A 72,089-nucleotide genomic window follows, 5' to 3' on the forward strand; every position below is an offset into this window, starting at 1 on the left:
TGTCTGCTTGTTTTTTCCTCACTTCAGATAAAACACCATCAGCAGCAGCTTTAAGTTCCTGCTCCTGAAGGAAAAAGAGAAAGAGAAGCCATGAGACCTAGTAGGGAACCTAAAGAGGAACAACCTTACAACAGAGAAAAGCTGCCTGGGCTTGAGATTTCAGAGGCTCGGGCAGTCCCAGGGTTAAGAAAGACTCCACTGGATCAACATCCCAGTTTCCTGGGCCGAGCACAGCTCCCCTCTACACTGCTCCAGCCCAGGGATTATCTTCTCTGCAGCGTCCACGTGGGCCCTTGTCTTTGTTTCTTCCTCAGAGTTTCTCAAGCGTGGTTCAAGGAACATCTGCATCCAACTTACCTTGTCAAGCTGGGGCTCAGTCATTGAAAATGCAGACTCCTAGATGCAAAGATTCAGACTAGCAGGGAGGATAAGGAATGGAGTTGGAAAGGCCCAGACTCCACAGGGTTCTCAGTGACTCCTAAGCACAGCCTGTTGCCCCATTGCTCTAAAGTCTTTGATAGGACAGCCTTTCCAATATTTGAAAACTCACCCTTACTCTTCTTAAATTGGTTCACATGTAGACTAAATAACCCTGGTTCCTCAAGTCACTACTCACAGGACTCCCTCTCTAGTACCCTTGCAGTGGGTGGGAAGGAGGATCCTTTTGACTAAAGCTCTTTCCCATCTGTCAAATGAACACTATAATTTCACCATTACAGATACACCATGCTGCTTCACTCTTTTGTTCCTGAACTGTACATGTTGCTTTCACTTAGCTTAAACATTTCCTACAAGACTCAGCTGATATGTCACTGGATCATCTGGGACGCCTTCCTTGATACTTTCCCCCAACCTCCAGCTGAAATCCTAACACACACCATGCTATACAGACACGATCCCCCATAGTCCCCTAAGCCCTCAAGGACAAGCTCTATGTCCTGCTCATCTCTATCTCCAGCACCGAGTAGTGGGCCAGCCCCAGTAGGTCCTCATTAAATGTCTGTTGAACTGGCTCAAATTCCCTTAGATTAAGGCATTGCCTCTCCTTTAAAGCACTGATATGTTCCTGGAGGTGTGAAGACAAAGCTTGCCATCAATACACTTCACAGGAGAGGTGGATCAGACTCAGGGCTGTGGCAGATAGGAGGAGGCAGGAAATACTAGCTGGTTGTGGAGAGCAGAAGGAAAGGGGAAGTCCCTTGAGGAACTCAAAAGTAACGAGGATACCTTAATTATAATATCTGACCAATTTCCAGTTTCACCCTTGCCCTCTGCTTAAGAACTTGAGGTCAGTAGGCTTTGGAGAAACTGCCCCCTAAACCAGTTGTGTGACTGTTGGCAAGTTAATCTCTCTATGCCTCAATTACCTAATCTGCAAAATTAGGGTAATACTGCCTACCTCTCAGGGTTGTTACAAGATCTGGCATTTGCAAGAAAGGACTGTAGGCAGCATAGTGTCTAGTATATAGTAAGTGTTCAAAAATACCATTGTTGAACTTGAGAGTACAGTTGAACTTGTAAACAAAGGAATCTGGGGAAATCATCACTATTGGCCCATCGCCAATCAGGGTATATATGTTCCTGGAGAAACGGCCCAAAGTTCTTTACATTTTGTATTCTCAAAATCACCTAGAGTAATACAAGACGCAAGGCCCAAACGCTTGTTCATCTTGAATGTTACTAAGTGGACAGAAGGATGGAGCAAGAAACAGATCTGTCATCCCCGAAAGATCATGGCGTAATCCTATACTTGGTATTCATGAGACTTTGCAGCGCGCCTAGAGCATTTGTATTGTGTACACTATACACCATCAACACGCAACCAAACTGGAGATATGCGGTAGGAAAGGCAAACTATCCTTTTATTTCACGGATGAGGAAAAAGAGGCTTAAAGCTGGGAAATGACAGTGCAAAGCCTCACGCCCCTTCAGGTGTCAAATACCACTATCCCGGCCCCCGCGAGCGTCCGCTGCTCTTACCCGCTTCTTCTCCTCCACCTCCTGCACGCACTGGACCCTCCAGCGGTCAATCTCCTGCTCGCGCTCTGCTGCCCGCGCGGCCTCTGCCTCCCGCTCGGCCTCGCGTTCCCGGACCCTCTCGCGAAGCCGCAGCCGGCGGCGCCGGACCCTCTCCAGCCTGCGCCGCGCCTCGCCCACGTAGGCGGCCTGGGTCAGCAGCTCTAGTCGCTCGGCCAGTTCGGCGCGCAGCGGCTGCGCCTGCGCGTGCAGCTGCGCCCAGGCCGCGCCGTCGGCCTCGGCCTCGTGCAGGGCCTGGCCCAAGTCGCGCAGCCGCCGCAACAGGCGCAGGGCCCCCCGCAACCGGGCGCGCACCTCGCCCAGGCTGGGCCCCGCGGGCGCGCGCGGGGGCACCGAGCCGCCGGCCCGCCGCGGGATTCCGAACACCGCCTCCAGCCACTGCCGGTCGCGCAGGCGCTGCAAGGCCGCGTCCCCGAGCGCGTCGGACGGCGGCTGTGCCTCAGGCCAGCGCGGGCTCCAGGGCGGCCCCGGGCCTGGAGGCGGCGGCCGCGGGCGCTCACCGGCGTCGTTCCCTAGGAAGGGGCGGCACTGGGGCGGCGGCGGAGGCAGCGGCGGTGGCGGCACCGGGTAGAAGGAGCCGCCGCCGCCACCTCCACCGCCCCCGCGGGAGACTTCCACGGGGGCCCGGGGCTGCAGAGCCAGCGGAGGCTGGAGGAAGGGGGCGGAGGCCCCCGGAAAGGAGCCAGGCCGCTGGGGAAGAGGCGGCGGGAAGGCCGGGGAAGGTAGTGGCGGTGGCGGACAGCCGAAGGGAGCGGGAGGCGGCGGCTGCGGGGGCGGCGGGCCGGGGCGACCCGGGGTGAAGAAAGGTGGCAGAGCCATGGCCACCACAGAGGGATTCTGAGAAGTGACAGGAATCTGAGTGGTTCCCGGAGAAAGTGTCTTCCGGGAGGAAGTGACGCATACCACGCGCGGCACCAGTGTGACGCTGCGGCCCAAGGACCTCCGCGCAAGGCTGGGCGTTTTCATTCAAGCCTTCAAAACCACCGTCCTTACTGAGCATTCTGCGGAGTTAGCAGCTTTGCAGTGAGATTAACAGATACAGTTCCTCTCCTTGTAGAACTACCTATTTAATCAAGTAATCATTCAATCAAATGCAAAAGTGCGGCCGTGGATGTGGAGGAAAAGAAGGCAAGAACTTATAGGAAATTTTGATTTAAAGAGGTTGGGGAAGGTCGTCCTAAGGATCTGAGACTTCATCTGAGGTCAGAAGGGTAATTATGAGTTAAATAGTGGAAATCGGGGAGAATGAGAGGGACGCACAGTACGGATGGGAACAGTGTTTACAAAAGCCCTCTAGTGGATTACAGGAGTAGGTTTGGTGTGGGAACTGAAAGAATGCCAGTGTTGATGGACCACAGAAAGCCTGAAGGAAACCTAGCGATCCTGGGAGGCGGACTAGATCATAGGATCCAGGTTCTGATATTTTAAGAACAGTGGAAAACCACTGGAGGGTGTTAAGCAGGAGGGGCAGGGAAGCCCATATGAATTGTAGATTCGTATGTTGTAATACATAGTACAGCAAAATCCTGTGTACTCTACCCAGTTTCTTCCAGTGATAACATCTTGTAGAACTGTATCACAGTATCACAACCGGAATGCTGATATTGATGGTCAAGATAAAGAACATTTCCATATTTCCAGGAGCCCTCATTGGCCCTTTTATAGCTACACCCACTTCCCTTGGCAACTACTAATCCTCCATTTCTGTAACTTTTTTTCCTGTTGAGAATGTTGTATAAATGGAATCATACAGTACATAACCTTTTTACTGTTTTCGCTTGGCATAATCCTTTAGAGATACATCCAAGTTCTTGTATCCATGTTCCTTTTTATTGCAATAAAGTTGTGCAAATAAAAAGTTGTGGGTAAAATGAAACCATACTTTGTGTAGTCAGTTACCTACTGAAGGATATTTGAGTTGTTTCCATTTGGAGACTACCACAAATAAAGCAACTATAAACATATACTACTATCATATCTCTGGAATAAATGCCTAGGAGTGTAATTGCAGGGTCATAAGCCAGTTACATGTTTTGTTTTTAAAGAAATTGCCACATTGTTTTCCAGAGTAGCTGTACCAGTTTACATTCCCACTAGCAATATATGAGTCATCCAGTTTCTCTGCACTCTCATCAGCATTTTGTGTAGTTGCTATTTTTTTTATTTTAGACAACCTGATAGGTAGATACTTCATTGTGGTTTTAATTTCCACTCCTTTAATGGCTAATTTATGTCAAGTATCTTTTCATATGCTCATTTGCCATCTGTATACCCTCTTCATTGAAATGTCTGGTCATGTCTTTTGCTCATTTCCTAATTGGATTTTTTACTGTTGAAATTTGAGAATTCTTTATATATTCTAGATACTATTCCTTTATATGTGGCTTGCAAATATTGTTTCCCCAGTTTATAGCTTGTCCTTTCATACTAACATGTTTGTTTTGTTTTTTCAGAGCAAATATTCTTAATTTTAATGAAGTCCAACTTACCCATTTTTCCTCTTAGATTTTTGGAATCAAGTCTAAGAACTCTTAGCCCTAGATCCTGCGAACTTCTCTCTTGTGCTTTTTCTAAAAGTTCTCTAGGTTTACATTTAAGTCTGATCCATTTTAGGTTGATTTGTGTGTCAGGTATCAAAACTTAGTTTGAGGCCCCTCACCCTACCTCTGCTCCAGTATCACATGATTAGAATTTCACAGTTGTAAAGTGATGGATGATCCCTTGGGTAAGACTCCAGCTCTATATCATGAGAAGAACCAATATGAACCTGACTTCACTTCCCAAGGGACCTCTAATATTTCTCAGAAACTTTGTAATGTAACATTCTACACATTTACTTGTATCTTATATATTCAGTAATATGTAATATTGTACATAATATTTGAAGTCTTCATTTTTCATCTTAAAATTTATTAGGTAAGGTATGGATATACCTTTATATTTTCTAGATGGATGTTGTTCAGTTGCTAAGCTGTGTCTGACTCTGCAATCCCACAGAGTGTAGCAGGCCAGGCTCCTCTTTCCTCCACTTTCAGAGTTAGCTCAGATTCATGCCCTTGAGTCTGTGATGCTAACTCATCCTTTGCCACCAACGGTAACTCAGTTGTCAATACCATTTATTGAAATCTTTTCTTTCCTTTTTATAGAAATCTTCTTTTTCTAATTTGAAATATCACCTTTTTCAACACTAAATAAGTGTTAGTCGCTCAGTTGTGCCCAACTCTTTGCGACCCCATGGACTGCAGCCCACCAGGCTCCTCTGTCCATGAGATTTTCCAGGCAAGGATACTGAAGCGGGTTGCCATTTCCTTCTCCAGGGGATCTTCCCAACTAGGAATTGAACCCAGGTCTCCTGCACTGCAGGCAGATTCCTTACCAACTGAGCTACAAGGGAAGCCCTTTCAACACTAAATCCCCATATATATTTAGGACTTATTTCTGTACTTTTACCTTCTTTTCCATTGGTCTCTCAGTTCGTGCACTGGTAGACTTAGATATTTAAAGGTTTATAATATTTTTAAAATAGAAGGTGAAATCCCTCCTCATTCTTCTTTCATTTGTTGGTTAGGTCAAGAGGCTTCAGACTCAGTCTGCCTGGGGTTCATCCTGGCTGTTACTTAGTAGTTGTGTGACCTTGGTAAAGCTGTCTGACTACTCTGGGCTCAAGTTTCTTCACCTAGAAGGGCTGATAAGAGTAGTGCTTCACAGGATTGTTGCATTAAACGCACAGAGTGAAACAGAGTAAGCACTGTGTGCATTATCGTTTTACTTATTTACCATTCTTGCTTATTTTTCCATATGAACTTTAGAATCCATTTGCCTAATTGCATTTAAAAACTTATTGGCATTTTATTAGAATATTAAATTTGTAAATTAGCATAGAGATGACAGACACCCTTTTCATGTTGCGTTTTCCCACTGAAGAACATGGGATCCCACTTTTCATTGGTGGTTCCTTAGTCACCAAGTCGCGTCCGACTCTTGTGACCCCATGGACTATAGCCCACCAGGCTCCTCTTTCCATGGGATTTTCCAGGCAAGAGTACTGGAGTGGGTTGCCCTTTCCTTCTCCACTTTTCATTAGATTTGCAAAAATACCTACCCATCCACTCTTCCTCTTACATTGCTATCATCTGAGTCCAATCCATCATCAGATAGTAATAGCCCGAAGTGACCCTGATTTAACCATTGATTCTTTTGGGATCGAGGGTTTGGGACCCCTGGGCCATGGACCAATATTGGTCTGTGGCCTGTTAGGAACCGGCCACACAGCAGGTGAGTGGCAGGCTAGCCAGCTTCATCTGTATTTACAGCCACTCCACATTGTTCACATTACCACCTGAGTGCTGCCTCCTGTCAGATCAGCAGTGGCATAATAAATAAATGTAATGCACTTGAATCATCCCCAAACCATCCCCCTTTCCCTGGTCCGTGAAAATATTGAGGAAACTGGTCCCTGGTGCAAAAAAAAAAAAGGTTGGAGACGACTGCTCTATGGGCTGGTCTCTTATACCACAGCCAGGGTGGTCTTTTATAACTCAGAATCAAAACCTAGAACGGAACTGGGAACAGGAGAATCACCTTGTAATTTACTGTGGAGGAGATGTGGGTTCAAGGGAGTTGTGTTTTATATGTTGATAAGAATTGACCCAGGCCAGGAGCAGTGGTGGTGGTCTGGCTGCAGGCTGGGAGCTGGCATCTGGCTCCTGGTAAGTGGGACACTGTGCGGTGCCCACCACTCTCCCTGGAGTCATGGAGATCGGCACGGAGATCAGCCGTAAGATCCCAAGTGCCGTTAAGGGGAAATTGCAAGAATCAGGAGCTTATATTGATTGATTTTCACCTTATATTTGTGCTTTTCTTGAACTGGATTTTTTTATATTTGAAACAAATGTCTGATAGTACTTCTGAAATGAAACTTCCTGCCTATATAGAAATGTTATGAATATTTAAGATGAAGAACTTCCTGATTACATTATGGTGATGGTGGCCAACAAGAAAAGTCAGGACCAAATGACAGAGGACCTGTCCCTGTTTCAAGGGAACAACACAATTTGATTCACCGTATGGCTTCATGGGGTATTAGATAAACTTAGTTCTGTAACAACCAACCCCTCTAGTCTGAAGTCTTCTGATACCAACCTCTTTGATGGTAACGTACCTTCAAACAAGAGCAGTTTCAATCGAGTTGAGAGAAGGCACGAAGCTGTTTCTAGCAGCCTTTCTAGCTCTTTCTAGACGCCTCTTGCAGTTTCTAGCACTAGACCTGAAAAAAGAGGATCTAGAGCTTCTACAAGTTCACAGGAGCAGAAAGCCACGAATGTCAGAGATTTATGATAACGGAGCTGCAACCTGACCAATGTCAACAGTGAAACCTTGGAGGGAGCTAGCACCCTCTGAAGATGTGATTGATTTTAAGCCAGAACCAGATGATCTCATTGATGAAGAACTCAATTTTGTGCAGGAGAAACTCTTCTCTCAGAAAAAAAAAAAAACTACAGTGACACTTATATATGGTTCTTCTTGCCCTTCTATTGAAATTTATCGACCACCTGCAAGTCGAACGCAGACAGTGGTGCTCATTTAAACAGGTTGTAATTTCAACAGCAGCAAAACAGTATTCATGCTGCCAAGCAACTTGATATTCAGAGTAGCCAGGTGTATGAAACAGGACGTTTGTGTGAACCAGAAGTGCTTAATAGCTTAGAAGAGACTTACAGTCCCTCCCTCAGGAACAACTCAAAAAAGGTGAGTATTGAAAAAGAAAACTTTCAGAAGAGAACGTTGCCTGTGGTAAGGTCAGTTGTTAAAGTAAAAAAAAAAAAAAAAAAAATCAGTCACGATGGAGAAGAGGAGGAGGAAGATGAGTATTGTGGGTCCCCTACTGGAAACATCTCCAGCAGTGTCAGTGCCAGCAAAATCTGAACAGAGACCTTCCCTTCCACCTTCTAAACAAGCTAACAAGAATCTAATTTTGAAGGCTATATCCGAAGCTCAAGAATCTGTAACAAAAACAACTAACTATCCTACAGTCTCACAGAAACAGACACTTTCAGTTGCTCCCAGAACTTGAACTCAAGAATTGCTAGCAGAAATGGTCCAGGGACAAGGCAGAGTCCCCAGAATAAGTTCTCCCATTAAAGAAGAGGAAGCAAAAGGAAGTAATATAGACAAAAGTCAAGGAACTCAACAGAGGCAGTTGTTATCCTGATTATCGAGAAAGACTACATACAAGTCTGCTTTATGCTCTGCACCCTGAGATCATATATCTGCGAAAGCTGGGTATTAAAATTTGTCAGTCCACTAGAGGCTGTCCCTGAGTGTTCCTTTCAGGGTGCGGCCCTCCGAGCCTTACACCCATGATGGCAGAGACTCTGCAGATCAGTCAAGATTACTATGACATGGAATCCATGGTCCATGCAGACACAAGATCATTTATTCTGAAGAAGCCAAAGCTATCTGAGGAACTAGCAGTGGCACCAAACCAGGAGTTGGAGATGAAGACTGCAGATACCCTTCGGGTGTGGACACCTGAGATCTTGTACAACCAGAGAAACCTGCAAGTCTCGAGTTTATAGTGACGCTGGATGGTGTCCCCAGCAATGCCCCCCCACCCCCCGCAACAGGATACATGTCAGATCAAGAGGAGGACATGTGCTTTTAAGGAATGAGACCCACACACCACCCTGCTGCTTCATATGAGGGACTCGCAGGTCTCCTCCACGCACAGCAGCTACACTTGCTGAGCAGGCAGCTTGAGGACCCAGATGGTAGCTTTTCAAACGCTGAGATGAGTGGACTGAGCCTGGCACAGAAACCAGAAAAGCTGTTGGAGCACTGCAAGTACTGGCAGGCCTGCAAAAACAGGTCTGAGTGTGCTTACCATCACTGGGTCACCTTGCAAAGCCTTTCCCAGTTGTGAATTTGCTGAGAAGTGTCTGTTCATCCAAATTGTAAATATGATGCAAAATGTACTAAACCAGACTGTCCCTTCACTCACATGAACCAAAAAACCCCAGGACTGCCTCCAAAACCAGTTAGAACACCAGCACCACCTTCCAGTAGTCAGCTCTGCCGTTACTTCCCAGCTTGTAAGAAAATGGAATGTCCCTTTTATCATCCGAAACACTGTAGATTTAACACTCAGTGTACACCACCTGACTGTACGTTTTATCATCCCACCATTACTGTACCACCACGACATGCCTTGAAATGGATTCGACCTCAGACCAGTGAAAGACACCCAGTCCTACCTGACAGAAGACTGTGGAGTTTGAAAGTTTCCATCTACTGATGAAAGACATTGTACAGAATTTGTCAAATCTTTGAAACTTGTAATATACTGCTTTCATAATATGAAGTTTATTGCCTATCTGAAGCGTCTAATTTTTCAAGTTTTTAAGTTTATTAAGTGATTTTTAAATCAAATACATAATTAAGAAACTAATAATGCAATATTACCCAAACAAAATGTAAGCATGTGTTCAATTATCAATTTCCATATTTCAGAGAAGAGGCATTAAGGATTTATGCCATAAGTTTATTTACAAAAATATCTAGGATGCTGAGTTCAAGGGATTGATCCTTTTAAGAGACTGCACCTCTTAATATGCTCCACTTCCTATCTGTCTCATGGATTACTTTTTAAGCAGTTGGTGTCCTACTATAAAGGTGCAGCAAATCCAGACCCAAAGAACAAAGTCATCATAGCTAGTAACCTCCAGTTGTTTTCCACTGAAAATGGTATATTCTTCGCTGGACCCTCCTCGTAGTGGCTCCGATGAACCACAGAGGTTGTGATCCTCCGGATGCTCTGTCCCAACATAGCGCTCTTGGACGCTCTACAAAAGATCCAGAGACCGTAGGCGGAAGAAATGGCGGCTGCAAGCCAAGCGCTTCTTGCCTCACAACCTTGCTCCTCTAAGTTTATTAAGTGATTTTAACATTGGGTCTTTTTTTGTTGTTTTGACTATGCAAAGACAATTTAAGGAAAAGCTGAATTCTATTAAAACACTTGAGGCATGCTGATAAAAAAAAATCGATCCAATTGACATATACACCCTATTGTATATAAAATTGATAAGAACCTACCGCATAGCACAGGGAACTCTATTCAATGAGCTATAATAGCCTATATAAGAAAAGGATCTAAAACAGAGTGGATATATGTATAGTATGCCCCCTACATGTGAACGAGTTCCATTCTGAGAATGCATTCAGTCCAACAAGTCAGTGTAGGTGCCCAACTAACAAAATCCGCTATACAGTACTGTACTGTAATAGGTTTATGTAACTTTTCACACAAACAATACATTAAAAACAAACACAAAAAATAAAACATTTTTAACCTTACAGTGCAGTACTTTGAAAATACAACAGCTGGCATACAGGGGCTGGCACCAGGGAACAGGCAAGAAGAGTTACTGACTGGTAGAGGGAGAGGAGGTGGGAGATGGTAGAGCTGAAGGATTGTCAGCAACTGGAGTCAGAGGGCAAGCTGCAATGGCACTCGTGCCTGATGCTGATGGCACAGGTCCTGGCTCCTTGCTGGATTTAATTCTCTCCACCCTCTGGAAAAAACAATCCAGTGATGTCTGGGTAGTAGCTCTTTTTCTCTCACCATAGATGACACAGTAGCATGGATTAATTTCTGAACGGCTGCTGCGAACTTTGTGTACCATTCTACGTTCAGGTTCCGTGCCTCAGAAACAGTACCTCCTCAAATAAAGAAAATCCCTTGCCATTCCCCATGTCATCAATCTCTTGGGTTCTTCAGTTACTTCTTTTCTCTGGACCCCAATCAATTACTAATGGGTCTTCACGAGCAAGCGTGTGTTTCACAGCAAATTCAGTGAAGTTGCCCCATTGCAGATCTAGATCCAGTTTCTTCCTGAGGGACCTCTAAGCTGCTGAAGACCTATTTGGACTCCTCATCCATCTTCTCAAACCCATGGAAATCATGAACACACAGCCAGCAAAGATACTTCCAAACCATTCATGGTGATAGCTGTAACCTCACACCAAGCAGTCAGTTTTTTGTCTTGTAGATGTGACAGTCCTTCCGAAACTGTCCCAAAGTTGTTCCTGATTCACTGCCTGATGAAGAGTGTGACATAAATATTTCTTCACAGTTGCTGTAACCCCCTGGCCCATAGACTGGATGAGCAATGTAGTGTTCAGTAGCAGATGCACTACTTTGACAATGGGGTGAAAGTCGCCCACAAATGGGAGGTGGCCTGAAACACTGTTGAGTAGCAAAAGGATGAGTGGGATGTCCTTCTCCAAGCAACATTTCTCTACCTCTGGGATACAATGGTGTTAAAGCCACGTGGGAAATGGCCTGTGTAATCCAGGCTTTGGCATTACTACTCCACATCACAGAAAGAGGGCCTTTGACTATGGTTTTAAGGGCTTTCGGGTTCTCTGAATAATAAACCAAGGCAGACTTCAGCTTCATATGCCCGGAAGCACTGTCACCAGAGTTAGCCTATCCTTTCCTACTTTATTGCCAAGCAGCAACTTTCCCTCCTTATTGATGTAACTTTGGTCCGCCATCCTCTTCCAGTACAGTCCTGTCTCATCCACATTAAAAATCTGCTTAACTTCCCGAAGTGTTTCAGGAAATTTCCAGGCAGTTACCATATCTGTAGTTGCTGCCTCACCACTTGCTTTTACATTGTGAAGGTCAGCTCCAGTTTGATTCTGGAAACAGTCCAATTCTGTTTCAAGTCTTCATAAGGGCTTTTAGCTTTGTCTTGAATCAGCATTAAGCTGAGCAGGACTTGACGCTGATGCTGATCCTGTTTCTCCATCTCCTTCATCACTTTCCCACATTTCTTTGATATTATCAGCAGACTTCATGTTTCATGATCTCATCCTTGTTCTTTAGAATTGTGCCAGTGGTTGAAGTTTATGTCATAAGAATGAGCGACCTCTACCATCTTTTCGCCTCCCCCTGCTCTCCTGATGATTTTCACTTTTCTTTCTTTCCATCATTATCGTTTGGCACTTCACAGAAGTACCAGCTACTTTTTATCGCTTTTATGCTTGCTTCTGCACATCCTGGGCTTGAAATAAAGATACTATACTGCTACGATATACAGTGCTGTCCAGTACCCAAAAGCACCACTTGTACAAGATGCACACACGACAAGGTACACCAGACACATGAACTAACCTTTGTAACTGGACATGTGAACGCATGTTTACATTTTTGAAAGTTTGCAACTTGAAGGTTCATATGTTGAGGACTTACTGTATAACTGATTCACCTTGCTGTACACCTGAAGCTACACTGTAAATCAACTATACTCCAATTTTTAAAAAAAGAATTGATCAGACGGAAGGAAAGCAATGAGGTAGGAGATATAGGGCAAGTGTTGGAGAAACGTTTGCAAGCAGATCTCTAGTTGTCTCCCCCAATCTAGTTGTCTCCCCCAATTTACCACAGAACCTTCCCAACAATCTGAAACATGTATCTAGTGATGTTCAATTCTCATGCTTAAAATCCTTTTAATAGCTCTCCATTACTTTCTGCATAAAATTACAACTTGACCTGGCATATTCTGTATTTTTTAAAAATGTTTGGAGCAGGTGATGGGTTCCCTCCATAATAATGTGGAGCAACTGAGTTTTGATAAAAGGGATTCTTCAGCTGTAACTGGAAAGGTTGAGTGTTAAAGCAGATTTATAGATTTGATGGTGGGAAGGTGAGTTCCATCTTGGTCCTCAATGAAAGGCCAAGTAAGATGGAGAGGGGAGAGAATATATCAAATGGTCATCTCAGAGGAGTAACATGTAGTCATACATGGTGGCTATTTCTCAACTCCTAAAGCTCCCTGGTTGTTTCACATTTCTGAGACTTTAATTTTCATGATTCCTTTCTGGCAAATTCCTACTTGTTTTTCCAGATCTTCCAGAAAGGAATATCAAAATTAAAATCTCTGAAATGTGAAACTAGGGAGCTTTAGGAGTTGAGAAATAGGCAACAAGTATGACTTCAAGTTATTCCTCTGAGCTTACTGTATAGTATATTCACAGCTGGTACCTACCTCACTTACATTATTATAATACACTGATGTTTGCATTTGCTTTCCCTAATAGACTAAGCTTCTTTGAAAACTTGGCCTGTACTACTAGTGTGGGGCCCATGCAGGATCACATTTAATGGTAAACATTAATCAATGTTTAACATGAACAGACTTTTTGTTGGTAGAATCCACAACTACGAGAATTAGAGGAATTTGAAAGTGTGAAGGGTTAACCAGTCTCTAGAATAAACCAGCTCGTGATACCTGTGTCCTTTTTAAAATGGCACCGCATTATGGACACACCACAACAAGGGCTTTCATTTAATCCTTTTATTCAAATGCCAAAACAAGTTTCAAGATACAAATCGTAGTTGTGTTTAATTTAAAAACATCAATTATGCTTTGTTAATGACTTTCCAAACCAAATCTAAGTTGTTATGACTAAAACGTCTCCCAGTCCATTTCTGGAGGACTACCTTTAATACATTTAGTAGCTACTCCAATTTTCACTCTACAAAAAGGAAAATGATGAGCCTGTAAAAAAAAGATAATGAACAGTTATGATATGAAACCCTTCCTGAGAAGAACGTTAACCATTACTAGGGAGACCGAGGATACCAGTTTCTGTTCCATACTATTGCAACCAGGCTTAAACACTTTGCAGAAGTGCATTTCTGGTCCTACCCCAGCCATAAATAGATATCTCTTTTTACATCACAGAAAACCCAACTCCACCAACAAGATTTAGAATTTGCTAATAGTTTAAGGTTCTTTCCCTAAGAAAAGGGGTAGGGTGCAGTTAAAAGGAAAACTCAAGCATTTATAAACCGACAATTGAAAACAAATGTTTAAAGGTACTCTGATTTAAACAATTTCCAATAAGGCTGAAGTAAAGGAACAATATAGAAGCTTGTATCAATATAAAGGGAAAGAAAAAAATTTTAAAGGTATCCAAGTATTTTAATATTTATGGCATCAAATGAAATAATTTTCATTAAGCCCCCCAAACCTCCCCCAGTTTCTATATAATGAAAGTTAATAACTTATATTTTAATATGAACACATTCACTTCTGCTGACAGTAAAGCATAGATTTTCTTTAATGTTCCATGAAGCCAAAGAATTAGACAAATATTCGGCACCAGAAAACAAAAAACTAGTATTTTAGGTAAGTGTACAATATTAGGGTATTTTATTTAGTTCAGCAAATGGCTGTTAGGACTGATGCTGCACGCTACTTTTAGAATTAGATGCAGTCTTTTTCTAAAGATTTAAGGCAGACTTTTAATTTCATCTGCTCACTCATGGTACTAAAATGGATCAAAGACGGCAAATAAATCAGACAAGTTAGCAGGAGAATGGCCTTTTCTTATAGTACCAACGGGAAGTCAGCGTCATGCATCAGTGGACAAGACTAAGAACAGAGCTAGACAAATCATCAAAGTATGGCTCTTCAGGGTGCTCTTTCCATGAAATCTTTAACTACTCGGAAACTCCTGTTCCAATTTTTAAGATGAATAAAATTCTAACATTTTTCAGGAAACAAACATGAGTAGACAAAGTTAAGCTAAAGAATGGAATCCCAACTTCAATTTTCAAGAATTTATTTTCCCATTTGTAGAGTAACATTATTGTAAAATCCACAGTTATTGCAACACTTGCACTGCTTAAAAGAACTCCTAAGATTTTTTTTTAAGTATATTTTTTAAAAACCGAAACAAAATAATGTACATATTCTCTCAGAACATTGTGTCATTAAAGTCCATGTTATATCAGTCTGTATAAATCAATGTGATGTTACATAATATACATGATCTGAGTTTTATCCTAAAAGCTTCTGACCATGTATATGATATCCAATGCTATCCAAGATAGATCCAATGCTTTTAATGTCAGACTGCAGAGACAGTTATGATCCTAAACAAAAGAAGGACAACCTTATATACACAACAGAAGTCTGACAGTTTAGCTGTTTGCAGCATCTGCTTGACGAGGCCATCCTTCTTCTTCAATTCCAGAATCATACTCCTCTTCAGAAGATTCTTTGGTTGGAGCCCTATAATGAAAAGTCATCAGTGTTTTTCTGTTTTTAATAAGAACTAGGGGTAAATATAACTTCTCAAAAAATAAATAATAAATTAATCCACCTAGCTAGAAAAGCTGCACAAAGAAAGAAAATATTGAGAGCACTTCTAATATTAAGATTGCTTAATGGTAAAATATGAGAAACATTTCGAGCACACAACCAAAAACCATAAGTAATTTCCCAAACAATTTTTTTAAAGTGAAACAAATCAACAACCAGGCTTCAACAGTGAAGGCCTTTTCTCCAGCAAAAGAAGTAGAATCTATTATTTTATCTAAAATGCTTGACATTTAGTATATGTCAATGGAAAGAAGTTGAAAGCTTCTAATCAAACCAATATGACTCAAATTAGCCAAAATTATGATTAGACCACAATTCTTTTATATACTAATAGTTGATGGAGGAGCCTGGTAGGCTGCAGTCCATGGGGTTGCTAAGAGTCAGCACGACTGAGTGACTTCACTTTCGTTTTTCACTTTCATGCACTGGAGAAGGCAACGGCACCCCACTCCAGTATTCTTGCCTGGAGAATCCCAGAGACAGAGGAGCCTAGTGGGCTGCCGTCTATGGGGTCGCACAGAGTCAGACACGACTGAAGCGACTTAGCAGCAGTAGCAGTAAACAATAAAATGAGAGATTATACCTCTTTGAATAAGTAAAGGTTGTTCAAAACCAATCAACTGCCTCATAAGTTACCTTAGAAGATAAGCATAAAATATAACATACCTTGTGACAGAAGCCTATTTTCTGTGTATGTAACATTCATGTCAAGCACTGTTTAATAAATATTTATTGAATAGACTGGGGTCAGTAAACTACAGCCTGCTGGCCAAATAAAGTCTGTCATTTGTTTCTGTAAATATTTGAACACAGAGATGGATCATTCATTTATGCTGTAAGGGCAGAGTAGCTACAATACAAATTGTATGACCCCGAAGTGTTAAAATAGCCTTGTACTGGACAGTTTACCGACCCCTAGAATAGTTAAATAAAAGCAGTGAAAGATATGTCAAATTTGTCAACTGATAAGATACAACTAAGAGGAAAATTATGTCAACAAAGTTTTGGTCTTATGAAAGACAGGAAACAAGTAATAAATAAATTACAGAATTAGAAGCAAAGTTCATTTAAATCTTTTCATTTAGATTACTTTATGTCTTTTTTGATATTTCTTTTAGGAGAAAAAAGTGGAGGCTAGTTTTGAAGATCAATTTCCAAGAAGAGTCAAAATATCATTTTATAAACCAAAATTAGAAAATTTTTCTACAGAATATTTGAGATAACTGATTCCTTTATGAATATACACACACTGTATGACAGACCAATAAACTATAGCAATAAAGAATGATCTTAAGTTTTAGACCTGTTTTAGTCTGACAATACACTTTACCGGATGTATCCTGGTTCCTTCTTTCCTTCTACTACTTCTTTGTCAACCTCCACACATACAATATCAGAATTAGGGACTTCGAACATTGGTTCTAGTAACAGCTTTTCCTGAAGAGTAAAAAAGCAATGAATTACATGGAAAACTGAGGTTACATACAAAATACTTGTATTCCATAGGTTATCAATCAAATTCATCAACTCAAAAAATATTATGGGGTCCCTATGATGCATCAGGAACTGAATTTTGAAAAGTCAATGTAAAAGCTTTCATATTCTTCATATTAAAACAGCTTCTAACTAAATTTGGACAGAAGTCATTCTATAAGGGGAAGTTTCTTGTCTGCAGTTCTGCCTACTTAGGTCACCTTGCACCTACAAAGATTGTACTTTCACTTTGCATGTGATCAGATGTTCCTCAAGAAGCATTTCTGACATACTTTATCACCAAAGGAGGTCAACTGGTAGTCCTTAATTTGAAAATGACTTAATCTTAAATCATCTATACCAAGCTATGACTTCAAACAACATTTGTCTCAACTGCTGCAGTAGATCTAAAGTAATTTACTAAAGAAAACTAGTTTACCTATGGGTAGCAGCTGCATTGGAGAAGGCAATGGCACCCCACTCCAGTACTCTTGCCTGGAAAGTCCCCTGGACAGAGGAGCCTGGTAGGCTGCAGTCCATGGGGTCGCTAAGAGTCAGACATGACTGAGTGACTTCACTTTCACTTTTCACTTTCATGCACTGGAGAAGGAAATGGCAACCCACGCCAGTGTTCTTGCCTGGAGAATCCCAGGGACAGAGGAGCCTGGTGGGCTGCTGTCTATGGGGTCGGACAGAGTCAGACACGACTGAAGCGACTTAGCAGCAGCAGTAGCAGCTGGATTATGTTCCATCTTAAGGAAAATATTGGTTGAATACATCAAATTTTCTAAAAATGTCAACTATATTACCTTTTCTTCTAGTTTCAGTTCAGTCGCTCAGTCATGTCCGACTCTTTGTGACCCCATGAATCGCAGCACGCCAGGCCTCCCTGTCCATCACCAACTCCCGGAGTTCACTCAGATTCACGTCCATCGAGTCAGTGATGCCATCCAGCCATCTCATCCTCTGTTGTCCCCTTCTCCTCCTGCCCCCAATCCCTCCCAGCATCAGACTCTTTTCCAATGAGTCAACTCTTCCCATGAGGTGGCCAAAGTACTGGAGCTTCAGCTTTAGCATCATTCCTTCCAAAGAAATTCCAGGGCTGATCTCCTTCAGAATGGACTGCTTGGATCTCCTTGCAGTCCAAGGGACTCTCAAGAGTCTTCTCCAACACCACAGTTCAAAAGCATCAATTCTTCGGCGCTCAGCCTTCTTCACAGTCCAACTCTCACATCCATACATGACCACAGGAAAAACCACAGCCTTGACTAGATGGACCTTAGTCGGCAAAGTAATGTCTCTGCTTTTGAATATACTATCTAGATTGGTCATAACTTTTCTTCCAAGGAGCAAGCATCTTTTAATTTCATGGCTGCAATCACCATCTGCAGTGATTTTGGAGCCCAAAAAAATAAAGTCTGACACTGTTTCCACTGTTTCCCCATCTATTTCCCATGAAGTGATGGGACCAGATCCCATGATCTTCGTTTTCTGAATGTTGAGCTTTAGGCCAACTTTTTCACTCTCCTCTTTCACTTTCATCAAGAGGCTTTTTAGCTCCTCTTCACTTTCTGCCATAAGGGTGGTGTCATCTGCATATCTAAGGTTATTGATATTTCTCCCGGCAATCTTGATTCCAGCTTGTGCTTCTTCCATTTCAGCGTTTCTCATGATGTACTCTGCATAGAAGTTAAATAAGCAGGGTGACAATATACAGCCTTGACGTACTCCTTTTCCTATTTGGAACCAGTCTGTTGTTCCATGTCCAGTTCTAACTGCTGCTTCCTGACCTGCATACAGATTTCTCAAGAGGCAGGTCAGGTGGTCCCGTATTTCCGTCTCTTTCAGATTCTCCACAGTTTATTGTGATCCACACAGTCAAAAGCTTTGGCATAGTCAATAAAGCAGAAATAGATGTTTTTCTGGAACTCTCTTGCTTTTTCCATGATCCAGTGGATGTTGGCAATTTGATCTCTGGTTCCTCTGCCTTTTCTAAAACCAGCTTGAACATCAGGAAGTTCACGGTTCATGGATTGCTGAAGCCTGGCTTGGAGAATTTTGAGCATTACTTTACTAGCATGTGAGATGAGTGCAATTATGCAGTAGTTTCAGCATTCTTTGGCATTGCCTTTCTTTGGAATTGGAATGAAAACTGACCTTTTCCAGTCCTGTGGCCACTGCTGAGTTTTCCTAATTTGCTGGCATATTGAGTGCATCACTTTCACAGCATCATCTTTCAGGATTTGAAACAGCTCCACTGGAACTCCGTCACCTCCACTAGCTTTGTTCGTAGCGATGCTTTCCAAGGCCCACTTGACTTCACGTTCCAGGATGTCAGGCTCTAGATCAGTGATCACACCATCATGATTATCTGGATCGTAAAGATCTTTTTTGTACAGTTCTTCTGTGTATTCTTGCCACCTCTTCTTAATATCTTCTGCTTCTGTTAGGTCCAGACCATTTCTGTCCTTTATCGAGCCATCTTTGCATGAAATGTTCCCTTGGTCTCTCTAATTTTCTTGAAGAGATCCCTAGTCTTTCCCATTCTGTTGTTTTCCTCTATTTCTCTGCACTGATCGCTGAAGAAGGCTTCATCATCTCTTCTTGCTATTCTTTGGAACTCTGCATTCAGATGCTGATATCTTTCCTTTTCTCCTTTGCTTTTCGCCTCTCTTCTTTTCACAGCTATTTGTAAGGCCTCCCCAGACAGCCATTTTGCTTTTCTGCATTTCTTTTCCATGGGGATGGTCTTGATCCCTGTCTCCTGTACAATGTCACGAACCTCATTCCATAGTTCATCAGGCACTCTATCTATCAGATCTAGGCCCTTAAATCTATTTCTCACTTCCACTGTATAATCATAAGGCATTTGATTTAGGTTAGCGGTCTTCCCTACTTTCTTCAATTTGAGTCTGAATTTGGTAATAAGAAGTTCATGATCTGAGCCACAGTCAGCTCCTGGTCTTGTTTTTGTTGACTGTATAGAGCTTCTCCATCTTTGGCTGCAAAGAATATAATCAATCTGATTTCAGTGTTGACCATCTGGTGAGGTCCATGTGTAGAGTCTTCTCTTGTGTTGTTGGAAGAGGGTGTTTGCTATGACCAGTGCATTTTCTTGGCAAAACTCTATTAGTCTTTGCCCTGCTTCATTCCGCATTCCAAGGCCAAATTTGCCTGTTACTCCAGGTGTTTCTTGACTTCCTACTTTTGCATTCCAGTCCCCTATAATGAAAAGGACATCTTTTCTGGGTGTGAGTTCTAAAAGGTCTTGCAGGTCTTCATAGAACCGTTCAACTTCAGCTTCTTCAGCATTATTGGTTGGGGCATAGACTTGGATAACTGTGATACTGAATGGTTTGCCTTGGAGACGAACAGAGATCATTCTGTCATTTTTGAGATTGCATCCAAGTACTGCATTTCAGACTCTTTTGTTGACCATGATGGCTACTCCATTTCTTCTGAGGGATTCCTGCCCTCAGTAGTAGATATAATGGTCATCTGAGTTAAATTCATCCATTCCAGTTACATGTTTATAAATCTGTCACAGCACCTGAAGTTGACGCTATTATTGCAAATTGTGACAGATGTGTAGTTCTGTTCAAAAAGTCCTACTTAGATAAGAGAAGTAATTCTTAGCATTGAAATCCTCAGAGAACAGACCATGTGCTTGCTTTTGCAGCACGTAGGGAAACAATAACCCACTGTACAGCCACACCAGGGAGGGGAAAGACCTTTAAGAAAGAGGGTGGCTGAAAAGTAGGCTGGGTCTCCAGGACTTGTAACAAAATTAAAATAGTGAGTTCATACTACACTGAAGAATTTAGAAATAAAATGTTATAATATCTACAACTTAATTTCAAACATAAAACAACATTGAAATGAGAGAATTTCAATGGTTCTGAGGAACCACTCTGGAGCTTAGTCAAAAGGCCTGTGTAGGGTTTTCTAAAAACCTCCTTCCCATGATCCTGATTTCCTCTATTTCATTAATCACATTAAGTGTATGTCCTTTGTTGCAAACACCTTGAAGTTTCATTTTAGAAAGAAGAAAAGGGACTTCCCTGGAAGTCCAGTGCTTCCACTGGAAGGGTTCAAACACTGGTTGGGAAACAAAGATTCTGCATGCTGCACAGTGTGGCCAAAATATACAAGAAAAAAAAATCACAAAAAATATTAGACGAACAGAGATCATTCTGTCATTTTTGAGATTGCATCCAAGTACTGCATTTCAGACTCTTTGGACAAATTTCTGGATATATTTCCAAAGGAAAAACGTGGCGGTTTAATATTCTCAAAATTCAGACCAAGAAATAATCTAGTTTTTGTAAATTTATGCCAACTTACCATAATGGACCGGAGGCCTCGTGCACCTGTTTTTCGTTCTAGTGCCAATCTGGCTATAGCTTTTAAAGCATCTTCAGTAACATTTAGTTCACACTACAAATACATTCAAAAGAAATAATTCAGATAATATTTGATGATGACATTTTCCTAATAAAATCATGCAGTATTTGATCTATTACTACCTATCACCATTATTGGTCTTTTTATAACAAGAGGTGAATGCCCTGACTTTACAGGTAAAGAAATGTTCCATAGAGTTAAGTACACTGATTCACTAATACTTAAAAACCCAGAATCTTGTGTCTTTACTGATCCTATCTCCTTTCAGACTCAAGTATTTTTAGATTGTAACTTAAGCTTCTGAAAAAATACTCATTTTAAAAAGTGTTACTAACCCTCTCATCCCATAGAACAAAGGTACAATTTTAAGAGAAGTCTCTCTAAATTACCACAAATATAAAAAATTACTGAGAATTTAATATACCTCCCCCTAAAAAATAAGATCTTGGTACTAAAAAACTTTTGGTTATTAATTTATACCTCCAGAAAATGTAAAACTTATACAAGGTAATTATCTCTCATGATGCTTTAGACTCTTACTTTCAAAAAGCACTTGTTTCTATGAATTAGCTTATGAGACAGTTAATAGCATGAATGTTTCTATGAATTAGCTTATGAAACAGTTAACAGCATGAATCAAAGTTTGTCCATAGTTCCTGAAGAAGTTTTCTAAATTAACACGGATCTTCTAAGACTTTATTCAACATTTATTGAACCCAGATATGTTTAAATATTAGAAACTGAATGATGACTCAGATACCACCTTTACCCTCAAGAAACTTAAGTGTATCAGATGGTGACAAATTAGCAAAATAGCATTTACAGCATAGTGTTTGCACATGTTGCTAAGAGAACAATAAAAGTGGGGACATCTAAATAAGCCCAGGGGACCACTGAAGCATTTTAAGGAGGGGAGTAAAATAATTAGCTTTGGGTTTATTCATTCAATAAATTTTTATTAGGCACTTAATATCTATTGGTTGAACCCTATGTTCAATAATTTTTAAAAGATCCATTCTGGAAGTAAAGTGGGAGACGGTATTTTGGTGGTGGTGGTCAGAGACAAACTTTAGGTAGGGAAACCCAATTAGGAAGCAAATGCATGGGTCAAGGTGAAGAATGATTAAAGAGACTGACTTGAGGTAGAAAGAGTAGCAATGGAGAGGAGGAGGCTAATGTTTTGTGACACTAAGTTCATAAAACCCAAACATTTGCTATCTGATTGGATATATGGCTCTAAGTGTCTGACTGCAGAGAAATAGATGTGAGAGCTAACTTTAGGAAAAAATATACCTAGCATGTCATAATGAAAGGATTTAGAATATCAAGACTGAAAAGACAATTCTGTGTGCCTAGTTTGCGGGGTTAGCCATAGGCTGCTAGCATTTCTCAATATCTATCCTTAGTCTTCAAGCTACAATGCTGACTTTAATTAAGAAAAAAAATTAAGCCAATTCATAAGTGTCTAACACAACACAACGTGCCTTCCCTGATTCCTAGATTCATATTTAGTGAGTAATAGGCTGGTCTGTTCCTGCCAACAGAATCTGCCTGCCAATGCAGGAGACACAGGCTCAATCCTTAGGCTGGGAAGATCCCCTGGAAGAGGGGAAATGGCAACCCACTCCAGTATTCTTGCTTGGAAAATTCCATGGACAGAGGAGCCTGGCAGGCTACAGTCCACGGTGTGGCAGAGTCAGATACGACTGAGCAACTGAGTGCACATGCGCACACACACAGGCTGGTATTCCAGATGAGAAGTACTGCTTTTTAATTTGTTAGGCTAACATATGCAGATTTTCCATAGCAAAAAATACACGTAAGTATAAAAAGTAAAGATCTAACCTTATCCATGCTGAATAAGGCTTGGTACTGAGGGATAACAGCATTACGTGGCTCAGTTAGTATCTGTACAAGTGTTTTCTCATCTAGGCTATGCAAAGGAACTACCACAGGCAACCGTCCCACAAACTCAGGAATCATGCCAAACTCAATGAGATCTCTGGCTTCCACATGACGTAATAAACGATCTTTTTCTTCAATGTCTTGGTGAGTATTTGATTCTCCACTTCGATTGGCAAGGTCAGCAGCAGCTGCAGCCCTTCTACCTTTTCCCAGATTAGATGGTGTTCCAAATCCAAGATACTGCCAAAGAAAACACAGGTATTACAAATAACAAAATGAAGCTGCATCGTGTTCAGCATTCTGCATGCATATCTCACGTGATCTTTGCAACAGAAGAAAGTATTATCATTTATATTTTACAATGAATAAAAAAGGCTTAGAGAGGTTAAGTACCTTAAGCTCTCATTTCTGCTAGTGGTTAACAACCAGGATTCAAACTTAGGTCTATCTGCCTTCAGAACTGAGAACCCAACCAACTCTCAGAAGAATGAATTCTAGTAAGAATAGGTAAGAACTATGAAGGGAAGTCCCTTAGAACTCAGATTATGATATTGCAGGACATTTCCCAGACCTCTCGACTAGTATAACTTCCAAAATGTGCAAGAAAGTAGAGATAGTAATTATTTTGTAACCAAAGTCAATTAATTCTGTAATACTAACAGGAGTAGAGTCTATGGAACAAGCAGTCTTACAAGTAAATTATCCACAAGCGTCTTAAGTCATTGCTAAGCGTTCTATTAAAATCATAATTTGGGGTTGCATACTATCAGATTATACGATGAGTTAGAACACTGTATGAGTTAGATTTTATAAAAGAGCATGTAAGGATGACATCAAACAAAAACGGTAACTTTGTTGCAAAAGGTTGCGTATCTACAATGTATGGACCTTGCTTTACTCAGTATAAAGAACTATACTCCAGGTAACTGTCATAGAGTTTGATTTTGATATGTCATACAACTTTTGTCAAAAGTACAAGAGAAGTACATGATATATGAGAAAACAGTCTAAGTTAATTCTAAATATGCTGTGTATGTGGACAGTGACTCTATCAGAAAGCAAAGAATTTTGCTTTCAATAATGTAAACATTAAAAAAATTTCTTTAGGATGTACCTTTCCTTTTTTAAAAAAATTTTTATTTTTTAATATAAATTTATTTAATTGGAGGTTAATTACTTTACAATATTGTACTGGTTTTGCCGTACATCAATTGAAGGATAATTGCTTTACAGTATTCTGTTGGTCTCTACCAAACAGTAACATCAATCAGTCATAGGTTTACCCATGTCCCCTCCCACGTGAACATCCCTCCCACCTCCCTCCCCACCCCATCAGGTTTTTACCCAGCCCCAGTACGAGCTCCCCGAGTCACACAGCAAATTCCCACTGGCCATCTCTTCCCATGGCCCCACTGGCCATGTTTCCATGTTACCCTCTCCGTACATCCCACCCTCTCCTTCCTCCCGCTCCAGCAGTGTCCATAAGTCTGTCCTCAGCGTTTGTGTCTCCACTTCTGCTCTGCAGGAGTGCTATTGTTCAGTCACCAAGTCATGACCAACTCTTTACAACCCCATGGACTACAGCACGCCAGGCTTCCCTGTCCCTCACCATCTCCTGGAATTTGCCGAAGTTCATGTCCATTGAATCAGTGATTCATCTTATTTATCCTCTGTCACTCTCTTCTCCTTCGGCCTTCAATCTTTCCCAATGTCAGGGTCTTTTCCAATGAGTCTGCTGTTGGCATCAGCTGAGCTTCAGCTTCAGCATCACTCCTTCCAACAAATATTCAGGGTTGATTTCCTTTAGGATTGACTGGTTTGATCTCCTTGTTGTCCAAGGGACTCTCAAGAGTCTTATCCAGCACCACAATTTGAAAGCATCAATTCATTAGCACTCAGCCTTCTTTATGGCCCAACTCCCACATCTGTACATGACTACTGAAAAAATCATAGCTTTGACTACACAGAACTTGTTGGCAAAGTGATGTTTCTGCTTCTTAACAAGCTGTCTAGGTTGGTCAAGCTTTTCTTCCAAGGAGCAAGCATCCTTTAATTTCGTGGCTACAGTCACCATTCGCAGTGATTTTGGAGCCCGAGAACATAAACTTTCTGTTTCCACTATTCCCATCTATTTGCCATGAAGTGATGAGACCGGATGCCATGATCTTAGTTTTTTTTAATACTGAGTTTTAAGCCAGCTTTTTCACTTTCCTCCTTCAGTCACATCAAGAGGTTCTTTAGTTCCTCTTCACTTTCTGCCATTAGAGTAGTATTATCCAACATATCTGAGGTTATTAATCTCTTGATTCCAGCTTATAACTCATCCAGCCCGGCATTTCGCATGATATCCTCTGCGTCTAAGTTAAATAAACAGGGTAACAATAAACAACGTTGTCATACTCCTTTCTCAATCCTGAACCAGTCAGTTGTTCCATACAAGGTTCTAACTGTTGCATACAGGTTTCTCAGGAGGCAGGTAAGATGGTTTGGTATGCCCATCTCTTTAAGAGTTTTCCACAGTTTTTATGATCCACACAGTCAAAGGCATTAGTGCAGTCAATGAAACAGAGGTAAATGTTTTTCTGGAATTCCCTTGCTTTTATGATCTAGTGAATGTTGGCAATTTGACCTCTGATTTCTCTGCCTTTTCTAAATCCATGTTGAAGATCTAAAAGTTCTCAGTTCATGTAATGCTGAAGCCCAGCATGCAGGATTCTGAGCATGACCTTACTAGCATGGGAGATGAGTGCAATTGTCCAGTGGTTTAACATTCTTTAGTACTGCCTTTCTTAGGAACTGGGATGAGGATGGACCTTTTCCAGTCCTGTGGCCACTGATGAGTTTTCCAAATGTGCTAACATATGGAGTGCAGCACTTTGAGAGCACCATCTTTTAGGATTTTAAATAGCTCTGCTGGATTTCATCACCTCCACTAGCTTTACTGGCAGCAGTGCTTTGTAAGGCCCACTTGACTTCACACTCCAGGATGTCTGGCTCTGAGTGAGTGACCATACCAACACCATCATGGTTATCCGGGTCATTACGATCTTTTTTGTACAGTTCTTCTGTGTATTTTTTCCATCTCTTCTGGAACTCTTCTGCTTCTATCAGATCTTTACCTGTTTCTGTCCTTTATTGTGCCTATCTTTGGATGAAATGTTCCTTTGGTATTTCCAATTTTCTTAAGGAGATCTCTAGTCTTTCCCCTTCAGCTATTTTTCCTCTATTTCTTTGCACTGTTCATTGAAGAAGGCCTTCTTGTCTCTCCTTGGTATTTTCTGGAACTCTGCATTTAGTTGGATGTACCATTCCCTTTCTCCCTTGCTTTTTGCATCTCTTCTTTCTTCAGTTTTTTGTAAAGCCTCCTCAGACAACCACTTAGCTTTCTTTTCTTTTTCTTTGGGATGGTTTTGTTCACTGTCTCCTGAACAATATTACCACGCTCTGTCCATAGTTCCACAGCCACTCTAGTTTACTAGATCTAATCCCTTGAATCTGTGCATCACCTCCACTGTTATTCATAGGAGATTTAAGTTGTACCTGACTGGCCTATTGGTTTTCCCCTCTTTCTTTAGGTTAAGCTTGAATTTTGCAGAGAAGCTAATAATCTGAGCCACAGTCGGCTCCAAGTCTTATTTTGCTAACTGTATACAGCTTCTCCATCTTCAGTCACAAAGAATGTAATCAATCTGATTTTGGTATTGACCATTTGGTGATGCCCATGTGTAAGGTTTATATATATTATAAAGCATTATTATAAAACACTGGGAATATAAGCCTGAAGACAGTCCTTATCCTAACTTAAAAGTATTTATAGTGAGAACACATACAAATATATATATTTTTAAATTTTTTTATTTTGTGTTGCTGCTGCTGCTGTTGCTAAGTTGCTTCAGTCGTGTCCAACTCTGTGCAACCCCATAGATGGCAGCCCACCAGGCTCCCCCGTCCCTGGGATTCTCCAGGCAAGAACACTGGAGTGGGTTGCCATTTCCTTCTCCAATGCATGAGAGTGAAAACTGAAAGTGAAGTCGCTCAGTCGTGTCCGACTCTTAGAGACCCCATGGACTGCAGCCCACCAGGCTCCTCTGTCCATGGGATTTTCCAGGAAAGAGTACTGGAGTGGGGTGCCATTGCCTTCTCCAATTTTGTATTGGGGTATAGCCAATTTTCAATGTTGTGATAGTTTAAGGAGAACAGCAAAGGGAGTTGGCCATACATATACATGTATCCATTCTCCCCCAAGCTCCCCTCACATTCAGGCTGGCACATAACACTGAGCAGAGTTCTGTATGCTATACAATAGGGTCTTGTTGGTTATCCATTTTAAATATAGCAGTGTGTACATGTCCATCCAGATGACCCGCAGACGACACCACCCTTATGGCAGAAAGTGAAAAAGAACTAAAGAGCCTCTTGATGAAAGTGAAAGAGCAGAGTGAAAAAGTTGGCTTAAAACTCAACAATTCAAAAACAAAGATCATGGCAACCGGTGCCATCACTTCATGGCAAATAGATGGAGAAACAATGGAAACAGTGAGAGACTTTATTTTTCTTGGTCTCTAAAATCACTGCAGATGGTGACTGCAGCCATGAAATTAAAAGACACTTGCTCCTTGGAAGAAAAGCTATGAACCACCTAGACAGCACATTAAAAAGCAGAGACTACTTTGCCGACAAAGGTCTGTCTAGTCAAAGCTATGGTTTTTTTCAGTGGTCATGTATGGATGTGAGAGCTGGACTATAGAGAAAGCTGAGCAATAAAGAATTGATGCTTTTCAACTGTGGTATTGGAGAAGACTTTGAGAGTCCCTTGGACTGTAAGGAGATCCAAGCAGTCCATCCTAAAGGAAATGAGTCCTGAATATTCACTGGAAGGACTGATGCTGAAGCTGAAACTCCAATACTTTGTTCACTTGATGCAAAGAACTAACTCACTGGATAAGACCCTGATGCTGGGAAAGACTGAAGGCAAGAGGAAACAGGGACGACAGATGATGGGATGGTTGGATGGTATCACTGGCTTGATGGACGTGAGTTTGAGCAAGCTCCGGGCGTTGGTGATGGACAGGGAAGTCTGGCATGCTTCAGTCCATGGGGTCGCAAAGAGTCAGACACAACTGAGCAACTAAACTGAACATGTCCATCCCAAACTCCCTGACTATTCCTTACCCCTATCTTCCCCTCTGGTTCGTTCTGAGTCTGAGAACACATGAAGATATTAAAGCATCATAACTGCAATGAAGGACAACTATGCAGGAAACCTTAGCAGTGGAAAGGAAGAAAAGAGGCACAATCTGGGGAAGGAGGGTAGGAAGTAACCAAGAAAGTCCTCACAAAGGAACTGACTCATCATTTAACAGAATCTTAAAAGAATGAACACATATCTGCCAACTGAACTGAGGTAGGGGAAAACATGAGCAAAGGCAATAGGTTTCATATGGATATAGGTATATTATTTAATACTGTAAGCCTGGCTTTCAATGAGGTTTGATAAAAACAATAGCCAAATGGAAGTGTTTAATCCTTCATAAAATCACTGTTACAGACTCTTTCATATCCCGGTCTTCTTTTCATAAAAATCCATCTTTTAAAATCTTTGTCTTTCATGAAGAGATTATACCCTTCCTCTTTCAGGGAATAAAAACTAGCTCATGATTTCTCCCTAATTTCATTAAGAAGTTCAAAGATAAACAGTGACTTAATTTCCACTAACTTGAAATGATGTAAACCTTCTTTCTATCCATTTCTGACCTCTTTACTAACGTTACTTTTAACTGTTCTTTTCTACATGTTTCTAGTTTCAATTTTATTTGCAAGTATGAATTATAAATAAATATAAGAACATGGTCCTTGCTTTTGGTTACAGAATTTCGAATATAGAGTTCTGTCTCCCACTCTCCCCCATCTCTTTCATACCCACACACGTGCATGTACACACGAAGAAATAATTTCTTCTAATTTTTTTAGGCTAACTTGTGCAGAATTTCAAAAGCAAGAAAAACACAAATTGATTAATATGAAAAATAAAAATCTAACCTTATCCATGCTGAATAAGGTCTGATGCTGAGAAGTAACAGCACTACATGGCTCAGCTGGTAGCCTTATAAGAGGTTTCTCCTCTAGACTATGCAAAGGAATGACCACAGGCAACTGTTCCATTAGCAGAGCTATTTTTTTTTTTTACTACTACTAAACTAATGATGCTAAAGCTGAAACTCCAGTACTTTGGCCACCTCATGCAAAGAGTTGACTCATTGGAAAAGAGTCTGATGCTGGGAGGGATTGGGGACAGGAGGAAAAGGGGACGACAGAGGATGAGATGACTGGATGGCATCACTGACTCGATGGACGTGAATCTGAGTGAACTCCGGGAGATGGTGATGGACAGGGAGGCCTGGCGTGCTGCGATTCATGGGGTCACAAAGAGTCGGACACGACTGAGCAACTGAACTGAATACCAAACTGAAAAACTCAAGTAAACTGCTACTAAACATGTAAGGCCAAGAAGACTTAAAGCAGGCAATATACAAAAGAAGTGATCTATGATACATTCATTTAGGTATTATATAAACCTAAACATATAATATAAAAGGTATCATTTGTAGCTATTATGTAAAACAAAAAAGCATGGACAATAGGCATGTTTTGGGGGTTCTTGCCACTATGCTGATATTATGTTTTATTGTAAGTAGGTACTGGGAATGAACCTTGAGGATATGAAAAAATAAATTCCAGCTAAAATCAAGGCTTATAAGAATGTTTAAGAAATATCTATGAACTAGGTGAGATCACAACCCTCCCTCAACCTCCAAACTACTTTCCTCCACTTGTGAATGTCAGCAGTGATCTATGAAGACTCTATGGGCAGAGCAATGGAAACAAGCCCTTTATTGTGCTCTAGTGAATTGGGAAAGAGAAATGAGTAGAAATTTTATTGATTTCACAGTTACCTCAAATAATAAAAAAACTCAGATGAATATAAAATCAAAATCAAGTCACACTTTAAAAATGCCAATATAAAGATATTTAGAAATCTTCCAAATCACTACTCTGAAATTTAAAAAATAACTAGGAATATATTTCTGGTATACTCTAAGAACACCTAACTGGCAGAAAGCAGATACAAGATTAGAAACTGAGGGTCTATCCTCTAACTTCAAATGCTCTCCTAGTAACCATTCAGAAAAACTTACCTTTTCATTTTTCCTCCTGCTGATGATTCTGTCCAAACCATTGAAAGCACCAGAAGCAACAAACAGAATGTTTGTTGTATCAACTTGTACAGTTTCTCCACGTAGCTTACGGGAATTCTTTTCCGGAACATTGACTATCGTGCCTTCCAATAGTTTTAATAAGCCCTAAATAAAGAAAAAATGATTTATGGCATCATCATATAAGTGTATTATTTATTATACTTTAGATAATGGGATTCAATGGGGAAAATAATATGTGGGTATGGTCAATGAGCATAACTGAAGAACACCTCCACATTCCTATAACTAACATGAAAATCTAATATACTATCATATTTAATTATTCATAAATTTATTTAGAAATAGTATAGGACTCCTGATGCACTTAGAAAACAATCAACTTCAGAGGTTGTTTTTGATGGTAAAGACATAATTCTAACATAAAGACAGAATTAGGACTCTATAAAATGTTATTCAACCATGTGGGAACATTCAAAATTTGAAAATATTTGAAGCCTTGTCTTTATACTAAAATTCTACTCTACTTTTAGTGTTAAACTTTGAGAATAGTTGTATTTTGAAATGCCTTTACAAAAAAACATTATCTAGCACATTTTATATGTGTGATTGGACCTTTCTATGTCCTGGTCAAAAAACAAAAGCAATTTTCCTTACCCTGTAGTCTATGTCATAATTAGTTACCAGGAAAAAGTTAATCAATAGATCATTGTGACTTTAATTATGACTCTACAAGGAAAAGAGCACTATTTTATCTTCTAACTAAGTGAAAAGAATAAAATACATGTACATAGTTCATTTATGACTAGTTAGAATCAGAACTTTCTTCAAGCATTCTTTAGAAATGTTTAACTGGGTCTTTGTGAAATACGCCAACAAAAATTAAATTTCATTTACTTCTTTAAAATATCTTTAATTTCCTAACAAAGGTAAATTTAAAATCGCCAACAGGTTTCTCTTAGGATCTGAACTTAATGGTCTGGGGAGTTTGGAGTGGGAGAAATAAAACAGAGTCTAATTGAAACCAAACGTACAATATTTGGGAGGTTGATGTATTCCCTTCCTTTTAGTGGGCTTGAACAAAATATTCAACTGCTTACTTGCTGAACGCCTTCTCCACCTACATCCCGTAACTGATGAATGCCTGGCACACTGCCAATCTTATCTACTTCATCCAGAAAGACAATTCCTATAATTTAAGGAGGATTCTATTTATAATATGAAAAAGATATATACAAGACAACCTAAGCTTTAAAAGGCTAGGTAGCTAGAGAGCAAGGCATTTAATCTTTAACACAATATATGCAATAGTTTAATACAATAAAAATATACTGCCAACTTTTCCACACATCATTTTGTGTAAATACTTTATAATTTATTCTTACATCATTTGGGTAAAAATAACACTTGGGTAAGATTACCAATTCTCTATGACTATTATAGTTAGCTATCCCGCTAATGTTTTCAGGTTCTTTATTCTAAGAAGCAGAGACAGAGGTACAGTGTGAAAGCAAAAGGTGGATACAGGGCTGGTACTAGCTAAACTTCAGCTTATTTTTTCCATCTATATTCTTGTCCTAAAGGAATTTAGACAGGAAGCTGTCAAGCTCTTCATGTAAACAAGGAGAGATGATACAGAAGGAAAGGAGAAATGGAGCATCTATGACACCCCCTAGGTAGATAAGTTAATATGTTGCCATATACATCTTGAGCTCTCTTGCACTTGTCTTTTTCCCCTCCCTCAACCCATTTCAGCATTAGGAGTCTGGAGAAAAGTTAGAACAGAGTGGAATAAATAATTTGGCCTGTTTTCACTCTAGTAATATTGCCAACTTATGACAATAAGACAAAGCAAACTTTGTGGCCCTCAGTCAGTATGCTAGAAAACTTAAACATAGCTACTTTTATATAGTTACTGAATTTGACTCTTTGACTCAAAACAAAAAATATATTATCTCTTGCTATTAGACTGCTTCCTCAACAGACTATATCTAAGAACAGACAAACTTGCTGAAACATACCTTGTTGTGCTTTTTCTACATTATAATTGGCATCTTGGAGCAGCTTGGCAATCACAGATTCAATATCTTCACCTACATATCCAGCCTGAGTCAAAGTGGTACAGTCACAGATAGCAAAAGGGACATCAAGGCATTTAGCTAGAGTTTGTGCCAGAAGAGTTTTACCTATAAATAGAAACAGCAACAATGGGCCTTCAGTTTTCTTAAGAGTGAGAATCCCCCAGTCATAAGACACAGGTTACAGAGTCATCTATATTCTATTTTCTTAAATGAGTGGTAAATTTTTAAGTAAGTCATTTACCTGACCCAGTTGGTCCAAGCAGCAAAATATTACTCTTTTCAAGTTTGATGTCATCGTGGGAAGAATCCAATACTTCACCTCCTCGTTTTTCCTGAGGTATTTGTTGATTTACCTGTTGCTGCACTGATGCTCCTAAAGCATTACCATGTGGACTAATTCCAGCAATCTGAAGTAACTCTGAAAAAATGCCAAAGGTCTTAGAGCTTCATTTGCTTTCACTTGAAAAAATGCCCAATAAAACCTTACATCTAAAACCAATACTTATTTAGAAAAAAATAAGTAAATATTCTGACATTTTTTTGTCTTACCTAAAAGGGAAGGAAGTCTCAAATTATCTAATGACAAATGTGTAATACATGATGATTATTCATAGAACCTCAAGCAAAGGAAATGTATTCTTTTTACCTTCCTTATTTATATAAACTTGTATGAATATCCTTTTACTGAAAAGAAGGCAGTATAACAGGAGGAGAACAGTGTCAGGAGTCAGAAAGCTTTAGAAATTTGGTCCTTTCTTTGCCTCTGAATAGCTATATGATCCTGAGCTATGTCATCATATACACTTTGTGTTTCTGTGCCCTAATCTATAAAATGGCTAACACCTGCCCTCTCAATTTTAAACACATGACTGGAGGTTTAAGAACAAAATGCAATTGATTTAGAGGCACTCTGAAAGACAAAGGTATATGTACATATATTTGTACAAATGAAAAGAAACTGTTTTAGAGAAAGGGTAAAACATTGAACTGAGGAATAGAAAGCTTGGGTTCTAGTCTCAGCTCTATCACAGGAACACAGCAAGTCACCTGGCTTTACTGAGCCTGCTTCCTTAGTGAACCACTCTACAATCTCTTCCACACTTAAAAATGATGCTGTGAGTCTACCAGAGAAACCAAGTATGGTACGACTCAGTATCCCTGGCCCTACCTGAATTTCTGATTTTACAGGATCTCAACTGGATCACTGCATTTCCTTTAGCAGACATACAATGTTAATTATACGGGAATTATAGTGCTGGTGAACTAAGAGTTTATCAGCTGGATCCCTTTAAAAAAAATCTTCTTTTCCCCCTCTCAGCTAAGCAAAGAATCCCAATACACTTTTGAACTAGCTATATTTGTAAATATCCACATTGCTCCTGGCTCTCAGCATTTAAGGTACCTGGGCTCATATCATATGTCTGTATTTTCTTGATTTAGTTGTAGCTTGTTTCTATCAGTATTTTCCAATGCTTTATTATTTTAAGCAAACCAACAGACAGATCTTCGGCAAACATACTACTGAAATTCTGTTCCATCTGGCTGTCATTTTCAAACTATCTTTGGGTCACACCCTTTGGTAAAGGGTTATTCTCTTCACCAAGAATAATAGGCATTAAATAAATATTTGAATTTAATTAAACTGTATTACATTTGAGGGTTAATGGTCAGTGAATAATTCACAATGCTATGCCTCATTACAATTCACATCAGGTTAAAAAAAAGGCAGTCTTCAGTTAGCTAGCTATCCCCTGCCAAACAAAAAAAAAAGAAATTTTTTTTTTTTTTAAATTTCAGCAAAATCTAGTTAGGAATTCTGACAGTATAAGGAGGTGCTTGGCTGAAGAATAGGTCTGCCCAATGGGGAAAGATGATTTAGGTAACTTGAACAAAATTGTAAGAAGCATATTACCTACAGTGGAATCACATGACACACATGTTCAACTTTATGATTTAAGTTTTTTAAAAAAGAGGAATACAGAACAAATGATGTTTGTCATTCCATTTATGAAAATATGCCCCAGGGTAAACTTGAGAAAACACCCCTGTTCTTTCAGTTAAGTCTCTGTTTGTGCACATCTCTTATTGCCTAAGCAGCTCTTTACAATGAGGACTACTGAGTAAGCAGGCTAGACTAGTTAGTTGTACGGAGCAATAGGACCCTGGGCAAAACTTAACATTTCTGTCCTTCAACTTTCTTATATACAAAATGGTGGTGAAAATAATCATTTCTGTCTCATAGGCTTGGGGAAGATGAAATGAGTATATACGTGTAAAACGCTTAAAACAGTGCCTGGCAAATAGTTTTACATGCGCTTTGAAAGAATTTACTGTTAGTATTACTATTTTCCTAGTGTGTAAGTATCTGTATAACATAGCCCTCATACGCAAGCCAACTAGTTCATCTGGTATTTAACATCAGAAAGATTTATGTTCCACTGATGAGGGGAAGAAACCATCAGTCTTAAAATGTTAAAGAGACACATGTTGATCTCTAACATGTGATTTCCAAAGGAATTTCCAAGAATATTTTAATTATATATCACTTTAGCCCAATGTCCTAACATTAGAACCTAATACCCCACATAGGAGAAGACTAAATTATACATGAAAGTAAATTCTACACAAGCTCTAAAAATATTAATTTCTAATCCAATCAATATAGGTAATTACAAATTATTTTGCTTACATCCTTAAATACTATTACTTGTTAACATTTGTATTAAATCACTATGATAGACTTTACTAATTCATACTAGTTTCACCAGCCACCTGCCCAAAATTATGAATATATAATGATGGCATATTTTATTACATGTAATAAATTTAAATGGAGAAGGAAATGGCAACCCACTCCAGTGTTCTTGCCTGGAGAATCCCAGGGACAGGGAAGCCTGGTGGGCTGCCGTCTATGGGGTCACACAGAGTCGGACATGACTGAAGTGACTTAGCAAAAAATAAATTTTATGCCAGAGTTGCTGAACTCATTATGTTCTCATGGCTCATCCTGAATATACAGTACAATATTCTAATGTTCAAATATTAGATGTATAATACTGTTTGGTTCAAAGGCAAATGTAAATTTATCAAACTTATAAGCAAAAAATGTTCACAATGGTTTATCTATTATTTTTTGTCTTTTGTGACAACATGAATCTTTTTATGGTAACTTGGGAACCTTCACCCTTTCTTTGTGTAGCAGCTATCCCCACCTCCAAAGAAATGAGTGCAAGACATCAGAATGGCCACTATCATTGGCTTATCATGTCATTCCATACCCTCCATCAGACCTCCTGATGATTTCAGGGGCAGTCTAGAGCTCTCAATAGTGAGCTGGAGGTTATGCATAATTTGTAAGCCTACACTAAGTTTCATAAACACCAAAAAATAATGTAGTTTCTGGCAAAGAATAGCTGAAAGATAATACACCTCCCTTAAAATCTGTCACTTACAGGCAGATCAACTTTAACTGTATTCTTTTTAAGGAAAAAAAAAAAAGGATACAACATTCAAGGTACAAATTTTAAAAAATACAACTTCTGTTGAAGTGCAGATCTAGATTTATAGAGGAAAACTACATATAATACTTATTTCTTTATGTTATAAGAAATATCACAATAGAAAAGATAAAATCAAATATCTAAAACAACCCAACATCTATTAACTACACAAAGTAGCTATAAAACTGTTTCAAAGTTATATATGCCATGTACAACAAACAAGTTTAGAGAATATATGATGCCTTTCTTAGTGATACACAAACAAGTACATATCTATCACAACTAGTGCTGACAAACTTCACTGAGGTAAATCTAAAAAGGAAGAGTGACTGCAGAGGAGGACCTGAAGAGAGGTCACTTACTTGTAAATCTGTACTCATCCTCCCGTCTTCTTATTTCTAACTCTAAGAAAGAGGATGAAAATGGCAACATGAAAATATTATATATTTGCTTAATTTAGGGGAACAAACAAGGAGTATTCCACTTCTCGCCCTCTTCCAAATATAAAGAATATGTTCCTTAATGTTTTTTAAGCTTTCTATAAATTATGAAAGAATTTATATGCTACCTCTTTTCTGTATTAAAAAAACCCCAAACATGCTTAATGATGGCTGTATAGTTGCTAATATTCACATTTGTCAAATAAAAAGTTGCTATTTTAAGAAAAGAAATGTAGTAATTTAGGTCTTCAATAAGAATTTAAACCCCTCATTATAAAGACCATATAACCATTTGCTTTTCCAGCACCTAGAAGAGTTTAACTTTAATTTGTTGACTGAAGGAATCAGAAAAAATTATTTTGCTCCATGACCAAACAACAATATTTGGACCTTATAAGTCATAAAGGTTCCAAGTCCTTCATCAGTTACTATGATTATACTTTCTAAAAAAGTAATTGATTCTACTATGTAAATATTTTGCAGTAAGTTCAAGCAGTGAACAAGTGTCTTCATTAAGGCAATAAATTATATATTAATACCTACTAAAAGTAATTTAATACTAAAAGTACTTAGCAAAACTCCATAAAATTATAACATAGCTAAAAGAATGTAAACAATAGATATCTGTAGGACAACTCCAAAATTACAGCTCCCTAGCCAAAAAAAAAAACCCCTTATTTATATTTTACTGTAGTTATAGTTTTTTAAATAAAATCATTCTGTTAATATAACATATACATTGTCCATAGTAAATTGACATTACACAGTATATTGGTGCATTAGAATCTATCATTAATAGGAACTATACTTTGAATCACTTACAGATTTGCCCTGAACCTTGCACTGTGTAGCTGAGGCCAAAACGGAAAGAGCGCTGAATATGTTCTGTAAGACGTACCATTTCCATATATCTCTGACTTATTAAATTCTGTGTCCTGACCCCAAAAGAGAAGAACTCAAGAGTTGTATACAGAACACTGCAATGATCTAGTCAACAAGACCTGTGGTCAAGCCTACAACTCAAAAATGCTGTCTCAATTTGTACACCAGAACCTAAGCACATATACCTGAAAATAAAGTTTTAAGAAATAATACTTAACAAGTTAACAGACTCTGGTATTTTCTACTCACACTTACTAACTCTCTTTTTTTTTTTTAATCTTTATTGAATTTGTTACAATATTGCTTCGTTTTATGTTTTGCTTTTTTGTCCACAAAGCATGTGGGATCTTAGTTCCCTGATGAGGGTTCGAACCTGCACCCCCGGCATTCGAAGGCAAAGTCTTAACCAATGGACCACCAGGGAAGTCCCCTAACTGTCTTTTTTAAATGCTGTTGGAAATGAACTGGAATGATGTCATGAACCACTAACGGGAAGCAACCTGCATTTTGAAAAATGTTGTACTGTACTAAAAGTATTTTAACACAAAAGCAAAGAGTTGCAAATAAGGATTACCTCTAAGCACAGGAATCTCTATTTTGGTCAGTTATCAAAACACTAACCTCTAGGTGTTAATGATGTCTGCTTCTCAACTTCTGCCTGCTGTCTCAGATTAGCTGGGATATTATTATATATTCTCTTGTAATGATTGTATACAGCAACTGAAAGCACCTTCTTGGCAAACGACTGGCCAACAACGTACTTGTCGAGGTAGTTATAAATCTGAAAAATGATTACAAATGAACGATTTACTGTGAATCATCACAATATACACACATTAGAGTTAAATACCGAGCACATTTTTTTTGGCTGCACTGCATAGCGTAAGAACTTTCCCTACCACGGATGGAACCTGTGTCCCCTGCAGTGGAGCGCAGAGTTCACCACGGGACCACAGGGAAGTCCTATATACTGAACTCACTTGCTTACAGTTTTAAATTTGAACAAAGACTCTCACTCAAAACAAAATGCCAAGGGCATGATACATTATGCAGCAATGATTTCAGAGGCTCCAAACCTTAAAGATACAACACACCATTCATTTGTTCTCTAGCTTAACAAAGTATTCCTGTACTTTTCCAATGCTATGCCAGTTTCTATTCTATAAACAATGCCAATGATCCTAATTTTTGAAAGTTAATGTTAAAGTCAATTAGAACACCTACACTTGCTACCATGGGTCTAAAGCTGTTATCTTTAATGAAATCAATTAAAAAAAATTTTACACCTCTTTCAATCATATGAATAATATTCTTCACAAAGATTACATCATAAAACTAATTTTTTCAAAATAGGAAAGATATAAGCAACTGAATGCAGAGTTCCAAAGAATAGCAAGAAGAGATAACAAAGCCTTCTTCAGTGATCAATGCAAAGAAATCGAGGAAAACAACAGAATGGGAAAGACTAGAGATCTCTTCAAGAAAATTAGAGATAACAAGGGAATATTTCACGCAAAGATGGGCTCGATAAAGGACAGAAATGGTATGGACCTAACAGAAGCAGAAGATATTAAGAAGAGGTGGCAAGAATACACAGAAGAACTGTACAAAAAAGATCTTCATGACCCAGATAATCATGATGATGTGATCACTAATCTAGAGCCAGATATCTTGGAATGTGAAGTCAAGTGGGCCTTAGAAAGCAGCACTATGAACAAAGCTAGTGGAGGTGATGGAGTTCCAGTGGAGCTGTTTCAAATCCTGAAAGATGATGCTGTGAAAGTGATGCACTCAATATGCCAGCAAATTTGGAAAACTCAGCAGTGGCCACAGGACTGCAAAAGGTCAGTTTTCATTCCAATCCCAAAGAAAGGCAATGCCAAAGAATGCTCAAACTACTGCACAAGTGCACTCATCTCACATGCTAGTAAAGTAATGCTCAAAATTCTCCAAGCCAGGCTTCAGCAATACGTGAAATGTCAACTTCCAGATGTTCAAGCTGGTTACAGAGAAGGCAGAGGAACCAGAGATCAAATTGCCAACATCCGCTGGATCATGGAAAAAGCAAGAGAGTTCCAGAAAAACATCTATTTCTGCTTTATTGACTATGCCAAAGCCTTTGACTGTGTGGATCACAACAAACTGTAGAAAATTCTGAAAGAGATGGGAATACCAGACCACCTAACCTGCCTCTTGAGAAATCTGTATGCAGGTCAGGAAGCAACAGTTAGAACTGGACATGGAACAACAGACTGGTTCCAAATAGGAAAAGGAGTACGTCAAGGCTGTATATTGTCACCCTGCTTATTTAACTTATACGCAGAGTACATCATGAGAAACGCTGAAATGGAAGAAGCACAAGCTGGAATCAAGATTGCCAGGAGAAATATCAATAACCTCAGATATGCAGATAACACCACCCTAATGGCAGAAAGTGAAGAGGAGCTAAAAAGCCTCTTGATGAAAGTGAAAGAGGAGAGCAAAAAAGTTGGCTTAAAGCTCAACATTCAGAAAACGAAGATCATGGCATCTGGTCCCATCACTTCATGGGACATAGATGGGGAAACAGCAGAAACAGTGTCAGACTTTATTTTTGGGGGCTCCAAAATCACTGCAGATGGTGACTGCAGCCATGAAATTAAAAGATGCTTGCTCCTTGGAAGAAAAGTTATGACCAATCTAGATAGCATATTCAAAAGCGGAGACATTACTTTGCCAACTAAGGTCCATCAGGTCAAAGCTATGGTTTTTCCTGTGGTCATGTATGGATGTGAGAGTTGGACTGTGAAGAAGGCTGAGCGCCGAAGAGTTGATGCTTTTGAACTGTGGTGTTGGAGAAGACTCTTGAGAGTCCCTTGGACTGCAAGGAGATCCAAGCAGTCCATTCTGAAGGAGATCAGCCCTGGGATTTCTTTGAAAGGAATGATGCTAAAGCTGAAGCTCCAGTACTTTGGCCACCTCATGCGAAGAGCTGACTCATTGGAAAAGAAATCTGATGCTGGGAGGGATTGGGGGCAGGAGGAGAAGGGGACGACAGAGGATGAGATGGCTGGATGGCATCACTGACTTGATGGACGTGAATCTGAGTGAACTCCGGGAGATGGTGATGGACAGGGAGGCCTGGCATGCTACGATTCATGGGGTTGCAAAGAGTCGGACACAACTGAGCGACTGAACTGAACTGAACTTTTCCAAAATAGACATTCAGTTCAGTTCAGCCACTCAGTCACGTCCAACTCTGCAACCCCATGGACTACAGCACGCCAGGCTTCCCTGTCCATCACCAACTCCCGGAGCTTGCTCAAACTCATGTCCATCGAGTGGGTGATGCTATCCAACCATCTCCTCCTCTGTCGTCCCCTTCTCCTCCTGCCCTCAATCTTTCCCAGCATCAGGGACTTTTCCAATGAGTCAGTTCTTCGCATCATGTGGCCAAAGTGTTGCAGTTTCAGCTTCAGCATTAGTCCTTCCAATGAATATTCAGGACTTATGTCCCTTAAGATTGACTGGTTGGATGTCCTTGCAGTCCAAGCAACTCTTAAGCATCTTCCCCAACAACCACAGTTCAAAAGCATCAATTCTTTGGTGTTCAGCTTTTTTTTTTTCAGCTTTCTTTATAGTCCAACTCTCACATCCATACATGACTACTGGAAAAACTACAGCTCTGACTAGACAGACTTTTGTTGGCAAAGTAATTCTCTGCTTTTTAATATGCTGTCTAGGTTGCTCATAGCTTTTCTTCCAAGGAGCAAGTGTCTTTTAACTTCATGGCTGCAGTCACCGTTCACAATGATTTTAGAGCCCAAGAAAATAAGGTCTGTCACTGTTTCCATTGTTTCTCCATCTACTTGCCATGAAGTGATGGGACTGGATGCCATGATCTTAGTTTTCTGAATGTTGTGTTTTAAGCCAGCTTTTTCACTCTCCTCTTTCACTTTAATCAAGAAGTCCTTTAGTTCTTCTTCGCTTTCTGCCATAAGGGTGGTATCACCTGCATATCTGAGGTTATTGATATTTCTCCCACAGTCTTGATTCCAGCTTTTGCTTCATCCAGCTTGGCATTTCACATGATGTACTCTGCATGTAAGTTAGATAAGCAGGGTGACAATATGGAGCCGTAACGTACTCCTTTCCCAATCTGGAACCAGTCTGTTGTTCCATGTCCAGTTCTAACTGCTGCTTCTTGACCTGCATACAGATTTCTCAGGAGGCAGGTAAGGTGGTCTGGTATCCCTATCTCTTAAAAAATTTTTAAGAATAAAATAGGCATTATATACTCAAAAATCATTATACCACCTGTATCAAATGTGATTTAATACTCACAAACATTTAGCTTTTTCTCAGATATTAAGCTATACACTTATCTAAATGGCAATCTAAAACTCTTATTCTTGGTAGAAACTAAAGCTCTATATGAAGTTTGGTTATTGCCAATGGCTTAGCACCTAGAGTTAATTCTTTCAGCTTTTAGTTAACAGAAGTTAACTGCTAATATTCACCAACTCCCAAAAAGAGTTATTTTCTAGAACTTTATTCTCTAGAACTCCAACTCAGATTCTGAAGTCTATACAAATTAGTGAGGAACATAAGGCTTAACAGCTGTATTTTCCATTACTTTATTTTTACATAACAAATTCTATAATGGTTGACCATATATACGTTGTTATGGTTTTTAACAGATGCTTCCCTGGTGGCTCAGATGGTAAAGCGTCTGCCTACAATGCAGGAGACCCGGGTTCGATCCCTGGGTCGGGAAGATCCCCTAGAAAAGGAAACGGCAACCCACTCCAGTATTCTTGCCTGGAAAATCCCATGGATGGAGCCTGGTAGGCTACAGTCCATGGGGTCGCAAAGAGTCAGGCATGACTGAGCGACTTGACTTCACTAGTTCACTTCATGGTTTTTAAAAATCATCATTCTTCATGAATTACACCCACGATTTAGCACATTTGCAGAAACAAATGCACTGGTATCTCAACAGTCAAAGAAAGCAGAGGGTGAGAAATAACAAGTGTGCAAACACCACCTGAGACATGGCCAGAGATAATAACACAGCCCAGCAGGGCTCCTCCTTCTCAGAAAGTACACGCCAAGTACCCAGTGAAGCTGGTGGTATACTCTGCTGTGTCTCACATGGCTAAATCACAATCCACCTGAGACGTCAAGAAAGAGCTGACACCATAAAAGTCACAGTGTTATATAGGAGCGCCCTGGCACATTGGTCATGAAAAAATACTTGCTTCTATTGTTAGCCTGAGGCTGTTTTACTTCTAATAAAGTAGATTAATTTAAGAGGGAAAAACTGCAGGCTGCTGTTATTTAGGGATCCAAACTAACAAAAACAAACCCCCAGCTGTTCTATTTTAAGGATATCATTTTAGATTAACTTAGTATTAACAGTAATAATCATCAGCTGTATTTCATTGCTATGAATACAGTAATCATGATATGGGAAAACAGCAATGGACCCCATACCTAAATTTCAAGTATCAAATATCAGTAACAATTCGGCCAGACACAGCCTATATTATAAAGAACTTACAAAACTTGTTTAGATACTAGTATTAAGATTCAATATAAACTGGAGAGAGGGGAAGCAGTGAAATGTTTTCAAGATAAAATGTTTATGACACTGAGCGAGGACTTATACCTTCTTGGGGGGAGGAGGCGGTTTCTGTTGGAATGCCAGTTTTACAGCTTCTGCTGCTGATTCAGGTTCTTTAATTATGCTTTTCTTTGAGTCTGCTTCTGATAACACAACAAAAAAATGATGACATTTTTCACACTTCACAAAGCGGGTGGATGCTGTAAAAGGACAGAGAAAAATAATTCAATACTATTTAACTTTAAAGACTCATTGAAAATTGAAACCTATGTATACTTGACGAAAAACTTGTAGTTCACTCCACTAGCCACAACAGCCAGCCTAATTTGTACCTAAAATAGCTGATAAATCTGAGTTCAGTAAACTACATTCTATTCACTTCAGCTAGGTGTGACAGATTTTATCTAGAGAAAAGACTGGTTGAAATTCTTTTGACTTCTCCATTCACTAAAGTTTTGGGTTTTTCTTTTGGAGGGGAGTGTGTACTGCGAAGTTCCGGAAATCTTAGTTCCCCGGCAAAGGACTGAACCCGGACCCTTGGCAGTGAAAATGGGGTGTCATCTAACCATTATCAGGGAATTCGCCCTAAAGTTAATTTTAAAAACTACCACTATATTAAGTAATTATTTTATTCAAATACTAGAATGAATAAACCGTGGGTAAAAAGTAAAGTACAAATAAATTAATCTGTAATAAAATTAACATTTTACTACAAAAAATTACAAACACACACAAGTTGAAAGACAAAAATCCATTTTAATCCCTAAAAAATGTAAAATATATATATATATTCTTAAGGTTCTTTTCAAACCTGTGAGCATTTCTAAGACTTTGACTTGGTAAATATATAAAACTATTTTATACCTTTCTTATTATCTTTATTCCACTAATTCCTATTTCTTTGACCTAAAAACCACTAAGAAACTGGGACTTCCCTGGTGGTCCAGGGGTTAAGAATCTGCCTTGCAATGCAGATTCTGGTCCTGGTCATGGAAGTAAGATCCCACATGTCATGGAGAAACTAAGCCCATGCACCACAACTGGAGAGTCAAGATCCCATGTGATGCAACACAGACCCCATATGCTGCAACTAAGACCCAACACAAATAAATAAATATTTTTTAAAAGCTAAGAAATTAACAAAATATAATCATACAGCTTTTGGAAACAGCGCAGGGCAGTTAAAAGTGAAGATGAAACAGGTTTCTCAATGCCAAGGCATTAGCTATAGATATCTTGTGTTTAAAACAAAAGTGATTTCCTCTTTTCTCTCTTTTAGGATACAGGCACATATTCTTAATCTTCTCCAAGCCTAATTCCACTAATGGTAACCAAGAACCTCAGAAAGCAGCATGGTAGAGAATCCTATACAGACTATTAACAGATTCAGAGCAAAATATACACAGGAATTAGTTACATGTTGGTAGGTCTAGTAATATATTTTTGTGTTATGTTTGTGTAACCTAACTAAACAGGTAAAAAGGCAAAGAAAAATGATTTTTAAAACTATGGGAATCTCTGCCTTTGGGAATATTGTAACTACCTATCCACAGATTACAAAAAAACTGCACTGACTGGCAAGCACACCTCCATCTTCACAAAATAATCAAAGTTTTTTAAAAAAAATAGACCACTCCACATTTTAAAAATAAATTTAATTATTAATTCAACCAATTTAATTATTACATATCTGCTCTTAAACAAAAAGCCAATCAAAAATATACATTCTGGACAAATTCTAGCCACAAATTTTAAACTAGATGAGGGATCATGTGTGTATTCCATTTACCAATCACCTAGTAAGGCTTTCCTAAAGAAAAAGATCAAGCTATTTCAAGTACTTTTTATTAACACAAGTCAAAATTTATTATCACCAATTCCTATCAATGGAAAAAGACAGTGGCTTTATATTATGACCAGGCACCAATTAGTAACTATTACTGATGGTAGTAAACAGGGCAAGGATTAAAGGGCAGGGAAGCCTCTTGTCTAGTTCAGGCTGTGTCACCAGAAAATCTGGCCTGAGAACACGAGAACGAAATAGTTCTCTGAAGAAATTAGGTCAAAGGGAAAGAGAAATACTGACAAAAACATTCCTCTTTGCTTATTCCTCACTCCTCCTTGAAGGGTTGCTTAAATTCTGCCTGAATATTTGTAGTACTGTTTTACACTGAAACACATTCAACATTATCCAGGTTCAACTTATCAAAATGCTATTTCAGAAAAACAAGTAAACAAGCATTGCAATACATATTTTTTATTCCTAAAACAAGGGGCAAAATCTGATTTTGTTAAATTTTCAGGGGATAAATAAACCTCCTTAAATGATTACTACAGGTATTCTATATTTCTTTACAAACAGAATACTGATGCCAATAAACATGCTTGTATAGTATATCAACAACAGAAGAAAGATTACCTTAGTAAAAACCCTTTTAGGATATTTGTTTAAATGAAAGTTCTTCATAATTCTGAAAAAGTTTCAGGGTCAAATATAAAATCTCCAAACCACTGCATAAAAGTTTATCCTCACTCAATGAGACACATAATTACAATAAGCCTTCAAAAAGTATTATATACATAAGCATAAAAACTAAAAGCTCCATCCAAAAGCAACAGAACATGCAGTATGATTCTGTTTAAATGAAATACAAAAACAGGCAAAACCAATCTCTAGTGATGAAGGTCAAGGTAGTGGGTGCATTGGGGGAAGAGAGGTTAGTGACTGGGAAAGAACATGAGGGAGCCTTCTGGGGTGCTGCGAATACTGGTATGCACATCCATCACACTGTACATTTAGAATCCATGCGTTTTCTTTCCTTTTCTGTGTATAAAGTCTCCCTCAATTTCCCCCTTAAGTTAAATAAGAAACAAATTTTTTTTTAATCCCAAGAAAAGCCCAAAATAAAAAACCCCATAACTAAAGGCTCTACCTTAAATAAAACTAGGGACACTATTCATAAAGTTATTTTTTTTAAGGGGGAAAAAAAGGGCAAAGAAAAAATTAATATATATACTTATAACCAACAATCTTAGATATTATTTTAATTTCTGCTGATTTTCTAAATATTCATAATGGACTGACAGAAATGGTATTTTATTTCAACAAAGTCAGTCAAGTAACAGTAATACCACTATAAGAAAACAGAAAAATCACTATAAACATATTTGTGAGAGGAAATATGTACAGGAAGATCAAGGAGCTAAGAACAGCTTTTACATTTAAAAATCGATAATGAAAGTTAATGAAGTTCAAATTTCAGTGTCATACACAAAACGTTATTAGAACACAGCCGATTTCACTCCTTTACACTGTCTATGGTTGCTTTCGCACAGTAACAACAAAGGAGAAAAGTCCCAACAGAGGCAATATGGCCCATAAAGTCTAAAATATTTACTACTTGGTCTTTATACTAAAAGTTAACTGACTCCTATATAGCATTTAAAAATAAAGAACTACCCATAGGATAAGAAAAATATTTGCAGATCACAAATCTAGATAAGGGCCCAGTATTCAGAATAAATAATTCTTCCACCTCAACAATAAACAGATAACCCACACACACAAAAAAAGAAAAAGAAAACTCAACCTAAAAATGGACAGAAAGTTTAGTCTTCTCCAAAGAAGACATACAAATGGTCAATAAGCACATGAAAAGATATTTAACATCTAGTCATTGGGGAAATGTAGATCACGACCATGATGAGATATTAATACCACTTTCTATCCCTATGATGGATGGCTATAATAAAAAAAAAGACACCACTGTTGGGGATGCAAAGAAATTAGAACCCTTGCACCTACCTTGTTAGTGGGGATGTAAAACGCTACAACATCTATGTGCTGTACTGTGCTTAGTCGCTCAGTCGTGTCCAACTCTTTGTGACCACACAGACTGCAGCCCATCAGGCTCCTCTGTCCCTGGAATTCTCCAGGTAAGAATACTGGAGTGAGTTGGCATTTCCTTCTCCAGGGGATCTTTGCAACACAGGGATAAAACCCCGGTCTCCCATGTTCCAAGCTGATTCTTTTCCATCTGAACAACCAGGGAAGCCCAAGAATACAGGAGTTGGTAGCCTATCCCCTCTCCAGGAGATCTTCCTGACCCAGGAGTAGAACTGGGGTCTCCCACATTGCAGGCAGATTCTTTACCAGCTGAGCTACCAGGGAAGCCCTTATACCTTGTTAGCAACATCTACAGCAGTCCCTTAAAAAGCTAAACAGTTACCATCTCACCAAGCCATTCCATTCCTAAGCATATTGCCTGCCTCTCGGGGCTCGTCTCAACACAGCTTAACCATTAAGAATTGTTTATCAATTAAAATTGCTGGGTGGCTCAGATGGTAAAGAATTCACCTGCAGTGCAGGAGACCCAGGTTCAATCCCTGGGTTGGGACGATCCCCTGGAGAAGGGAATGCCAACTCATTCCAGTACTCTTACCTGGAGAATTCCATGGACAGAGGAGCCTAGTGGACTACAGTCCACAGGGTCACAAAGAGTTGGACATGACTAAGCGACGAACACACACAAGCAAAACAAGGAAGCAAAGAGTTTTCTTAAATTATCTTATACCATAACAGTTCAAAGCATTACTAGTCCAAGAGATTTTTAGTATCTGGTGACTCTAAGAGAGACTATTGTAAATTCAGGAAAAAAATAATTCTGATGTATATAAGGTATAATGTATATATTTCTGTGCAATTAATGATTTACAGAAAAGGCAGGGAAAAAGAAGAACAGAAAAAATAATACTTACACACAAAGGTCTCTACGTGTGTGCATAAGTCACCACATTTAGGACAGCGAAGCTGGTTTCCACCTTTTCCAGAATTTCCAGAGCCTGATTTCTTACTGCTTCCCTCACTTGCTGATTTCTAATGTTTGTGCAAGAAAAGAAAAAGTGTCAATTATTACTTTCAGGCAACCACCATGTAACTTGTTTGTATTTAAATTTATGTTTATGTTGTTTGTAAATTAATCTTATAAAAAAACTAGTTCTAGTAAAAACATTTACTGTTTCCCTTCTTTACATGGTATGATCCAGCATGTATAATAATTAGCTTTTTTTCCATGACAGTAAATACTAGAGGAAAAAAATGTCAATAAGCATTAGTAACTAAAAAACTTACTATGAAATTGGATTGAGAGTTATTACCATGACAAGTAGTGACTCAACTTTCTTAAATCTAACTTCTGTTATCTCTAAAAAAAAGGGAGGGGATAATTTCACCTACTTTAGAGAGGCATTATTAGGATTAAGTGTGTATATGAAAACACCTAGCATTCTGTCTCACACATATTAATAACTCAAGTGTTAGTCAAATTTGCATAATAAAAAACATGATTATTCACTGACCTAATAAAGTTACCAATCATCTATTTCCTAGCTAGAGTTCAGTTCAGTTCAGTCACTCAGTCATGTCCGACTCTTTGGGACCCCATGGACTGCAGCACGCCAGGCCTCCCTGTCCATCACCAACTCCCGGAGCCTACTCAAACAAACTCATGTCCATTGAGTCAGCGATGCCATCCAACCATCTCATCCTCTGTCATCCCCTTCTCCTCCTGCCTTCAATCTTGCCCAGCATCAGGATCTTTTCAAATGAGCTACAGAGTAGCCCACCATTAAGTCATACAGATATCCAAGATTTTTAGGTAGAGGATGAAGTAAGGTTTATATTATCATGAGTTTTAAGAGCTGTGTAGAAGCAGAAAAGGATGGCTATTCTTAATCCAACCAACCATCAGACTGACTACATAAATTATTTAATGAAGCTTCTTTACTGTCTTGGGGTCTTAGAAATTTTAATTATTGCTTACCAATGAAATGCTTATCAAATAATGTTATGGTTCAGGCTGATACACAAAATAAAAATACATAAAATTCTTCACATCATTTTATATCTCCTACAGAAAACATGGGCTTCCCTGCTGACTCAGCAGTAAAGAAACTGCCTGTAATGCAGGAGACACAGGTTTGATCCCTGGGTAGGGCAGATCCCCTGGAGAAGAGAATGGCAACTCACTCCAGTACTCTTGCCTGGGAAATGCAGGACAGAGTCACCTGGTGGGCTACAGTCCATGGGGTCACGAAGAGTAGGATACAACTTAGCAACCAAACAATGAAAACATATAACCAATGAAATACGGAGTACTATTATATTTGTTTAAATGAGGGAACTCACATATGTATATAGATGCCAATAAAGATAAAATACCTTATTTCCATCTCCAGAGCCATCTTTACTTATCCCATCTCTTGAGGCAAAGTATGCTGGTGTTTCTGTAAAAGCTCTAAAAGGAGCTCTTCGTAGAAGCTGAGTTTCAAAGGTCCCAAGCCTTCCTAAAACTGGTATATGAATACGACTACAAGAAATACCTGAAAATACGATGAAATTTATTTAGTCTACACATCAAATATTAACACGTCTTCAATAAATCCCCTGGAAACAAAAATCCCTTAAGCATTAAGGAAGTTGAAAAAGTTACATTTTTCACAGCAATAGTACAAACTGGTGACACCATCCTCAAAAACTGGCCAGACCTGTGCGTTGGAAGTGAGGAAAGACCAGCGACAACAATTAATGGCCCTTTCAAAGTGTGAAAGGGGAACAAGGGCATTTATGTTCTATATTGTTATATGTCTTATATCTACCAACAAGAACAAACAAAATGTAAATAAACAGGTGTCTAGATCTGTTCTATGGGATCATTGTTTGCTGACTCCTGCTTCTCTGCATATAAATACAAAATAAACTCCCAAATAAATTACAGTCATTGGCAAAAGAGCCATACTCCATATTGTGAGGCAGTATTCCCCAAGTCGGTCCTTAAAAGACTGCTCCCTACACAAGAAAACTGAATGGTCATAAGTTAAACAAAATTCCACAGACCTCAATACCCTAGAGCTACTTAGAATCTTGCAAAAGCTAATAAGGTACATTGGCCTTATTGACATGAAGCAAGTTTCCCAGACTGCTATTAGGAGGTGATCAAACAACACTGGGGGCGAGGCCGGTGGTGGTGGTGAACACTTAGATAAACTTCAGAAACTGATTTTGCCTCCCTCATTTTATTTCCTGCACAATTCACAACTTAGGATTTAATTTCTACACTTGTTGGGGCTTTTTAAAAGATACACATATGTATATGCTGTATTCAAATACAAAAACTGGTTTAAAATTATGTAGTTAAAACAATTCAAAAACAATTGCTTAGTTGTGTAACTGTTTTATTAACAACTCCCTCCCATTTTCCAACTCCTTTTACACTGAATAACTTATCACCGTGCCATCTCCAGTTCCACAAGGCACAAAAATGAACCCACCAAATTACTCAGCAAAGATACAAAGAGGAAAAAAACTTTTATTTCTATATAAATTCACGAAGAACACCAAAAAAGGATTATGACATCCCAGTCCCTAACCCCAAAAGTATAAAATTTTGCTTAACACTATTAAGCTTGAATATTGAGGGAAAAAAAATTGATGCATTCCTTATAAGTAACATTTTCAAGACATTTCAAATTTTCTCAAGTGTAACATTTCCATGTTTTGCAGTAAATTATGTTAGCCATTATTCTCTCTGGTGATGCCACTGAGTCAGTGATGACTCAATGGACATGAGTTTGAGTAAACTCCGGGAGTTGGTGATGAACAGGGAGGCCTGATGTGCTGCAGTCCATGGGGTCGCAAAGAATCAGACACAACCGAGTGACTGAACTGAACTGACTCTTGGTAGATACAGTTTATGAAATTTAAGCTAAATGTTAATGTTTTTTCAAGGACATAGTATGTATTTAAAGACTATGTCCCTCTAAGAAGCAAGTTTAGACAAAGTTATGGGAGAGAGGGATAGATGAAATCAAGAATGCAGAAAGCTGAACGTACCTTGGGGCTGGGTGATGGGTATCTGGGGGTTCAGTGTTCTATTTTGTGTATGCCTGAGAACATCCATTAAATGAAAGACAGCATAATATAATAATTTACTATAATCTATGTAACAAGTGTAATTTTTTAACTGAACTTTTATGATGTATTCACAAAGAAAACTACAATTATAACAACCTTTATATTTGTACTTGGATATTATATTTGTACTCAGATGTTTAGAACAAAATTTATACCTGAAGTTTCACATATAGTGTATTATTTTCCACTTACATCTTTTAAAATAGCATTTAACAATGTACAGTATCTAATACTATCAGAAAAGAAGCTGAAAGGAAATTATCTTTGGGAATTTAAGAGAAATAAAAATGATGAACATGATTCTTTTAAAATCTACTTGAATAGAAAGAAAAATTCTTCACTTTAAATAACTAATGAAGTAACATATGAAACCAAATTACACAATCACCAAAGAAAATACAATTTAAAATACATGTTCATGTTATTTAGACTTCTAAATTTAAGAACTTCTTTGCTGGCCCTGATAGTATGGTACTGAAGTGGTGTTTTAACATTCTATAATCTAAGGGCTACACCAACATGATGCTATAAATACTAAACCACTGGTTCCCAAACTTGGGCATGCATTAGAATCACCTGGACGGCTTGTTAAACCACCGATTGCAGGGGATCTTCCCTAGTTCTGATTGAGAGAGTATGAGGTGGGACCCAAGAATGCATTTCTAACAAGTTCCCAGATGATGCCTATGCTGCTGGTTTGAGGACCACACTTTTTAAAACCACCGTACAAAACAATGTAAATGACCAGTCATTCACCAATCATATAACATCTTCACAGAAAGCACTGCAGCAAGCCAATCAGGAATTGTTAACCCTTTTTTTTCGTCCTCTGGCACACTGGTGAAGCCTATTCAGAACATTTTTAAATGTACAGAATAAAATATATAGGAACCCAATCATCCTGAAGTAGTTAATATATTTTTAAAATATGCTTCTTAACAAAATTAAATAAGATCTAACAGCTTTTAAAATAACCATGATTTCAAAGTAGTGGAAAGTGTAAACAATATTTTGGGCTATCAGCAATGCAATGTGAAATGAAAACATCTGTGATTTAGACTGGTGGCAATTCCACAGGTATTGCTAATACTACTACAGTTTCTTGCCTATATAACTGGAAGAAATGCTACATTTCTCTCAGAGACTAGTGAAAATAAAGTTCAAAGAGCCTCTGAATTTTATCCCTGGGCCTTTTGGAAGCCTGTGAACCCAGGTGAAAAACACCTAAAAGCCAAACAAGGGCAAGTATTTATGTGAAGTATATTTCAAAAGACTACTTGGCAGTAATGACAGAAAACAGTTAAAAGTTAAACCACTTACAAACTTCTGTCATAAAGATAAACGTTTGAGTTTCAGAGCAGCTGTTTTTTAAAAACTATATATTAGAATAAGGTATAATGATTTTAAGGCTTTTAAGAACAGGAGAATATTTTATTCAATTTCTAAATACTTAACTTCCTATATTCGATCTTAAACTAAGCATTCTCCAAAAATACACCAATGATTCAGCTTAAAAGATAAATTGATCTTTGATTTGCATTTTAGAAACAGAGCAAAAGAACTAATGAAAATTTAAAACTAGCTATTTGTAGTGACATATTTAAGCATTTAACAACTTATGAAATGGCAAATCAAGTTGGATGCTCTCTTAAACACTAGACCCTTAACACAAATTGGAGACAAAATTCAACAAACACTCATGGTGCTTGCAATTTAGTAGATACTTACTGCTTTTAATAATCTCAGCTTTTTACTTTATGTCCAAGTTACTACTTCAGGAATTCTGAATACTTACTAATAAAGAAAAATAACATGACTCCTGTAATAGCTTTCCTCAAGTTTAAAAATATTTGACAGGTTTTCACTAACGCTACTAATCTACTGGTCTGAAGGTGAACATGCCCAAGAAAAGAGAAGTGATTAGGAAATAGTGTATAATTTCATAAATAAAGATGTTCTATCACTTATTCATTTTGTCTTATTTAATTTGTATCGGATTTAATCACAAGATAGGGAGGGACCTAAAATCTAGCTAAAAACTATTAAGTTAGGCACATTACGTAACTATCATGAGAATTATGGATGCCAACCAACAAGTTTGAGCATCTTCAAATCTTCATTTACACCCTTATGAGGTGACACCCTTTCAATGGAAAAGAACAGAAAACATCCAGAAATCAAGAGAGTTATACAGAATCACACAACTCTCACAGCCAAATTCAGACCAAGTATTGTCACTGAGGATTTTTTAAATGGAATCAAACATTTTTGAACGCACATACTTAGAATGCAAACTGACTGTTCTATATGCAAGGTACATTTTAAAAACACATACACCAATAGTGAAAACACCAGCAATCTGAGCAAAAAAAATATTTAAAATTTTTACTTTAACATGCATTTCATATTCAAAGAGAACAGTGAAGAAAATATTAAATTGGATACATATAGCCCAACAGGAAAAGAAAACAGATCTGGTGTCTAGTATGACAACTTATCAAGTAATTTTTCAAACTACCATTAAAAATTTTTAAAGTATAACATGACAGATAAAGGAACAGAAACAGAGAACAGCACTGTACTTCAGAGGAGTTATGACATCTCCCCTTTTATTCTTAAATCACTGTACAATTTCCTGTGAGAAGACTATATTGATGAGATTATTTAATTATGTTGAAATTCTTAACTCTAATTGTAAGAATAATACACTAAAGTTCAATTCTAGTTTTTCTTTCACTCTCTTCCTCTTTCCAGGAATTCTAAATAAAAATAACCTTCTTGGAGGTTTTTCAGCTTTAAAAAAAATTATCTTATATTTTTGTAGACATATGTATAGAGTTTCTACCATGGAAAAGAAACATTTTATGTAATTAAGCCTTGGGAAAGTCTCAAATCCATGTGAAAACCATTTAATGTTTCATTGTCACATTGAAATATTAAATTCTATAATGATATTGGGTAATATCTCACATTTAAAGTTTAACTTACTCCTTTACAGTAAAAGCTATGGTTTGGTATTTCTGAAAAGCTCTAGTAAACTTGTATTAACTGAGAAACAAACAGATAATTCCTAAATAAGCCATTAATTTTCTACTTACCTAAGGATAGATTTAATTTTTTAAATTAATTTTTATTGGAGTATAGTTGCTTTACTAAATTCAATTTTTAAAGAAGCTGTTGTTTTGAAAAGAAAAATAAACAACTGCACCAGTTCCTATAATTCAGTTTTCAGGGACAATTGATAGAAATGAAGACTTTTGTCAAAAGGAGCCTTCCCTACCCAAGGACACCCACATATTTCATACAGGCCCAGAAACAATATTATTCTTTGTCTAGTTCTCTAAACTTCAAGGTGAGGACTTATTCCCCCCTCCATCTCCAACACCAAAACAGGGCCTGGCACACAGTAGGCTGTCAACAAGTGTGTCAGATAAATGAATTCAACTATCTGTCACTTCCAAGTGTTTGCAACTCAAAGTTCCTAGAATATGGATGTCTACTTGTTCAGGGTTAACAGTGTCTGGAGGCTAAATTCACTCCTTTATATTTACATACCATTTTAGGAAATGCTTCTGCCCACACAACCTCATTTAATCCCTGTGTGAAATAAACTGTCAGAAAATAAACATTTAGTAAACAGTAAGGATTTTACAATGATGCTAAATATTAGGAATAGAAGGCTTTCCCCCTCCGCCCCGAGATCACAAGCTGATAATCCAAAACAAAACGAATTTGCCTAGACCTTAGTGATTAAAACAGGATCTAGCCTGTTGTCAGCTATTCATAGATTTAGGGAACAGAAAAATGGTTTCTTTTCCGGAATCTCTTGGCTGGGGTACCATCTCTTCGCAGCTCCTGATAAACAGAAAGGAAAGGTAAACAAGCGCCACCCTTCAAAAACTATTTGCGGCTGTCAAGTTAGCAAACCCGGCAAACGATTGCTGAGACACCCAAGTACTTCAAAAACAACTGCTGAGCGAACCGGCACCTCCTCAGACGCTTTCCCGCGGCCGCCTAGAAACAGCACGAGTCCGGTTTACGCCCCGGCGTGAGCGACCGCACAATGACTGTGACACCCCAGGCCTCGCGTGGCCTGCGCCCGGGACGGCCGGGTCGGCGCCCCGAGGCCCCAGGGGATCCCAACAGTGGCAGCCCTCCATCCGAGCCCGAGGGGAACCCGGCCGGGCTCCGGAAGAGGAACCGCAGTCAGAGCAGCCGGCAGTCTCCGGAGGAGCTCTGAGTGGGGTCTGGGGACACTTTTTAACAAACGGAGCAATTTGTCCCCCGCTTTCAGGGTTTCTGCGAAGCGGCCACATGCTAGCCCCAAAGGCCTGAAAGCCAGCGGGTTGGGGAACACAGGGGTTCACCTCAAATGTGAGAAACAGCTGCTCCAGAGGTTGGCAGAGTCCCATGCCACGGAAGGGGGGGGGGGGGTGCCAGGAGAAGCACCGAGTGGTGGGGGCGGTCTCTTGCCCTCCCCGGAGTCTCCACCGCCCGCCAGGACACTCCTGGATCAAGGGCTCAGGTGAGGGACTAATTCGTTACCTCTTTGAGCGGAGACGAGCGATGAGCTAAAGATTCGCGCGGCCGCCGCGCCGCAAGTACAAGCTCCGCAGCCCGACATCTCCGCGGGGCCTAGGCCGGGGCTTCGCCCCCAGCGGCCTTCTGGGTCTCAGCGGCCGACTCTTTCTCGCAAAGTTCGCTCCCTTAGCTTCGGAATCTCTTGCCCGCTCTAGGCCCAATGCAGCGTTGACCCGCTTGGCACCAGGACCTCCGCTCTCTTCGTGCCCCACTGCCGTCTACTCAATAGACATCAATAGACACCTAACCCCCCCCACCCTCCCCCTCCTCCTTCCCCCGCTCCCCCCCTCCCCGCCCACCGGGCCCCGGGAGCGTGCGCGCGCCTGCGTCCTAGGTCTCGGGAGGGGCGTGGACACGCGCCGCGCGTGCGTGCGTGGGACACCGATGTACGGCGAGGGGAAGGGAAGGGGGCGGTGACCTGGGCTCCAATGAGCAGGCGCCTATGGCAGACGGCCGATCCGAACTGGGGAACTACAAGTCCCGACAAACGATTCTTCCGGAAGTCTCCAGAGTTGAAAAGTTTGCGATAGAAGCGGAGAGATGCATGCTGGGAGTTGTAGTCCCAACTCGTCTCAGTAAACTGATCATTTTCGACTCTTGGCTGGGAAGGTCAAAGTGAGACCGCTGGCTTGAGCGACCTCGAGAAGTCTTGAAAGCCGCCGATTCAGTAAGAGTCGATAAGTTCCTTCTTCCGAGGGTTCCACATCCTTATCTTTAGGAACACGGAAGTGGTGGCATTTTTTACCAAGTTCTCAAGCCACTCTGTTGATTACAGCTCTCTTTCCTTGGTTTTTCAAGCCTAGTGGTGATAACTTCCAGCCGTTGCTAGTCCTGGGGTTCTTTACAGTCCTCTGTCCCCCTTAAAGCTAAGCACACTTTGGTAAATTGTTACTTCATTCAGCTCTCTTCTGTTACCCTTCCACCCCTGCGTGTGTATGGCTGCTTTCTCTCTGGATATCTAAAGCAAATCAACCAGCTAGCTGACAAGGTGCCGGGTGGTGACAAATGAATATTTTCTCATCCGGGTGGGCACCAGATTACTTTGTATATAAGATTCTGATCAACTCCGAAGCCCTGAGAAATTGCCAAGTGAGCTTGGATATCTTCAGTTCTGAGCTGGGGGAGGAGGGAGGGGAAGGAGAGAGTAGGGGGAGGACGACACGCAAGCCAAAGTCAAAGTTATTTAACCATCATCAGTCTTGGATCAGAGAAATGTAACATAGTTTCCCAAGTCTGGCCATGAGAAGGGGCATTGGCCTTGGCCCAGGCCACATGTGATTTTTGTCTTTCTAGGTGCTAACTCCTAGTACTCCTTCAGCTTAAAGTGACAGAGACCAAAGGGAGCCCAGGTCGTAACTCAGCTGCCTTCATGAATAGAATTTTCAGAGCGTATAGACTCTAAAGTTCCTTCATCCCAGTGTTTTCAAACTGTGTTTCTAGGATTCCCTCAGAAGCCAAACCTCTTTGTGGGTGTGAGGGGACTAAGAGAGGGGAACTCCCCAAACCCTCCTTCAAGCCACTGCTAAAGTCAATCAGAGCAGCTCTGCTTTAATAAACTGTTCAATTTATTGAGGTTTTGCTTGAAAATACAGTTGTTCTTAAACAATGTTTGAAAACCATTGATTCTAGGACAAACTTCTTTTAGCAGTAAGCTAAGTAGGTCTCCTGGAATCTTTAACACCCAATTTAATCCTTTCATTCCACTCTATCTTCTATTTCAATTATATACACATTTTCCTATTATTATATAAAGAAGTTATTTGCTAAAATTTATAGATTGCTATGAATCAAGATGAATAAAAGCATTAGTTAGGCCAGGTCTCAAGTGGAGGTCTCAACCCTATGAAAACTTTCCTTTCTCTGTCTGTCCTAAGGACTTGACCTATTCAGTCAGCAAATATTTATTGAGTGCCAGTTACATGCCAGACACTGAGGAAATTGCATTGAACAAAACAAAAAAGTTTCATGAAGCTTCTAGTGGGGGAAAATAAGACGGTATGTAAACAAAAATATCTGACATTGCTATGATGACATAGTTCAGTTCAGTTCAGTCACTCAGTCGTATCCGACTCTTAGCAACCCCACTGACTGCAGCACCCCAGGCTTCCCTGTCCATCACCAACTCCCAGAGCTTACTCAAACTCACATCCATCAATTCGGTGATGCCATCCAACCATCTCATCCTCTATCATCCCCTTCTCCTCCCGCCTTCAGTCTTTCCCAGCATCAGGGTCTTTTCCAATGAGTCAGTTCTTCACATCAGGTGGCCAAAGTATTGCAGTTTCAGCTTCAGCATCAGTCCTTCAATGAAAATTCAGGACTGATTTCCCTTAGGATTGACTGCTTGGGTCTCCTTGCAGTCCAAGGGACTCTCGAGAGTCTTTTCCAACACCACAGTTCAACAGCATCAATTCTTTGGTGCTCAGCTTTCTTTATAGTCCAACTCTCATATCCATATATGACTACTGGAAAAACCATAGCTTTGAGTAACAAACTTTTGTCAGCAAAGTAATTCTCTGCTTTTTAATATGCTGTCTAGGTTGCTCATATCCTTTCTTCCAAGGAGCAAGCATCTTTGAAGTTCATATCTGTAGTCACCATCTGCAGTGATTTTGGAGCCCCCATAAGTAAGATCTCACTCTTTCCATTGTTTCCCCATTTATTTGCCATGAAGTGATGGGACCAGATGCCATGATCTTAGTTTTCTGAATGTTGAGTTTTAAGCCAACTTTTTCACTCTTCTTTCACTTTCATCAAGAGTCTTCTTAGGTCTTCTTCACTTTCTGCCCTAAGGATGGTGTCATCTGCATATCTGAGGTTATTGATATGTCTCCCGGCAATCTTGATTCCAGCTTGTGCTTCTTCCAGCCCAGCGTTTCTCATAATATACTCTGTATAGAAGTTAAATAAGCAGGGTGACAATATGCAGCCTTGACCTATTCCTTTCCCAATTTGGAACCAGTCTGTTGTTCCATGTCCAGTTCTAACTGTTGCTTCTTGACCTGCATACAGATTTCTCAGGAGGCAGGTCAGGTGATCTGGTATTCCCGTCTCTTTAAGAATTTTCCACAATTTGTTGTGATCCACACAGTCAAAGGCTTTGGCAGAAGCAGATGTTTTTCTGAAACTCTCTCACTTCTTTGATGATCCAGCAGATGTTGACAATTTGATCCCTAGTTCCTCTGCCTTCTCTAAATCCAGCTTGAACATCTGGAAGTTCACGGTTCATGTGTTGAAACCTGGCTTGGAGAATAGCATTACTTTGCTAGCGTGTGAGATGAGTGCAATTGTGCAGTAGTTTGAACATTCTTTGGCATTGCCTTTCTTTGAGATTGGAATGAAAACTGCCCTTTTCCAGTCCCGTGGCCACTGCTGAGTTTTCCAAATTTGCTGGCATATTGAGTGCAGCACTTTAACAGCATCATCTTTTAGGATTTGAAATAGCTCAACTGGAACTCCATCGCCTCCACTAGCTTTGTTCGTAGTGATGCTTCCTGAGGCCCACTTGACTTCACATTTCAGGTTGTCTGGCCCTAGGTGAGTAATCACACCATCATGGTTATCTGGGTCGTGAAGATCTTTTTTGTGTAGTTCTTGTGTATATTCTTGCCACCTCTTAATATCTTCTGCTTCTGTTAGGTCCATACCATTTCTGTCCTTTATTGTGTCCATCTTTGCATGAAATGGTCCCTTGGTATCTCTAATTTTCTTGAAGAGATCTCTGGTCTTTCCTATCCTATTGTTTTCCTCTATTTCTTTGCATTGATCGCTGATGAAGGCTTTCTTATCTCTCCTTGCTATTCTTTGGAACTCTGCATTCAAATGAGTATATCTTTCCTTTTCTCCTTTGCCTTTACCTTCTCTTGTTTCCTCAGCTATTTGTAAGGCCTCTTCGGACAACCGTTTTGCCTTTTTGCATTTCTTTTTCTTGGGGATGGTCTTGATCACTGCCTCCTGTACCATGTCACAAACCTCTGTCCGTAGTTCTCCAGGAAGAGACTCTGTCTATCAGATCTAATCCCTAAATCTATTTGTTACTTCCACTGTATAATCATAAGGGATTTGATTTAGGTCATTTCTGAATGGTCTAGTGGTATTCCCTACTTTCAGTTTAAGTCTGAATTTGGCAATAAGGAGTTCATGATCTGAGCCACAGTCAGCTCCCGGTCTTGTTTTTGCTGACCGTATAGAGCTTCTCCATCTTTGGCTGCAAAGAATATAATCAGTCTGATTTCAGTATTGACCATCTGTTGAAGTCCATGTGTAGAGTCTTCTCTTGTGTTGTTGGAAGAGGATGTTTGCTATGACCACTGCGTTCTCTTGGCAAAACTCTGTTAGCCTTTGCCCTGCTTTGTTTTGTACTCCGAGGCCAAATTTGCCTATTCCTCCAAGTATCTCTTGACTTCCTAATTTTGCATTCCAATCCCTTATAATGAAAAGGACATCTTTTTTTGTTATTAGTTCTAGAAGATCTTCATAGATCTTGTGAACCTTCATAGAACCATTCAACTTCAGCTTCTTTAGCTGAAGATGGTGACATTCTTCATCATAGAAATAAAATCTTGTTTTGTAATGTATTCTTCTATCATTCTCAGAACAACTGAGTATTTAATTTTATTTATGGGCTGATGTTTTATGTACTTAGTCTGTATTCCCAACTGTAGTATGAGTCTTCGAAGGCAGGTATTTCATTGTATACATGGGCTGAATATACAGTATAAATTCAATAAATACTTAATTAAGTAGTTGTCTTCCAACTTCTTTAGCTTGGCAGAAAGCTAGGATGGTGTTTTCAGAAAATGACATTAAATCAGAGCAAATTATAATTGGCAATAAAGATGTTAATAGATACAAATTCTACAATTTATACAATGGTTGATCCAACTGATTGAGTATCCCAGAAGGAATTCTTAGAAACTAATAAAGTAGACTTTGTCCCAGAAAGTACAAAACAAGCAGAGCTGTATACAACTTAGTTTAACTTTTTCTCAAATGTGAGCAAAGGTCATGTGGCTTTGGCATCAGACTGGTAATGGTTTTATCACACAGGCCACGTTTATTTGGTAGTTTCAATACATCACCCCCAAACTATTCTCTGTGGGTCAAAATGTACCAGGATTTTTAGGATCAGCCCTCAACAAATCCACTACCTGGATCGGGACATGAACTTTGTGTTAGGTTCTTTGATGGTATAAATCTTACAAAGTGAAGTGGAAGTCACTCAGTCCCGTCTGACTCTTTGTGACCCCGTGGACTATGGCCTGGCTGCCAGGCTTCTCCATCCATGGAATTCTCCGGGCCAGAATACTGGAATGGGTAGCCATTCCTTTCTCCAGGGGATCTTCCCAACCCAGGGACTGAACCCAGGTTTCCTGCATTGCAGGTGCAGGCTTTACCATCTGAGCCGTTATTCAAATTGGGAAACTTCTACATGAGGATATACCAAGACTTCCATTTGGTACCTGAGCACAGAGGAATGTTGAGTTTAAACAAAGAATCATCTGTGCTAGAAAGGGTTCAAACCTAAAAGGAACCACTTGACTATATGATAAAGAAGTCTGTTCCCAGTATTCCAAGAGTTAAAGGAGTCTGTTCCAAGTGTTCCAAGAGTCTGTTCCTAGTCACACCCTGGGGCAAAGACATTGTTCCAACCTGTGTGAGTTTCTGTCAGGCCACCCTCCCCAATCTGGATTTGGAGGCATGGAGTCATTTGAGATTTTCCCTGTGATAATACGGATCTTCTGTAAAGAAAGTGATGGCAAGTACTTGTGGTCTTATCAGCTCTTTGGAACAAAATACTTTCATATCATATCAACTTTCAGCACTTTTCTGAATAGGCTTCTGTTGCTTTAAGTGAAAGTGAAGTCGCTCAGTCGAGTCCGACTCTTTGCGACCTCATGGACTGTAGCCTACCAGGCTCCCCAGTCCACAGAATTTTCCAGGCAAGAGTACTGGAGTGGGTTGCCATTTCCTTCTCCAGGGGATTTTCCCAACCCAGGGATCGAACCCGGGTCTCCCACACTGCAGGCAGATGTTTTACCATCTGAGCCACCAGGGAAGCCCTATGTTGTTTTAAAAAGACGGTCAAATACAAAGTAGTAAATGGCTGTTTTCTTGTTTACTAATGGGAAAAGATTCATTTTGTACTTAAAGTATCTAGATTGTTCCAAAATGTGAAAGAGGATAGGGAAGGACAAACTTTAATAGGAAAGCTGTAGAAGGTTTGGGAAAGGGGAAATTTATTTGTCTTGGACCATAATGATTGCAAATAATAGTCTTAAAGTATGCAGTGAAATATTAAAATTTTGCTGAAGCTGAAAAAAAAAAAAAGAAGAAAGTCAAATGTTATTTTCCAGCTCAAATAGCTTCACTTGAGTTGACTTCTTGAGTTATTTACCTTTTGTGAACTACATGACTAAAGGCACACAATATTTTAGGTCTCTACTTTACATTAACTTTTTCCTTTTATACTTGATTCTACCTCACAGGATTGTGAACACTGTGACTTGCTAAGTAAAAAATATTTTACAGGTTAGAGTCAGAGTCATCCAATCTAGCACTGGATTTTCAGATGAGGAAAGAGGCCTATGAAAAAGCAGGAGGGCACATACTGAGTCAGAAGCAAAGAGAAAAATACAGCCCAAGTCTGCTGATTTTAAAACTGTGTTTTTCAGTCTTTTCTTTTTTAACCCAAGGCTCCTTTTTATAAACAGAAAAAAATCTCCTCTACCAGAGATTTTCATACAGCCTCTCAGAGAGTCATCATTCAGTTGAGAATCACTGTATCTTCTGAATAATGACATTTCTTTTTCATAGCTGAACACTGATCCTTCAGACCAGCAGACATTGATCCTGCCAGGCAATACAGGAGCTCAAAATGTGTATTTTAAAAGATTAAAAAAAAAAAGGCTCATGTCTATAAGTAGTATGAGACTCAAAATAATACTAAGAACATTATATAGAACTTTACAAACTGCTTTTACATCCACCTTCTCATCAGATTCTCACAGCAAGCCAGTAAGGTATTGTTATCTGCATTCTGGTTTTGCAGCTGAGAAGATCAAAACATGGAGAGTTTAAGTGACTTGCCGAAGCAGAACCAGGATTTGCACCCTAATCTCCACTACTGTTTCCATTACTTCCCTATATCTTCTTCTAAAAGCTAGTAAGATTTTAGAGATTCACAGAATCATCACTCTTTATCTAGAAACATCTCATATCGGGGACTAAAATGCTGTCATTTTATTGAGGTAGTGACCACCCCTACCCCCATCCTTCCTTCTCTTAAGAATGACCTGGAGTGTTTGTTAAAATAAACCTAGGCCCTTTTCCTAATGGTTTTGATGAAATACTCTGGAGTGGGGCTAAGGGATCTATTTTTATTGCTAGAGTACTAGAATCAGGAAATGCTAAGGTTTATTTGCAAAAATGAATAAGGTGTGTTTTCACTGTGGTGGTGGGAGCCTGTGCCTTTATTTCTCAAGGCCTCTAATTTATCACCACTGATTACCACCACTTTCTCCCTCTAATTACTACCACTTTCTCTCTCAATGAATCACTGTTCAGCCTTGGCATTGTAGGGAGACCAAGAATTCTACAGGTAGATGTTCACCATCCTCCTGTGCCTGTCCTTGCTGTATGGTGGTAACCTAAAATAACACAATGTTTCCCCCACCCCAAGGACCATCCTTCATCCTGATGTTGAGGGAGATGGTCAGCTGCTGCTGCTGCTAAGTCGCTTCAGTCGTGTCCGACTCTGTGCGACCCCATAGACGGCAGCCAACCAGGCTCCCCGGTCCCTGGGATTCTCCAGGCGAGAACACTGGAGTGGGTTGCCATTTCCTTCTCCAATGCATGAAAGTGAAAAGTGAAAGTCTCTCAGTCGTGTCCGACTCTTCGCGACCCCATGGACTGCAGCCTACCAGGCTCCTCCGCCCATGGGATTTTCCAGGCAAGAGTTCTGGAGTGGGGTTGCCATTGCCTTCTCCGAGATGGTCAGCAGATGGCACTAACTCACCATGACTTCTCTCTCTGAATTCATGGGGTAGAGAGTGGAGGGGGAAGACTTTTAAAGCTAACCCATTGGAACTTTTGGTATACCGAATCTTGAAGACAGTGCTAGGAAGGCTTGTTTAGTATTTTCTAAAGAGCGCAGATGTCAGGGATAGGAGGAATGATGTGTGGTTCCTAGCTGGGTCATTTACCAGCTGTGTGACTTCCAGCAAGTTACTTCATAAGCCTGTTTTTTTGCAGCTATAAATCGGGATGCTCCTGACTTCCTGGGGTTAATGTGAATAAATGATTCTGAGTCATAGTACACAGTAGGTGCTTAATAAATAATTTTTTACTGTACAAGGCTTTCCTTTTATGCCTATAAAAAGTTTCTTTTTAGTTATGCTTCAGCTTGTTGATCTCACCCTATTCCACTACACCTTAGCAGTATAAGGAGCTCGCTTGATTTCAAATGCAAAATCGAAGAAGAAAGATGAAAGAGAAGAGGATACAGACCCTCAGTTTATAAGTCCTTTACAATTTGCAGTTAATTTGCCTTAGCCGTATAATTAGACAATAAGAGATATTTGGAGAAGGAAATGGCAACCCACTCCAGTATTCTTGCCTGGAGAATCCCATGGAGGGAGGAGCTTGGTGGGCTACCGTCCACGGGTCGCAAAGAGTTGGACACGACTGAGTGACTTCACTTTCACTTTCACTTTCAAGAGATATTTATGTTTCAGTAACAGTTGTTATCATTTATATTTTGGTCATCTGATGCAAACAGACGACTCATTGGAAAAGTCCCAGATGCAGGGAAAGATTGAGGGCAGAAGGAGAAGAGGGTGTCCGAGAATGAGATGGCTGGACAGCATCACTGATGCAGTGAACATGGACTTGGGCAAAGTCCAGGAGATGGTGAGGGACAGAAAGGCCTGGCGTGCTGCAGTTCGTGAGATCACAAAGAGTCAGACACAACCGGGTGGCTGACTGAACAACAACAAATTACTTGCAAGCACCCATTGGGCTGTGTGTGTAAAATATGTACCTGTTGGTAAGTAAGTCAGTAAGAGAAAATGTGAGAAAGCGTCTTAGCCAACAGAATATATGTTGCAATGTTGGCAGTTAAAAGTTCATGTATTTTGCTCATACTTGGGCCTTCAGAATCACATTCTGTGCCTGTTTACTCATTTTTTTAAAAAAATATTTATTTATTTCTTTGGCTGCATCAGATCTTAGTTGCAGCGCACAGGATCTTTTAGTTGCATCCTATGGCATCTAGTTCCCTGACGAGGGATTGAACCTAGGCCCCCTGAATTGGAAGCACAGAGTCTTAGCCACTGGACCACCAGGGAAGTCCTTATTTACTCATTTTTAATATTGATTTGATTATATGGAGCCTTATGACCATAAGTGGGTGAGTAAATTAGAAAGGGGAGCAGTGCTAGAAGCAGGCATATTCACCACCACCAAAGGGTTCTCAAGAGCCTGACAAAAGAGGAGGAAACCTGACAAAAAAGGAGGAAACAGAAAAGTATATGCGTGAACTCTGTCAGATGGAGAAGGCAATGGCAGCCCACTCCAGGATTCTTGCCTAGGGAATCCAGGGACAGGGGATCCTGGTGGGCTGCCATCTGTGGGGTTGCACAGAGTCGGAGACGACTGTAGCGACTTAGCAGCAGCAGAACTCCATAAGAAGACTGTCTCACAGATGCAGAGACTAAGTGGCTGGTTACCAGAAGGGAGGAGGGCTGGGGGTAGGGAAGATAGGTGAAGGGGATTAAGAGGTACAAGCCTTCAATTACTAATATACACTGTGTTCATACATTTGTTCAGGTGATCTTTATAACAGTTCCATGAGATACATATTATTTTCTCAAATTTATAGTTGAGAAAACTGAAGCACGCAGAGGTTAGACAACTTGTCCGAGATTACACTGCCAGTAAGTTAAAAAACCAGTATTGAACCCAGGTACTCTACTTCCATAGTCATGCATTTAAACACTCCACTATATTCCACAGAACTCACTATTAGATTGTCCTGGATGAAATACACTTTTTATTTCACTGTTAGTCTTTTAAAAAATAAAAATTTCCAAGAACATGCATGCAAATTCTTATGTTACTATGTAAGGTGAAAATTGTAAGGCAATGTTTTAAAGAATTAAAGTAAACTCAGGAATTGTTTTTAAAATGAGCAAGCAATTAGAGGCTATCAAAAGTGACCAGAGTAAGGACTTCCTACTAATGGTTAAGACTCCATGCTCCCAATCCAGGGTACCTGGGTTCAATCCCTGGTCACGGAACTAGATCCCACATGCCACAACTAAGACCTGGCATAACCAAATAAGGGGAAAAAAGGGAGGGAAGAGCAGGGTGGTCCCTGGTGGTCCAATGGTTAAGACCCCATGCTTCCACTGCAGGGGGCATGGGTTTGATCCCTGAAAGCATGCCAACCCACTCCAGTATTCTTGCCTGGAAGATCCCCACAGACAGAGGAGCCTGGCAGGTTGTAGTCCTTGGGGTCACAAAGAGTCGGACACGACTGAGCGCCTAACACACACACACACAGGGCAACTAAGGTCCCATATGATGCATGACACAGCCAAAAAAATTTTTTTTAATTTAAACAATTAAAGAATAAATAAGGCTTCCCTGGTGGTCCAGCAGTTAAGAATCCACCTTGCAAAGCAAGGGACGCCGGTTCGATCCCTGGTCTGGGAAGATCCCACATGCTGTGAGGCAACTACGCCCATGTGCCACAAATCTGAGCCCACGTGCTGCAACTCCTGAAGCCCGTGCACCTAGAGCCTGTGCTCCACAACAAGAAAAGTCACTGCAGTGAGAAACCTGCATACCGCAACTAGAGGAGCCCCCACTTGCCACAGCTAGAGAAAGCCTACACGCGGCGACAAAAACCAGCACAGCCAAGAAATAAGCAATAAATCTTTTTAAAAATAAATAAGAATATATAACTGTTAAAATTATATGAATAAAATTGAATTAGTATTTCTGCAGTGGCAAAATAGTTTTCAAGCATTGAGACAAAATTAAGACATTTTCAGATAATAAAAATCGATAGAACAAACTTGTAAGACTTGCACTAGTTGGTGTCAAAACTTACTACAAAGCTACAGTAATAAAGACAGAGAATACTGTCATAAGAATAGACACACAGAGCAATAGAATAGAATTGAGAGTCAATCCTCACTTTTACAGTCAATTGATTTTCAATGAGTGCCAAGCCCATTCAATAAGAAAGAAGAATCTTCACCAAAAAAAAAAAAAAGAGATGCTGGTTCAACTGGATATACATTGGATCTCTACCTGTATCCAATATATACATTTACTCAAAATGAGTCAAAGACCTAAGTGCAAATGCTAAAACTATAAAACTGTCAGAAGAGAATAAAGGCATAAGTTTATGACCTTGAATTAGGCAACAGTTTCTTAGATAGGGCACCAAAAACATAAGCAACCAAAAACAAATAAATTGAACTTTATCAAAATTAAAAACTTTTGCACTTCAAAAGACATGCTCATTAAAGTGAAATACAACCCATAGAATGGGGAAAAATATTTGCAAATCAAGTATTGATAAGGGCCTAGTATTCAGAATATATGAAGAACTCTTACAACTCAACAGTAAAAAGATAACAATTTTAAAAGAGGACGAATGTCTGTGTCCTCACAAAATTCATATGTTGAAACCTAATCCCGGGAGGGGGGTTCATGTTTGGGAACACATGTAAGAATTAAAGATTTTAAAATTAAAAAAAAAATAAAAGAAAATAAAAGAAAAAAAAAAAGAAACCTAATCCCCAGTGTGATGATATTAAGGGCTGGGACATTTGGGAAGTAATGAGAGCCCTCATTAAGGAGATCAGTGCCCTTATAACATAGGCCTCAGAGAGCACTCTTGCCCTTCCCACCTTATGAGCCCAGGAAGTGGACCCTCACCAGATACCAAATATATCAGACCTTGATCTCGGACTTCCCAACCCCCAGAACTATAAGAAATGCGTTTCTATTGTTTATAAGTCATCTGGTCTTTGATATTTTTGTTATGGCAGCTCAAATAGACTAAGACAATGAGCAAAGAATTTGAATAGACATTTCTCCAGAGAAGATGTACAAATGACCAATTTGTTGTCGTTCAGTCGCTCAGTTGTGTCCAACTCTTTGCAGCCCCATGGACTGCAGCATGCCAAGCTTCCCTGTCCATCACCACCTCCCAGAGTTTGCTCAAACTCATGTTCATTGAGTCGGTGACACCATCCAACCATCTTCTCCTCTGTCATCCCCTTTTCCTACCTTCAATCTTTCCCAGCATCAGGGTCTCTTCCAATGAGTTAGTTCTTCGCTTCAGATGGCCAAAATATTGCAGTTTCAGCTTCAGGACCAGTCCTTCCAATGAATATTCAGGACTAGTTTCCTTTAGGATTGACTGGTTGGATCTCCTTGCAGTCCAAGGGACTCTCAAGAGTCTTCTCCAACACCATAGTTCAAAAGCATCAATCCTTTGGCACTCAGCCTTCTTTATGGTCCAACTCTCACATCCATACGTGACTACTGGAAAAACCATAGCTTTGACTATACACACCTTTGTTGGCAAAGTAATGTCTCTGCTTTTAATAATGCTGTCTAGGTTGGTAATAGCTTTTCTTCCAAGGAGCAAGCGCCTTTGAATTTCATGTCTGCAGTCACCATCTGCAGTGATTTTGGAGCCTAAGAAAATAAAATCTGTCACTGGTTCCATTGTTTCCCCATCTATTTGCCATGGAGTGATGGGACCAGATTCCATGATCTTAGTTTTTTGAATGTTGAGTTTTGAGCCAGCTTTTTCACTCTTCTTTCACTTTCATCAAGAAGCTCTTTAGTTCCTCTTTGCTTTCTGCCATAAGGGTGGTGTCATCTGCCAATAAGTATGGAAAAAGATGCTCAACATCACTAGCCATTAGGAAAATGCAATGCAAAACCACAGTGAAATACCACTTCACACCCACTAGATGGCTATAACTCAAAAAAGCAGAAATCACCCAGGTGGTGGTAAGGATGTAGAGAAATTACAACCCTCCAATAGTGCTGCTGGGAATGTAAAATGATGCAGCTGCTATGGAAAACAACTTAGCAGTTCCTCAAAGATTAAACCCAGAAGTATTACATGACTTAGCAATTCTACTCCTGGGTATATACCTAATAGAATTGAAAAGATAACATTCATACAAAGACTTGTACAGGGTGTTTATAGCAACATTATTCAAAATAGGCAAAAAATGGACACAACTCAAATGTTCATCAACTTATTAAAAGATAAGTGGTGGTATATCCATAGAATAAAATACTATTCAGCCATAAAAAGTAATGGCATATCCTATGGCTGATTCATGTCAATGTATGGCAGAAACCAAGACAACATTATAAAGAAATTATCCCTCAATTAAAATTTTTTTGAAGCAATGGCATATCAATACATGCTACATGAACCTCGAAGACATGCTAAGTGAAAGAGACCAGTGCCACAACTACAGAGCCTGTGCACTCTACAGCCCACGCTCTGCAACTAGAGAGAGGTCCACATGCCAGAGTGAAGAAGATCCCATATGCTGAAACCAAGACCCAACACAGTCAAAAATAAATACTTTTTTAAAGTTAAAAAAAATTTTAAATCGCACATAGAAACTACAAAAACTGACCAAGTACTAGGTCACAAAGTAATACCCAACAGATTTCAAAGAATTGGTGTCACACAGATCTCATTTGTTGTATTTAAAACCTCCTGATGTTTGGAAATGGAAAACTCTAAACTCCCAATAAACCCACTGTTGGGCTGCACCTGCAGGCCTAGTAAGCCTTGTAGCCTAGCCTCAAGACCAAAGAGCCGAGAGACAGTAACAGATATTAATGGTTTATTGGACAGAGGTTCTTACACATCTAAAACCAAAAGGCCCTGGAGATCTACCCCACTGTGTACAGCAGACAGCCGACGAGACATGGCAGCAATCTTCGATACTTGAGGGTGAAGGAAACTGAAGTCAGGTTGACCCATCAGTTACCAGGGAAACCAGCAGCCAGGGCAGGGGGCAAGCACATAGTTATTAATTAAGCCCTATAATTAAGATGATTGTATATTCATGTGAGTGAAGCAGAGCCTGGTTAGCAGAGGCTGTACAGAGAACAAGAGAACAGCCATCTTGAGTGGCCTGACCATACACCCACAGTGATCTGCTCATTGTTCCACTGAAGTATTCACCTTTCAGGTTGCCTCCCCAGCTCTCCAAGATTCCTTGCCACTTCCCCAGCAACCATAACTGTGTAATAGGACTGCCCTTTAAACTCCACTCCCCACTATGGCCACAGTTGATTGGACTAGAGGTAGAGCTCTAATTCAAAATGAGCCAATCAGATTCTCCAAGGAATCTGGGCTTAGGTCACCAGTCTTCATTAGCTTGAAGAGAGATGCCCACCTCTTCTATAAGCCCTGGGGAGCAGAGAAAGCTGAGCTGCAAAGAAATTAGGGGTTCCTACAGAGAAGAGAGACCACACAGTAAGAGGGAGAGATTGAAAAACAGACTGATTACAGAGAGGAACTTAAAAAGAAACAGACAGTATTTATAGAGCATATAGAGCAAGACTGAGTTAAATTGAGATTGATGAAATAAAATTCATATTTTATGGCAAAAAAAAATAAAGCAAATTTTTTTCTCTGCCTGTTTGGGCCTCTTCCCTCCCTTTTAGTGTGTACTGTACATCAGCATTAACCAGAACTCCTAATGTGATGATATTCCTTTTTCTTTTTTTTTGCCATGCAACATGCAGGATCTTAGTTCCCTGACCAGGGATTGAACCTGTGCCCCTTGCAGTGGGAGTGTGGAGTCTTAACCACTGGACCACCAGGGAAGTCCCTTGATCATTAATCTTTAGTGAAAAGCACTAGTTGGTCAAATATTTTGTTCCTCAATGTCAAGGGCATTTTTTACCTGCCCTGGGTCTATTATGTCTGTCCATGTCAGGTCTTCATATCTCTGTTTTATCTTTCCTTTTAGGGGGTTGTACTGGTAAGATGTCTGGCAAACATTAATGGTCAATTCCAAGTTTTCCAATGCGATTTATGCCTATTTTATCTTGCTTGTGCATTGTGGCATGCTCAATAATTTATACAGAACTATAGATGTGATCAAAATTGACAGAGTAACAATGTCATTAGTAAAGATTTAAGCCAAGATTCTCCTAAACCAAAACATTCTCACAGCATTTTTCCTAAACTAGGAAGAGAATCATTCAAAGCAGAAATTTGATTCTTCATGTGTCATAAGATGAGTTAACAAATATCTCAGTCACACAGTCATACCATTGGAAAATTGATAGAACTCACTATGCTCACATTAAAGGCAGAGTGCAGGGGTTGTTTCCAAGACTACCCATAGGTGACCTTGAGCCAAGGGAACGTGATTGTGCATCTTTCTAACTAACCTGGGGAGAATCAAGGCCATAAACTTGTTCCATAAATACACTGGATCCTGTTAGGAGCTACCCAATTTTAATATCTAGTGAAAACTATTGCTTATGACAAGGTTCAGAACAGTTGTCATTAACTGGCTAAGAGGGTCCCACTTCATCATACCAGTAAAATTAGCTTGTATGGTAGTAGAGTTTTTTTTCCTTCTAACGGAAAGTTGCTAGGGGCCATTTATTTAGAGCCTTAAAGAAAAGAAATCCACCAAGGTAACCTAGGAGTACTGGACAGAGGTAACTAGCCACAAACCCAGAAACTGGATTGAGTTTTGAAACTTGCAAATAATTGAGCCCAAGGAAAAAAATATATTTGGTTCACAAGTGAAAGTATGAGTAATTGTCTAAGTAATTAGTATACCAAGTAATTACTAATTACTAGGACCACAGCCTTGTCTAACTCAATGAAACTAAGCCATGCCCGCGGGGCAACCCAAGACAGGCAGGTCATGGTGGAGAGGTCTGACAGAATGTGGTCCACTGGAGAGGGGGATGGCAAACCACTTCAGTATTCTTGCCTTGAGAACCCCATGAACAGCATGAAAAGGCAAAATGATAGGATACTGAAAGAGGAACTCCCTAGGTCAGTAGGTGCCCAAACGCTGCTGGAGATCAGTGGAGAAATAACTCCAGAAAGAATGAAGGGATGGAGCCAAAGCAAAAACAATACCCAGCTGTGGATGTGACTGGTGATAGAAGCAAGGTCCGAAGCTGTAAAGAGCAATATTGCATAGGAACCTGGAATGTCAGGTCCATGAATCAAGGCAAATTGGAAGTGGTCAAACAAGAGAGGGCAAGAGTGAATGTCGACATTCTAGGAATCAGTGAACTAAAATGGACTGGAATGGGTGAATTTAACTGAGATGACCATTATATCTACTATTGCGGGCAGGAATTCCTCAGAAGAAATGGAGTAGCCATCATGGTCAACAAAAGAGTCCAAAATGCAGTACTTAGATGCAATCTCAAAAACAATAGAATGATCTCTGTTCGTTCCCAAGGCAAACCATTCAGTATCACGGTAATCCAAGTCTATGCCCCAACCAATAATGCTGAAGAAGCTGAAGTTGAACGGTTCTATGAAGACCTGCAAGACCTTTTAGAACTAACACCCAAAAAAGATGTCCTTTTCATTATAAGGGACTGGAATGCAAAAGTAGGAAGTCAAGAAACACCTGGAGTAACAGGCAAATTTGGCCTTGGAATGCGGAATGAAGCAGGGCAAAGACTAATAGAGTTTTGCCAAGAAAATGCACTGGTCATAGCAAACACCCTCTTCCAACAACACAAGAGAAGACTCTACACATGGACATCAC

At 39.7% G+C, this 72,089-nt stretch overlaps 2 protein-coding genes and 1 pseudogene across 4 annotated transcripts in view; 1 reads left to right on the plus strand and 2 right to left on the minus strand.

The window, feature by feature from the left end:
• The window catches only part of PDCD7 (programmed cell death 7), a 10,862-nt gene extending 7,859 nt beyond the window's left edge, over positions 1 to 3,003 (minus strand). Inside the window, exons 1-2 of the mRNA XM_052646973.1 lie at positions 1,981 to 3,003; positions 1 to 64 (exon numbers count right to left, since the gene is read on the minus strand). The exon at positions 1 to 64 is cut by the window's left edge and continues 75 nt beyond it. Coding sequence (XP_052502933.1) covers positions 1 to 64; positions 1,981 to 3,003 — 1,087 coding nt within the window. The remainder of the gene's footprint in view (positions 65 to 1,980) is intronic.
• A 3,786-nt stretch (positions 3,004 to 6,789) lies between these two features.
• On the plus strand, positions 6,790 to 9,331 carry LOC128054238 (zinc finger CCCH domain-containing protein 14-like; annotated as a pseudogene).
• Positions 9,332 to 13,396: 4,065 nt separating this feature from the next.
• CLPX (caseinolytic mitochondrial matrix peptidase chaperone subunit X) lies at positions 13,397 to 55,469 on the minus strand. Of its 3 annotated transcripts, XM_052646605.1 has the most exons (15): positions 55,234 to 55,469; positions 48,937 to 49,097; positions 47,475 to 47,592; positions 42,762 to 42,916; positions 37,733 to 37,892; positions 36,152 to 36,193; positions 32,531 to 32,707; positions 32,230 to 32,394; positions 31,309 to 31,397; positions 30,191 to 30,355; positions 22,935 to 23,234; positions 21,030 to 21,122; positions 16,543 to 16,649; positions 15,004 to 15,122; positions 13,397 to 13,601 (listed from the first exon to the last, which is right to left on the minus strand). In XM_052646605.1, exons 1-14 carry the CDS (start codon positions 55,310 to 55,312, stop codon positions 15,032 to 15,034), a joined length of 1,902 nt encoding a protein of 633 aa, XP_052502565.1. In that variant the 5' UTR covers positions 55,313 to 55,469; the 3' UTR covers positions 13,397 to 13,601; positions 15,004 to 15,031. The 3 variants fall into 3 exon arrangements, with proteins under 3 accessions (XP_052502565.1, XP_052502564.1, XP_052502566.1); XM_052646604.1 differs by having other exon boundaries at positions 13,397 to 15,122; XM_052646606.1 differs by lacking the exon at positions 36,152 to 36,193 and having other exon boundaries at positions 13,397 to 15,122.
• Between the last annotated feature and the right edge of the window lie 16,620 nt (positions 55,470 to 72,089).

Source organism: Budorcas taxicolor, chromosome 10, assembly GCF_023091745.1.
Source record: "Budorcas taxicolor isolate Tak-1 chromosome 10, Takin1.1, whole genome shotgun sequence".
In the NCBI taxonomy this organism is placed as follows: domain Eukaryota; kingdom Metazoa; phylum Chordata; class Mammalia; order Artiodactyla; family Bovidae; genus Budorcas; species Budorcas taxicolor.

Bases quoted from the DNA above. Each gene is read 5' to 3' on its own strand.
- CLPX (XM_052646605.1), bottom strand. From the start codon at position 55,312: ATGTCGGGCTGCGGAGCTTGTACTTGCGGCGCGGCGGCCGCGCGAATC. The intron at 37,893-42,761 runs GTATAAGTCCTC...ATCATTTTTCAG, and splicing joins CGCCTCCTCCCCCCAAGAAG to ATTTATAACTACCTCGACAA. The intron at 30,356-31,308 runs GTAAGCAGTTGA...TTCTTTATTTAG, and splicing joins GTGGAGAAGGCGTTCAGCAA to GGCTTATTAAAACTATTGGA.